This window comes from Podarcis tiliguerta (assembly GCF_965153285.1).
Source record: "Podarcis tiliguerta genome assembly, chromosome: 13".
Taxonomy (NCBI): Eukaryota; Metazoa; Chordata; class Lepidosauria; order Squamata; family Lacertidae; genus Podarcis; species Podarcis tiliguerta.
The window spans coordinates 24,820,317-24,876,154 of NC_139546.1; the positions used below are offsets into that span (position 1 = coordinate 24,820,317).

Genomic DNA, 55,838 nt, shown 5'->3' on the forward strand with positions numbered 1-55,838 from the left:
TACGAAGTGTTATAAAGTAGAAAAAGATAGAGATATTGCTTATGAGTTTGAAATGTAATAGGGAAGATAAGAAATGCATACTAAGAGATTAGATTGGAAAATGTTCAGACAGGATTGATGGAAGTCAAAAAAATTGAATAAGATGTAAAAGTATGTATAATTACTGTTGAAAATGAGATGTTAAAAAACTAATTATAGATGATGATAGATAAATAGATGATAGATAGATAGATGATAGACTCATTGAGGGTGTAAATGGCACGGGAGTGAGGAGATTTCAGGCTTGTTGGGTCTGCTTTGTTTTGCTAGAACCCTGAGATCCAGCAACCGGAGTCATGTGCAAAAGATACACTGCAAGGACTAAAGAACTTGGTGCCTCTGAGTACGTCCTGAGCCTAGGAATTTTGTTTTCCAGATCCCGAACTGAACTGAGCTCACGAGAAAGTTCTAGGAAGCTTCTTGTTCCAGCAGTCAAGTCGCCTTGTTGTTTCTATATTACTAAACCATGGGTGGTGGGGGAGGGGGTCAAAAGTGAACTACTGCAAATAACCCAGACCTATACAAGTCGATTCCAAGAACACAACAGTCAGCTGGGTCAGGTCCAAAGCCCACCTAGTCCAGCGCTACGTCCAGCTATACTGTTTCTGGCAGTGGACGTTCAACATTGCTGTCATGGCTAGGAGCCTTAGCCTCCATGAATTTGCCTAACACTCTTTTTTATGCAACCACTGCCTCTTGTGGGAGTGAATCCCATATTTTAACTATGCACTGCGTGAAGAAGTAGTTCTTTTGTCCATCCTGAATCTTCCAATATTCAATTTTGTTGGACATCCCCAAGTGCTAATATTGAAAGAGAGGGAGAACAACTTTCCCCCATCTGCTTCCTCCATAACCAGCATCATTTCACACACCTTTATCATGTTCCCCCTCACTTGTCCTTTCTCTAGTAAAGGTAAAGGGTAAAGGGACCCCTGACCATTAGGTCCAGTCGCGGACGACTCTGGGGTTGCGGCGCTCATCTCACTTTATTGGCCGAGGGAGCCGGCGTACAGCTTCTGGGTCATGTGGCCAGCATGACTAAGCTGCTTCTGGCGAACCAGAGCAGCGCACGGAAACGCCGTTTACCTTCCCGCCGGAGCGGTACCTATTTATCTACTTGCACTTTGACATGCTTTTGAACTGCTAGGTTGGCAGGAGCAGGGACTGAGCAACGGGAGCTCACCCCGTCGCGGGGATTTGAACTGCCAACCTTCTGATCGGCAAGTCCTAGGCTCTGTGGTTTAACCAGCATCCCTAGATATCCTTTCTCTAAAAAGCCCTAAATCGGCCTGCTACCTTCTGCTCAGCCCTGATCTACACTGGTAATTTTGGGCATGCCCAGGTTACAAGCCTAGACTGGTTTCAAGTTTGCTTAGGGGTGTCTTCATGACTCCCAACCCAGGAATCCTGGATACAATAGTACTGGGAAGTGCTGCCCAGAATACGGAGTTGAATGTGGAAATCCTGCAAGTCCCAGTTTTTACATTGGCTCAGCTCACATGTCCATAGTTAACCATACACGGAGGAAACAAACCAGGGGTGGCTGGCTGGATGTAGAGGAGTGGGGGGAAGCACAAGCTGGGGAACCCCCCAGGGAACCCACTCAGGGGAAGAAGGCTCAGAGCCAGGGGATTGGTGGTGGGACAATGATGAGTGGTCAGAGGGAGAAGAGAGAAAAGACTGGGAGGAGGAGGTGTCAGAAACTGAAGAGGTAACAGGGTTTAGTGAGCAGGAAGAGGCTGCGGCAGAAGGCCATCCAGACTCAGAGGCAGGAGAGGAGGCTGGGGAGGGGGCAAGAGGCAGAGTGAAAGCAGGCTGCTAAAGAAGCCAGGGAGTCTCCCCCTCCTTCTGCGGCCAGCTCCTCTCCCCCCCCCCCCGGTCTCTCAGAACCAGAAGAGGTATGCAGAGGGTGGAGAAAAGAGAGACAAGATGGAGGAGCCTCAGATTGCTGAGGAAGGACCTGGAGGAGGAGTCTTAGAGAGCGGTGGGGAAATAGGCACCTTCAGTCCTCATTACTGCCTCTTTGGGTCAAGACCTACTGGGAAGAATTGCTGTGATCGCTGGGCCTGCGTTGTTTTGGCTTCTTTGAACAAAGAGTTAACGTCACTGACACTGGGTCATTGCTGACGTCATTGCTGACGTGCCTCTGACTCCGGCTCCTGACCCCAGAATCCCAGGCTCAGCGGCATGTCTAAACCAGACTAAACTACAGATGATGGTTTGTTGGGAGCAAAACGAACCATGATTCCCTGGTACAGACATAATGCTAAACCAGAGATTGCGGTTTGTTTCCCCTGTGTGATAGCAAGGAGGAGCAAAGCAGGTGTTCTGTGGGAAGGAGGCCATGTTTCAAGTCCTCACGGGTGAAAAGAGAACTCTGGAATAGTGAGGGTGTGTATGCCTGTGTGTATCCGCTCAACGCTTTAGAAAACAAGCAGGGGAAGAGACTTTGAGAAGTGAGGTGTAGACAAGCCTCAGCACGTACAAACCTCCTTGGACCCCTCAGTGCAAGGCTCGGCTAGCTACTGTAGCTCCTTATATAGTCTCCTTCCTTTGTGAGACTCAGAGGTGGGGTCCAGGGCAACCGGCAAAGATGAAGTGGCTCATTCTAGTCTTGTATTGCGCACAAACTAACGCTACCTTTTCCCTGAGGGCGACAGACAATGCACAACCCAGTGTGATTCACCCCTCTTCACTGTTACATAAACAGGGGGACGTGTTGGGAACTGTAGCAGGAGTCCTGTGTGCGATGACGTCCCCATTTCCAAAGAGGAGGAAGTCTGCTTTGCCATGTCATCTGGCACAGCGATGTAAGCAGGGGAGACTCTTTGAAAAGCCCAGGAAACACAGTGAGGAGATCGGAAGTCATACTAGAATTAGTGAAGAATTAACTCAATTCTGGATGTAATAAATGTAACCTTTTTTCAGATTGCTTTTTGTTGAGTACTACATATTTGATTTGTTTTTCTTTGTTGTGCTATGTTTTTTTCTTTCAAAACCAATAAAACATTTTTTTTAAGAAGAAAAGCCCATTCTAACACACCGCCAGGAAGCTGATTTACATGGGCCTGTGCTTCGCTTGATATCTCTGTGACTCAGTGCTTGATTACTTGCAGCTGGGAGCATCAATAGCCTTCCTTCAAAAAGCGCTGGGTTTGAGTTCATTTGAGGCAAACAGAGGAGCTCTGCCTATTGACCACGCTGGCTGCTTCATCCAAGCACATCGTCACCTGGTGATGCAAAGGGATAGGCATGCAATGGTGGGTTCTCCTGGAGGGGAAAGGCTGGGCTTGCATTTGGGGGAACCTGGCTTCTCCCTGCAGCCAGCAGCCACACAGGGCTAATTTTGTGGTGACTGGTGGATCATTCTTCCTGAGCCGCAATCCTCCTCAGCTGGAAAACAACAGTGACTTCGCCCAACAGTTCCCAAAAGGAAAACAGATCGGGCAAATGAAGGCTAGGCAATGGGTACCACTGAGCTTGGGACCCTCCAGACTGGTGTTTTTGGCAGGTGTGTCCTGTAACATGTCAATGATGCAATGAGAGCACATGAGTGGTGGGTTTATACTGAACCATCCACACGTCATTCCACTTTAATAGTTGACCTGTGATGCTTCCCCAATGTTATTTTATTACTCCTGGCTGGGAGGTGCTCCTGCGCTATAGTGCAACAAAAGCAAGTCAACAACAACAACAACCCAAACTATTTGTGATATATGAAGTTACAGTAAGCTATGGGGTGTGCACTGATTGGAAACAAAGTGGAGCTAGTGTGGTGTAGTGGTTAGAGTGTTGGACTAAGGCCAGGGAGACCAGGGTTCATAATCCTCACTTCACCATGAAGCCACTGGGTGACCTTGGACCAGTCATAGAAACATAGGAGTTGGAAGATACCCTCAAGGGTCAACCCCCTGTAATTCAGGAATCTCAGCTAAAGCATCCATGACAACTTCTTCTTCTTCTTCTCCTTTTTCCTCTTCTTCTTCATCTTAATTTATACCCTGCCCATCTGCCTGGGTTTCCCCAGCCACTTTGGGCTGCTCACAGCATCTATCAGAACATACTAAATGTCCATCCAACCTCTGCTTAAAAACCTCCAAGGAGGGAAAGTACACAATCTCTTGTGGTAGCTGTTCTACTGTCGAACAGCTCTTGCGGTCAGAAAGTTCTTCCCCGTGTTTAGTCGGAGTCTCCTGCCTCGCGTTCTGCCCTCCAGAGCAGGAGAAAACAAGCTTGCTCCTTCTTCTATGTGACAGCCTTTCAGATATTTGAAGATGGCTATCGCATCTCCTCTCAGACTCCTCTTTTCCAGGCTAAACATACCCAGCTCCTTCAACTGTTCCTCATATGGCTTGGTTTCCAGACCCTTGCTCATCTTGGTCGCCCACGTCTGCACACATTCCAGCTTGTCAACATCCTTCTTAAATGGTGGCATTCAGAACTGGGCACAGTATCCTAGGTGTGGTCTGGCCAAGGCAGAATAGAGTACAGTGGTACCTCGGGTTACAGACGCTTCAGGTTAGAGACGCTTCAGGTTACAGACTCCGCTAACCCAGAAATAGTACCTCAGGTTAAGAACTTTGCTTCCGGATGAGAACAGAAATCGTGCAGCAGCGGCACAGCCGCAGCAGGAGTCCCCATTAGCTAGAGTGGTACCTCCGGTTAAGAAGAGTTTTAGGTTAAGAACGGACCTCCAGAACAAATTAAGTTCTTAACCCGAGGTACCACTGCAGTACTATTACTTCCCTTGATCTGGACACTATATTTCTGTTGACGCAGCCTAGAATAGCATTAGCTTTTTTTGGTGCTGCATCACACTGTTGACTCATGTTAAGCTTGTGGCCTACAAAGACTCCTAGATCCTTTTGGCATGTACTGCCAGAGTCATTGTGCCTCTCAGCCTAACCTATCTCACAGGGTTATTGCAGGGATTAAAAGAGAAGAGGGGTGAACCATGTATTCCATCTTGAGCTCCTGGGAGGAAAAGGTGGGATGAAAATGCAATCGATAAATGATTGCCCCAAACAGATTTCAAATTGGGATTGCACAGAACTGCTCCAATACCATCATGTGCACAAACACAAATGCATCCAGAGGTGCTCTTACTTCTGAGTAAGCATGCATAGGCTTGCACCATGTACAAGACAAGGAAGCAGTGTTGGGACTCACGCAAGTTGTTTTCACCATAAGAGAGGTAGGGAAGAATTGAGGCTGAATTTGGAAACATGATCATTTGAAAGTGGCTTGAGAGAGGCATACAGAGTGAATTTAAGAAAGAAAGATATCTAACTTGGCCATTGTTAAGCAGAGTCGTATCTTGGTTTTCGAACAGCTTCGTTCTCAAACATTTTGGTTCCCGAACACCGCAAACCTGGAAGTGATTGTTCCAGTTTGCGAATGTTATTTAGGAACCCAAACATCCAATTGGGCTTCCGCAGCTTCTGATTGGTTGCAAGAGCTTTCTGCAGCCAATCAGAAGCTGCACTTTGGTTTCCGAACGTTTTGGAAGTCGAACAGACTTCCGGAATGGATTCCGTTCGACTTCCAAGGTACTACTGTACACCTATGGTTAAGCACATTGATTTCAACAAGACTACTCGTTTTCAGACTCAGTTCGAGAGTATTCAATAATTTTTTTTAAATAAGAGTTTTTAAAAAATTTAATGTGATTTTTATAAAAAAAAATTAAAATAGAGGAATTTTATGTTATATTTAGTTTCATCTTACCTGCTTTTCAAAATAATATATATATCTAATACCAACAAACATCTTCCAAACCAGGAATGGGGAATCTCACTTTCTTTCACATCTGAGGTGAAATATTATGGATATGATAGTATGGTATTCATCACGGTTGCAATTTATGGATGTTATGACTCTGTCAACCAAACAGCATGGATATTTCCTTCCCCATCTCACGGAGAAATGCTGCTTTGCCTCGTAATTACTAGCCTTGCTCTTGAAAGTTATTGGCACTAAGTATTTGTTTCCACATAAATGGTCTTGTAAAATTACCATCTGAGTGATTTACCAGCAACGGGCCCCAGAAGATCAGGATTCTTGATGGCAAATGGGGACAGCTGGAACTTCAGGGGCTCTTTGTCAACTCGCTTCAACTCTGACTCACCCCATGAACATAAAAATTCAAGGGTGGTAAAAGCTCCAGCGTTGTCAGCCCAGCTTAAATAGGCCCTTAAGGATGAACCTATAATGCCAGAACAAACTGTGGAGCGTTGCTTTTTGCTTCCTTATCCTGGTCCTTCTCAAAAGGCTGATTTCCAGCATATGCTCCCACCTGTGCCCACTTATCAAGCACCAATCCCTCAGTCTGAATCAGTGGCTCCATTTTCTTCATGCTTTATCTTTGCATAGGCAAACTCGGCCCTCCAGTTGTTTTGGGACTACAACTCCCATCATCCCTAGCTAACAGAACCAGTGGTCAGGGATGATGGGAGTTGTAGTCCCAAAACATCTGGAGGGCCGAATTTACCTATGCCTGTTTTAGGAGATTCTTGCTTGTATGCAAGAATGGACGAATCTATCAGATTTCATTTATTTTGCATAGTCTTAAATTCAGTTCTCCACGCCATTGCATCAGTTTGCCTTCTCAAAAAAGTCCTCGTGAAATAATCACCTACATTTCAGTAGAACTTAGAAGATTCATAATTTGGGGGTGCCAGATTTTGGCATTGCGCAGGGCGCCATGTTATGAAAGATTGCCAAAGGCCGTCCCTGCAGTCAGAATGAATGCTCAATAATCCGGATGTGAGTTGAAGCTGTTAACACTTCGCAGCGAGAACGAAGCGACTGAAGCCTTGCCTCTAATTTTACCTGCGAAATGCTAGCACTTACTGGCTCCTCTTAAGACTTTGACTTGCATTTCACAACTGCCTTCCCTATCAGCCTGGTATTCTGTGGAACTGGGTGTGGTAGCCTCAGGGCAGAGAGAGTGGGCAGACTGGGAGTCGGAGGCAGCTTCCAGTAAAGGTTTATAGAATTAAGTCACTGATATGTTCAACCGCAGCTGGAGAAGAAAGGAAAAGCCATGAAGGAACTTTGAAAAATGCATGGTTGGGGTGGGGGGGAGGGGGTTATTGGTTGGCTGTCTTGCACTGAGTCAACATGTTTTACAGCCCATTTAAAAAGAAAAAGAAAAAAGTGAGTCACTTGAAAATCAAAAGGGAACAAGCAGAACCTACAAGCTTCTTAGGAACAGATTTTTTCCTTTCTAAACTATCTAAAATAGGGTCGCGAAGTCTCAGGGTCTGACTTTGTTTCGGGGGTTTAGCCTTCTTCTCTGGGTTCGGACAGAGAATGGTAAAGTCGGAAGGGACCCTGAGGATCATCTAGTCCAACCCCCTGCAATGCAGGAATATGCAGCTGTCCTTTACGGGGATCGAACCTGTGATTTCGGTGTTAAACAGCACCACAGGCTAACCAACTGAGCTATCCAAGTTCCCAGAGCAAGGGAAAGAGTCAAATCTGTTGTTGCTGCTGCTGGCATTATTATTGATGTACCATTTATATGAATGAGGGGTCAGGTTGTGGTTGTTGTTCACCATTTACCGTATTTACTCAAACCTAATCTTCACTTTTTTGGCCAAATTAAGGTGCACATTACATTCAATAGCACATTTATATTCGCCAGCAAATAATCTTTTTTTTTTGTTTCAATGTTCTGGAAATTGAGGTGTGCATTAGATTCGATGGTGCATTAGACTCGAGTGAATACTGCATTTATTATTACATTTGCATCCCATCTTTCCTATCAGGAGATCAAGGTGATGTGCGTGGTTCTTCCCGCACCCCCTGCCTCTATTTTTATCCTCACAACGGCCCTGTTAGGTAGGTGAGGTTGAGAGGCAGTGATTGACCAAAGCTCAGCCAGTGGGTTTCCTGGGTTTCCCTACATTGCAGTGCATTTCTGTAAAACTTATACAGGGTCCAAGATAGTTTCCTGCCTGAGGCAAAGGATAAGACAACATCCAGTGTATAGAAGCTAATCGTTGAATCTTTGTTCAGCGTCGGTAAAGCAAGAGCATTTTTGCATCACAAAGGGCAGCAGACTAGCTTAGAGGGCAGGACCTACGGTGTACGCAACTCTGTCTCCCAAAACCTTGCTGCTGCTCTCCACCCTACACTATCTGCTGCCTGAAGCAGTCGCTTCATTTTGCCTAAGATTAGGGCCAGGCCTGGCAAGGAACAGGCTATGTTCTACTTTCCTTGAGGGTTTTCTCCTTGAAATACAAAGCCCAATCAGGTTCTCCTCCTGACCACCAAGTACCATCCTCTACCTCGACCAAGCACAACCTTCTCTGTGCCTTGGCAGTAGAACCTATGCTTTTCAAACAGAATATTCCAAATTCAATCCCTTGTATCTCAAGGTATGGCTGTCGGGTGTCTTCCTGTCCAGTCTACAGTAGCTTGTAAGGTGGTAGGCAAATTGGAACACGTTCAGAGAGGTGGGTAAGAAAAATGGTTAAGTTGGTATGGAAAACGTGGCCTATGGGGAAAGGTTGAAGGAACTGGATATGTTTACGCTGGATAAGAGAAGACTGACAGGCAGCTTGATGCAACTCTTCAAAACTCCAAAGGGCTGTCACTGTTAAGTTGTGGGTGAACATATCAGATGACACAGCGATTCTTCAGACAGCTCTTGTTTATTCACAGGCCAGAAGTGAACTGAAGGGTTCAGCCAACCTGCTTATATAGAGCTCAATGACAAAGCAACAGTAACAACTTTCTGTAACTATCCAATCACTGAACGTCAGTTTCAATTCCTTATTTGCATATGCAGACCTGAGTGAAAACTATCTACAGTATCCCCCTGCTGGCCCAGGGTGAGAACTTCAGTACATAACAGTCACAAAGATGATTAGGCTCTGTTATGCATTATACTTTTAAAGCACATTCAAAGCCTGTTTCCCCTCTCAAATAATTTTGGGCACTGTAGTTTATTAAGGGGCTGCTGGGAATTGTAACTCTGTGAGGCGTAAGCTACAGTACCCAGAATGCTTTGAGGGAAAGGATGAGTTTTGAATGTGATCTAAAGCTATATAGCATGTGCACCTTCTCTGCTGCTCCAGGTAACTGGGTTCAAGTTGTAGCTGATAGAATTCAGTTGTACAGTAGGGGAAACATTTTAAGGACCTAACATTTAAAAGCCCTGAAGTAAGGTTACCAGACGTCCCCGTTTTCCGGGGACAGTCCCCGGATTTACAAATCAGTCCCCTGATAAAATTCATCTGTTTAGTAGGAAGTTGAAAAGTGTCCCAGGATTCATTGAAAAAAATCTGGTAACCTTACCCTAAAGCCCTGAACGGCCTTGGCCCAGTATACCTGAAGGAGCATCTCCACCCCCATCATTCTGCCTTGACACTGAGGTCCAGCTCCGAGGGCCTTCTGGTGGTTCCCTCACTGTGAGGAGTGAGGCTACAGGGAATCAGGCATAGGGTCTTCTCGGTAATGCCCCCCCCCCCCCGTGGAACGCCCTCCTATCAGATGTCAAAGAAATAAACAACTGTTTGACATTCAGAAGACATCTGAAGGCAGCCCTGTTTAGGGAAGTTTTTAATGACTGAGGTTTTAATGTATTTTTAATCTTTTGTTGGAAGCTGCCCAAAGTGGCTGGGGAAACCCAGCCAGATGGGCGGGGTATAAATAAATTATTATTGTTGTTGTTTAGTCGTTCAGTCGTGTCCGACTCTTCGTGACCCCATGGACCAGAGCACGCCAGGCACTTCTGTCTTCCACTGCCTCCCGCAGTTTGGTCAGATTCATGTTTGTAGCTTCGAGAACACTGTCTAACCATCTCGTCCTCTGTCGTCCTCTTCTCCTTGTGCCCTCCATCTTTCCCAACATCAGGGTCTTTTCCAGTGAGTCTTCTCTTCTCATGAGGTGGCCAAAGTATTGGAGCCTCAGCTTCACGATCTGTCCTTCCAGTGAGCACTCAGGGCTGATTTCCTTAAGAATGGATGCGTTTGAAATTATTATTATTATTATTATTATTATTATTATTATTATTATTATTGGTGAGGGCGCTTCCAGGGAACCTGATTCTTGAACATTTGTCCTGATTTGTTTTCATTGGAACGTTGGCTGTTTAAATCAATCTTCTTTCTGAGTTATTTGTGGGAAGGCTAGAGGACGATGTGTAAAAGCACATGCCGTTCCCTGCTTTTCAGGGCATTTCCCCCTCACTTTTTTTAACCACAAAAAAATTGATCTTTTGGGGAAGTGGGGTTTAATTGCGTAACCTGAACTGGCTGGCATGTGATTGCATCCCAACTGAAAATGGTAGTGGTCTGCAAGCATCCTATGTGTAGCTTAACAATGGAATCAATTATCAGGATGTTGACACTTTTAAAAAAAAGAAAAATTAAAAACAGCATTATAGTGTTATAATGATATAACACTCTTTTATCTATGTGGTACCCACTAATGGGTTATACATTATAGTAAAAAATGTATTTTAGTACTGTTTAAAATAAATATTTGCCTTTATTATTATTTATTACTATCATTAATTAAATTTCTATACCTGCCTTTACCCAAAAATTTCAGGGCAGTTCACAATATAAAATTAGAATATAAAAAAGACGCAAAATACATAATATAAGTAAGAACAGAAACAAACCAATAACACACACACCCTTTCACAACACATTTAAAAGGGCATTGGATGTCAGTCGGCCAAAGGCCTGGTTTTCATGGTGTGATAAAATGCCGTTCAAGTACAAAGGTCCTAGTGCATCTATGTGCTGAGCTTCAAGTGACCATGTGACCTACTCTCAGCAGCTGTGTCATGCTCAGTTCACTAGTGTGAATGGAACGTAGAGGGGTTCACATGTACAGGAACTGTGCAGTACTCTGGACAATAAGGAGCCTATTGCAATTCTGGTTGTAGCTTACGATGGAAGATCAATGCTTGGGTAAGGCCAGCAGCCCCCAACACCTCTTACTGGATGTTGTAGTGCAGAACAGGGGAATACAGTGGTACCTCGGGTTAAGTACTTAATTGGTTCCGGAGGTCTGTACTTAACCTGAAACTGTTTTTAACCTGAAGCACCACTTTAGCTAATGGGGCCTCCTGCTGCTGCCGCGCCGCCAGAGTCCGATTTCTGTTCTTATCCTGAAGCAAAGTTCTTAACCTGAAGCACTATTTCTGGGTTAGTGGAGTGTGTAACCTGAAGCGTATGTAACCCGAGGTACCACTGTATGCTTCTTCTTCTGGGGAAAGTAGGTAGGCAAACAAACCCCTGTGTTGCAAAGAGAACATCAGCAATATCAGCATGGTGGGAGGATATAGAATTGCTTCATAAACCCATCTTGTTTTGAATGAATGTACGTAAATGAAAACATCAAATGCTGTGAAACAGTGCTCATGTAATAATATAGTCACTGCATATATCCTCCCACCATGCTGACGAAGAATTCTACGAAACAGTAGTCAATATCCGGAATTACTGTTCAGTGTTGGACATCATATTTGCTGAATACACAAAGCTTCACAGCTTGTCTTTCATCGTACAAAGTCTGGTACATCGCGTGATTTCAAGATTTTCAGAGACTTTGAGACTAAAGATTTCATTTTGTACTTGTTATGGTTTTGAAGGAATTCTATAAAGACTGTCTATTGTGTATGTACATGGTCATCGTGTTGCCTAGATATTGCTGATATTCTGGAGAAAGGCAAAAGGACAGTAGAAATGTGGAAATGGTTTGTAATTACACCACTGATACGAATACGAATGCAAGCATTGGTATATACAGCATCTCTCTCTAGTGTGGAGCATCTATCACCTTTCCGGTGTGTCAGACAAAGTGATTGAAGCCTGATAACAGCAGGGGCGGAGGAAGGTGGGTGCGGTGGGGGAAGTCTGCCCCGGGTGTCACCACTGAGGGGGGTGACAAAATGCCGGGTGACACTAACTGCGAGCCTGCAGCACGCCAGAGCCACGCGCCTCTCCTGGGAGTGACGCGGTGGCTTGGGTGACCGCAGGCTCCACGCTGCTCCAAATGGTCCGTCCGCCGCCTCCCCCTCAGTTGTAGGGCGGCTGAATGGGAGGAGGCAGGCAGACTCCTCGGAGGGCCCGTCCCGGCTTGCCCTGCCCCATGGGCAGCTGGCCCCGCCCCTGGGCGCAGGGCATGCACGCCGCCCCAGGTGCCCGATCGGCTTGCTCCGCCGCTGGCTAACAGACCTCTTGTTTATCCAGAGAGTTCTCCATAATTTAAAAAGCATGCTTCTTTTTGTGTTCACTGGCCCATCGGGGCATATTACTTCTGCCTGTTTCCTTGTCTCCTGTTTGAACAGCTAGTATGAAAAGCAGCCTCGTAAAAACCCTGCCATAAAAGGTTTCCTATCTGTGGGTTGCTGGCCTCTTTCATTACAGTGATCAGGCCCTTATCTTGGATATCACACCTTGGAGTTCTACAGAACTCAGAGCATGGAGATAGGGGCAGAGGGCAGAGCAGTTGGAGGCAAGAGGGAAGGGAAGGCTATAAATAAGAGCTTTCCCCAGGATGGGATAGCTCAGTCGGCACAGCATGAGACTCTGAATCTCAGGGTTGTGGGTTTGAGCCTCACGCTGAGCAAAACGTTCCTGCATTGCAGGGGGTTGGACTAGATGACCCTTGGGGTCCCTTGCATCTCTACAATAAACATTTTCAATCTTCTTTAAATGTATGTTCTTCTTGTTCCCTTATTCTATATGTTAGATCTGCAAGCTGCGCATATTTCATCAGTTTATGTTTCCATTCTTCTTTAGCTGGGACCTCGCTCCCTATTTTCCAGGGACATCACTGATTTAGAGAAGTCGTCCCAGTTTCTGATTTGATTGCAGAATGTCCCACTTTTCCTTGGGAGGTCCCTATTTTCATTGGAGAAATGTTGGAGGGTAGGTTCCCAGCGCCAGAGGTGGGCATGTGGGGGCAGAGAGTGGAGGGCGACATGTGGAGGACACAACAGGACAGACACACATCCTCCCAATCCACTCAGTCGCTCTAATTGGAAGTCACATGCCTGTTGCGTCCTCCTGACGCCCTGCCAGCCCCACGCTGCTTCGCGAGGCTGGGATGTGGGATCCGATTCACAAAGCAGCGCAGGGCTGGCAGGGGCAGCGCAAGGAGCAGAATGTGCCCTGGGGGAAACTGTGCCAGTGGCAATGCTCTGCCCACGCTTTTCACCACACGAGTTCTTGTTGATGAGTGAAGGGCACTCTGCACATTCTCAGGAACACTCTCCATCTGGTATTCCAGACTGTGAATGAGGGAGCCTGGATGCCAACCAGAGGGCACCAGAGGGTATTGTTCTCCCTACACTCCTCGTTTACCAGAAATCGGGATAAAATCCCCCCACCTCCTTTTGTCAAATGCCCAGATTCACTTCTTTATTTCTCTGTTTGTTCATTTCCCCTTTACATTATGCAGCCATTTGTCTTCCTGCTTAGTGAAGCAACGAGTTGCGGTGGAGGGAGCATGCCTGGCCGGTTGCCAGCTTCCACAGTCAACTTCTTGGGCTTTTTTTCATTACTCCTGGACATGACTCGAAGAGACACGCCTTAGCAATCCAGGTGTGGCTGCCATGAGCTCACCTGGCATAGGCGGGACGGGACGACCATTAAAGCAACAGCACCCTCAAGGCACTCATATCTTCTCACACTTTCCCTTTGCCACACTTCGGAGTGAGTATATCACAGAAAACAGCTGCTGCAGCTTAGGTAATGGAATGATTCTTTCTTTCTTTCTTTCTTTCTTTCTTTCTTTCTTTCTTTCTCTCTCTCATTCTCTCTTTCCCTTTTTTGTTTTCCCCCTGTTCTTCACTTACGGTTGCAACTTTTTTCCAACGTCCCATATTAAGTTGCATAATATCTGTCCCACTATGATATGTCATGTCTGATGGATTGGAATGTAAAATGCGGTTTCCTCCATCCATTTTTTTCTTGTGACTGGTTTGAGTCCAGAGATCTAGAAGACGGTGATAAAGAAACCCCCAAACCCTGCAGAATCCTTTCGGTTCTAGAGCAGTCACACTCTTCATTATGCATGTAGCATGCAAAACGTACGTCAAAGAACTGAAGTTGCTTGTTTCGACTCTTGACCTCACTTTTCTCTTCTACCTTTGCAAGTGCTGTTGGCACAGGGCGGGAAGGACAGCCTGGTTGCACCTGGCCTTTATTCATGGAGCAAACTGGATAATAGGGGTTGATGTGCAGAGGAAGAGTTAAGTGGGTTTTGGCTTGTCGGGGGAAATTGTGGGGGATCCTGCTTACTGCTGGACAGGGTGAGCCCTGACACTAGCTATGAACTTCCAAAACCTGGGGTGCTTTAGTATCAGGGATTTAGTATGGAATTGTCATGCTTTGTTGGCTCACTTTTTATGGGGCATCCACATGACACCATCGTCCTGTCATTGTCATCCTGTCTTTTCTCAGGGTTCTTCCAGATGATGTTTATTGAACATTTGCTTAGATTTTCTTGCACAAAGCTTATGTGGAGGGTAGACTATGCCTAGTCTTTTTTGAGCATTCCTTTTGATTTGTTTGTAGGGAGATTAAGTGTTCATCCTGATTTGTCTGTGCAGTGTTTATATGTTTTCCCGCAAATTATTTGTTCCGCCCACACTTTTCATTGCATTTTCCCGCCATTTTCCTAACAATGAAACGCCTGCAGTTGTTTTCTGTTTGAAGTGAGTTTGGCTAAGTAAGCACTATAACTTTCCAGTACATTTGAAGCACGTTTTCGCTGAATGAATTCTGGGCACTGCAGTTTACCTGTCACAGAGCGACAACTCCCAGCAACTCTTAACTCTGTGAGGGGCAAACTACAGGGCCCAGAATTTTGTGAGGAAAAATATATGCTTTAAATTTACACTGTGTATGGGCCCTTAGTTACATAAGAGTGCTAAAGTGCTGTAATCTACTTTAATCCAAACACCATGCCTTTAAAGCTTTCCCTCACACAAATCCTAGGAACTGTAGTTTGTTAAGGGTGCTGGGAACTGTAGCTCTGTGAGGAGTAAACTGCAGAGTCGCTGATTGCAAAAAAGGGAAGGCTGGAGGGTCATGGAAATCATGGCCTAGATAGGGGAAATGGAATTAAAGGGCTGCAGACAGGACCAGAGTAAAAATAGACATGGGTTCTTTGGATATGATACACTAGATTTTGATCCAAGCTTTGGAAGCTATTGAGAGCAATATTGCTGCATCAAACACTGACCTACAGTTAGGAAAGGGGGGTGGGATTTGTTTGCAAATTTGCGCTTCCAAAACAATATGAGAACCAAAGCACGGTTTTCCTTCAGACCTGGCCTGAATTTTGCAATGCAGTTCTCCAACTACAAGAACGTCTACAAAAATTCATGTTTCAGGGGGGTTGGGGGGGGTTGTTGATCTTGTTGGTGTTAATTTTTTTTAATCTATATTTTGGATCTTGTGATTTATGTGGAATTTTTCAGTTTGGTTGTGTACTTTTTGATTTTTAAAATGATTGTTAATGACTAGCTATTTAATTTTTTATACATTGTAAACCGCCTTGCACATGGTTTGAACTTTGGAAAGGCTGCAAACAGAAGAATAAGTGATTGATTGATTGATTGATTGATTGATTAGTGGGAATAACATGCTGAAATCCATGCTGTTACAAGAAAAAAATGCTCTCCCCCCCTTAAAAAAAATGCGTAGACGAGGAGAAATGTGTACAAATTTTCAACTTAAGACTTTAAAACAAACAAACAAATCTAGAAAATATATGTGTGAAAATGGAAAGAAGTGAATTGAAGATTGTATAAATAGAAACTGAGAGAAACTGACATTAATAACTTCATCCCTGTTTAACAGTGGGGGGTCAACGTTTATTCAAAGCTGACTATTTAGTCACTCTTTTTTTGTTCTTCCCGCTTGAAATTTGAGCTGCAAAAGCAAACAAGCCCATTTCCTTATCCTAGAAATAACGTGGGAAGGAAGGCCGGATCACAGATTACATGCTCCTTAATCATCATTGGGTTCCTTTGTGGCGCTCCTGGATTAAGAGGGTGTGCCAGGGAGATGGCGGGATACCGTTGCCATACTGAGGCTTGTTTGTTTTGACTATAGTAACAAGAAGCCATGTTACTAGTCACACAGCCTAATGTTAATATGCCTCACGGACTTGGAGACACAAAGCACAAAACGGTGTGACTTTAGAAAGGCCCAGGGTGATTGTCTGTAGTCCTCATGGCAGGAATTTGACCCTCCTATTAGACAGGTTGAGTCAGCCTCCTCAGGCAGTCAATTTGGGGCATCATGAAAGGGCAGCAAATGGTTGGTTAATTCAATTTATCCATATTATGTGTTTACTGCCAGAGAGGGCCTTCAGCCTCAGGTGCCAAAATAACATGGACAGCCAAGGACAGCTTAACTTGGAGTGGGGCTGGGGTCGCTTTACCTCAGGAAGCAAAATGTCTTGGCTGGTCCTGTTTGAAGGACTGGTAGTGTGAAAAGGGCTAGTAATAAGGGACAGGCATTTATAGCCTGCCTTTAAATTAAGAAAATGTCCAAGGCGACTCACAGTAAATATCATCTCTGCCCTCCCCCCATTTATTTTATTAACTGGTCGATGACACCTCTAGTAAATCACTAAACGCCTGGTAGTTAAAAAGAGCTTGTCTAGTATAGGGGCTAAGATTATTTGCTGGAAAATTTCTGGGTCAAATCTCACCCCACCCCTGAACTTACTAGGGGACTCCAGATAAGCCACTGTTCTCTCAGCTACCTATCTGCAATATGAAGATAATAATACTGGCATAACTTGCAGGACCGTTGTAAGGTTAACAGGAAATATGCCTATGAAGCATACTGAGCATTTACAAAATGTCTCCCATGAAGGCTCTGTGTTTCAAGCAACCTGGGCTCCCCTGCTCTTATTGTTGCTCAACTTTTCCCAGACATTTAATTCCTAAGTATGAATCTCAGGACATGGTCTGCTAGCTAAAAGTGGTGTGTGTTTTTCTTTCAAATAGATTGTGTAGACCAGGGATGGGGAACTGGATTCCTCCAGCAGGTCAGAGTCTGACTTCGCCAACCGCCCACCACGAGCCAGATTCTGACAACCCCACCACATACTCCATGTCCCACTTTTCACACCCACTTGTCAATCGCCTGAAACCATTATGACACGCTTCCGAACCCCACGAGCAAAGGAAGCGTTTCTTTTGCTAATCAATTGCTCTCCAAGGGGAGCTTGGGTTAGTCACTCTCTCCCAGCCTTGCAGGGTTCTTGTAAGAATGAAAATGGCGACATGCGGCCTTGAGCCCCTTGGAGGAAAAGTGGGGTATAAATGTTGTAAAAATCTTCTGCAAAGGGCTATGTTTCTACCTATTTTCTTTAGCTCCTCCTTGTCTATCTTGCAACATCATCTTCGTTTTACTATACAAAGCTCTTCAGATTTCTACTGTTCTCTTGCTCACTTTCTTCCCACTTTCCAGCTTTCTAACATTCGCACTACTCCATCTCCTCCTATTTATTTAAAGCAGCACCTGCGGCAAACTCATCTCCTTCTCACAGATTTTCCAAGAAAAGAGCTCATGGCCTGCAGCTTTCCTCCTTTCCATTTGTTTTTTTGCTCCTTATTGTCTGTCGCGATCAGATTGTGAGCCCGCAGGCAGCGCTCGTCTCCTTTCAGCTTCTGAACAGTGCTTAGCTGTTAAAAAGCTCTAGAAATAATACCAGGATTCCCTTACTGTTTAGCAGTTGAAGAGGCTCTGTGGGCAAACCTCTTGGGAGGAAGGTTTTGCCCCGCTGTTTTTTCCTCCACTTCCAGTACTGTGCTCAGTTGTTGTTTTAATTATGCACACATCAGTGACGTACGGTGGGAACTTCTCCAGTGTTTCATTTCTCTGTGGGAATGTTTTCCATTTCACAAGTTCGTTAGCAGCAATGAGCGAGTGCCAACCGCAAATAAAATTTGGGGCAAGTGTTTTGCTACAAGTAAATTAAATGGGTTATATTAGATCGCTCTCAGAGGCATCAGAAGAAGAATAAAAAAATCTGATGCAAATGGAAAAAGTTCCGACGTAGATTACTCTATTCGAATTAGTCTGATTTGCATAGGACAGGGGTCTGCAACCTTTAAGACAAAAAGAGCCACTTGGATCCATTTACGAAGAAAAGAAAACTGGGAGCCGCAAAACGCGTCATTATGAAAAAAACTTTTTTGTCACTTTTTTATTATTTCTTTGTTTGACCCCTCAGAATTACTCCTCCGCATAGAAATAAACGTTAAATTAACAAGTTACCTTTTTTGTGTGTGTGTTCTTCACTCCCCTTCAAAACAGTGACCAGCGTACATGCCCCTTACAATGTAGTGGGCGGGCGGGCGGGAAGGTGACGTCGGGACGGTGCGTGACTAACGCACGCACCGCCCCCATGCGACGTCACAGCCAGTACAGCACCCGCCACAGTGGGGAGTGTCGCGGTGCACAATGCGCCTCCTCCCCTCGCTAGTATCCGCCCCGGAGCCGCGGCAAAGGTGTAAAAGAGCCACATGCGGCTCCGGAGCCGCGGGTTGCAGACCCCTGGCATAGGAAATTGTTGTGGTTCAAAGTTTTCCAAAACAACAACAGCAACCCATCTACATTGGGTGTGTGAGGGTGTCTGAATTTTATTTATTCATTTGTGACGTTTAAATCCAGACTTTCCTCCAAGAAGCTCCCCAGAACAACCCTGAGAGATTGTGACAGGCTCAATGGGCAGTCGATGAGTCTCATGGTCTAATGGTGGGGGGAATGTTTGAGCCTGGGCTATCCCCCTCCTAGTGCATCATATGAACCAGTGCATCACCCTGGCTCTCACTCAGTCCCCAAATCATCCCAACCTTATTTTTAATTTGGTGTGTTGTTCTCAGAAAAAGGCTGGGGGGGGGTGACTGCTGTTCTATTGTAGTGATGCTGTGAAGCACTCCTTAGATCTTGGAGTAAAATCGTACTTTGACTCCCGAACGCCTTGGGAGTCAAACGTTCTGGCTCCTGAACAATCGAAAACTGAAAGTGATTGTTCCAGTTTTTGAACGTTCTTTTGGAAGCCGAACGTCTGACAGGGCTTTCACAGCTTCCTGCAGCCAATCAGAAGCCGCACTTTGGAAGTCAAACATTTTGGAAGTCAAACGGACTTCCCGAACCGATTCTGTTTGACTTCCGAGGTACAACTGTAATTGGAAATACCAGGGAGTGACTGTACCCAAGCTTGGTTTCTTTTGCATGGGAGAGCAGTGAAGTTGATGACCTCTAGGCTCCTTTCCAAGCTTAACATTCAATGAGATCTCACCTCACCTTCATCTGAAGATGTGCAATCTTTGCCAGCATCTGATGGGCATTCCAAAACACTAAGAGATCCCTAATAATTTCTAAACCATTAGCTCCTACCATTGAGGAGACAGTAGTCCATCCTGGACTATTAAGTAGAAATTTACCTATGAAAGGAACAGTCAAAGGTGTCTTCTTCTGTAGCCAGTATTAGATTTCATAGAATCATAGAATCATAGAGTTGGAAGAGACCACAAGGGCCATCGAGTCCAACCCCCTGCCAAGCAGGAAACACCATCAGAGCACTCTTTAAAAAGAAGAAGTTCTGTGCAGGCAGCAGGTTTGGGGGGGAGACTGTAGCTCAGGTTCAGTCCACCAACATCTCAAGGAAGGGCTGGGAAAGACTCCTGCCTGAGCCCTACACAGCTGTTGCCAGTCTGTGTAGACAACATTGAGTTTGATGGAGCAATGGTTAGTCTCTATGTAACACAGTTTCCTTTCTTCTTGGGTTGCTTCCAACGGTGCATGTAAAACAGATCGTTGGTATGGAAGGGGCAGGAGATGGGTCGTGTTTAAAAGAGGAACAAGTTCAAAAAAATGTGAGAACCTTTCTTCCCCACCCCCGATTGTGCAAATCCTTACATATCTATGTAAAATGGCACTAAGCCTTCTCCCAAATCAGAAACACGTGGGGGAGAAAGTCCTCTGAAATGCATTGATCTCTAGTTTCCTTTCCAGATAACAGGGGGACAGAAAGGAGCCGTTTTTGTTCACGTCCAACAGTTATATAATTCCCAGAGCATAACGTCCTGGCTATTCGTCAAGCCTTTTTTCATCTGCCTCTCTCATCAGCCTTCAGGGCAGTAAGTCAACAGTTGCTAGACATGACGTACGGCAGCAATTGCAGCCCTTACCTTCTCCCTGCCTTGAGCCTAAGCTATAAACTTAGCCTGACACCCATTTGTCTGTTCCTGAAAGGGCTTGCATCGGTAGTGGTGAAAGCTTTGGAGTATCTTAAGCAGGCTTGCAGAAAGTTAACTTTATGGGTGCGCCTGAGGTCCAACAAGGAAAGGAAGGTAAACAAAGAAATACATAGCGGCGAACCTTTCCACAGTTGTTCTGACCACCTGCAGAAGAGCATGGTGTTAGCTGATACGAGTTACATCCGGTTTGGATTACTGTAATGTGGTCTTCATGGGGCTGCCTTTGAAAAGTGCTCAGGAACTTAAATTGGCTCAAAGAGCAGCAGCCGGCTTGCTGACCAAGGCTGGTTATAGGGAGTACAGTGGTACCTCGGGTTACATACACTTCAGGTTACATACGCTTCACGTTACAGACTCCACTAACCCAGAAATAGTACCTCGGGTTAAGAACTTTGCTTCAGGATGAGAACAGAAATCATGCTCCGGTGGCACGGCAGCAGCAGGAGGCCCCATTAGCTAAAGTGGTGCTTCAGGTTAAGAACAGTTTCAGGTTAGGAACGGACCTCTGGAACGAATTACCGTATTTTTCGCTCTATAAGACGCACCAGACCACAAGACGCACCTAGTTTTTGGAGGAGGAAAACAAGAAAAAAAATATTCTGAATCTCAGAAGCCAGAACAGCAAGAGGGATCGCTGCGCAGTGAAAGCAGTGATCCCTCTTGCTGTTCTGGCTTCTGTGATAACTGCGCAGCCTGCATTCGCTCCATAAGACGCACACACATTTCCCCTTACTTTTTAGGAGGGAAAAAGTGAGTCCTATAGAGCAAAAAATACGGTATGTACTTAACCTGAGAGACCACTGTATACAACTGCCTTGCTAGAACAGCTCCACTGACTACCCTTCAGTTTCCAGGTGCAATCCAAAGTGCTGATTATTACCTATAAAGCCCGAAATTACTTAAGTGCAAACATATTAAGTCCAAAGATTACATTTGCTCACCTGAACCTGCCCAGGTTTTGAGATCTTCAGGGGAGGCCCGTCTCTTGGTCCTGCCCCTCTCACAGGCATGTTTGGTGGGGATGCAGGCAAGGGCCTTCTGGGTGGCTGCTCCCAGTCTCTGGAATTCCCTCCCTGGAGAAGCTAGACTGGTCCTTACTGTCCTTCTGCCACCAAGTTGAATACCTTCTTGTTTTAATTAAAGAACTGGTGCCGTGCTGCTTTTATTGCAATTTGTAAGCAGATTTTATATGTGCATATAGTTTTAATTTTATTAATGTTTAATTGTTTTTTCAGTGGTAGTTCTTTCTGCTTTTAGCAATTCTTGTTTTTATCTGTAAGTTGCCCTGAGTCCCATCAGGGGAAAAGGTGGAGCATTAGTAATAATAATAATAATAATAATAATAATAGGAAGAAACAGCAGAGTTTGCGGTGGGGGAGGGTTTTAGTGGGAAACCACAAAAGTGTACTTTTACCTGACTATTACATTCTCAACCCTGCCCTCTACTGACTGGAGCCATTCAAGGTTGATTATACCCAACAGAATTAAACCTGTGGGCCGGAGGTTCCTGGCTGCTAATCTATATATTTTCCTATCTGTGCTATGTTTTTGTGTATCAGTGCAATTGCCCATTTTTGCTGCTTTACTGTCTTCAGCCCTTCCCAGAGTTGCCCTTTCCTTTCTGTGCCTGTTAATAAAACTGGCCTCTATTCTCCCTCCACTTGCAAGGAATCACAGTTGTTATAGCATGGGTATGCAAACTAAGGCCCGGGGGCCGGATATGGCCCAATCGCCTTCTAAATCCGGCCCGCGGACAGTCCGGGAATCTGTGTGTTTTCACATGAGTAGAATGTGTCCTTTTATTTAAAACGGATCTCTGGGTTATTTGTAGGGCATAGGAATTCGTTCATTTCTCCTCCCCCCCCCCCAATATAGTCCAGCCCCTCACAAGGTCTGAGGGACAGTGGACCCGCCCCCTGCTGAAAAAGTTTGCTGACCCCTGTGTTATAGCTACATTTGTTAATAAAACTTTGGGCTCTGCATCTATTGTTTCTACTTTGCTCAAGGACTCCATGTCTTTTCTTTAAAAAAACAAACCTGTTTTCTTCCCCACCAGCACTGCCTGGAAGAAATGCACTGGTGACTGTCATTCTTCTGCTTACAGTTAAATAAGTAATCTCCCTTTCTCCCTCTCTGCCCCATTACCTGCCGTTCTGAAACTAAAGCACATTACTAGAGTGCTCATAACCATTTATCTTCTGTTTTAACATTCTGTTTGCACAGGTTTTCTCCTTTGATGCGGTAGGCTCCAGGAAAAGTTTGCAGGTGTTTGCAACATCTCAGCGGCTCAGAGAGAGAGAGAAGATAAACAATCCTTGAAGACTTCACACCCAAAGGATGTCAAGGGTGATGCCAAACCACGTGCTTAGGGTCGGACAGACAATATGTGTTTCGTCCCAAGAAGACCACGCTCGCTTGCAGCCTAATGGTTATTCGCCTTGCCACACTTCGCCATCGCAGTATTTATACTATTCTGTAGAAGGCTGGGACAGACAGATCTCATTGACCCAAGGCAAAGGAGGTCCACTGCCCAGGATGGAACTCTATGACTCCTGTAAGCCGGCAGAGGCCACACCTATGAAATCCCCAAATTTGGGGGATAAATGTCTGCCAGAGGAGCCGACAGAAACGGGCAATGACAGCTGCCCAGAATTCTCTCCCACTTTGGATGTGTCCATTGATAAACTGAACCGCCTGATCTTGGAAATTGACCCCACTTTCCAGCCTCTCCAGCTGAATCCGATCCAAAGCCAGAGTCCTAACCAAGCTGTTCCACAAAGCAGCACAGCAGTGGCCCCAAAACAGGAGCCAGAATCCCCAGGTAAGGTGTGGAATTCATTGAGTTACAGGGCTCAGTCTGCTGAGCTGATGAGAGGGTCAAATCACCGAGGGTTGACCTTTCTCCCTGTTGCCTGCCCCCATTAGTGAGCAAAGTGCAGAGAGCCAGTGTGGTGTAGTGGTTAAGAGCGGTAGTCTCGTAATCTGGGGAACCGGGTTCGATTCCCCGCTCCTCCACATGCAGCTGCTGGGTGACCTTGGTCTAGTCACACTTCTCTGAAGTCTCTCAGCTCCACTCACCTCACAGAGTGTTTGTTGTGGGGGAGAAAGGGAAAGGAGAATGTTAGCCGCTTTGAGACTCCTGAAGGGGAGTGAAAGGTGGGATATCAAATCCAAACTCTTCTTCTTCTTATTATTATTGCGTGATGTCCCTCAGAGGAGCTCTCACTCTCCCAAATCGCTGGAAACTTAGCTCCCACCCAAAAACAACTTCCATAAACCTGTAGTGGTGAATGTTTCACCATTCTGACAAACAGCAGATGCGGTGACGAATCTGTGACTGAGCTCAGGGCCAAATCAACCACGAGGCTAATAAGTAGCCTTAAGCCCTCCTAATTATTTTGGCTTTCAATTTCCCAGCTCAGCCAATGAAGTTGAGCTTCCCTGGACTAGTCACCTGCCCTTAGGCTTTCCTTCCTCATAGGTTGCTGTGTCTGAGAATAGCAGAAGGATAGGAAAGCTGATAGTCTTCTACAGTAGTACCTCTGGTTACGTAAACTTCAGGATGCAGAAGCGGCAATACCAGAAGTATTTGACTGGGTTTCGCCACGCATGCATGCGCAGAAGCGGTCCTCAGGTTGTGGAAACCTCAGGATCTGACCAGACCTCCGGAACGAATCCCGTCCACAACCGGAGGTACCACTGTATTAGCCTTTGGTCTTCCATACCTTTAATCTAGGCTTGACCTGAGTTGTATTTCTTCAGACTGTAGATGGGGACCTCATTGATTGCTCCACCACAAATGCGCGCACACACACACACACACAACCACTAAGGTTGCCATATTTAAAACAGTGAAAATCCAATGTTTTTAGCCAATGTTGTTGAGCAAATTTTCAAAAAAAAAGAGAGAAGCTTTTGAGCTATTTTTAAGGAAAATTCTGGGAATTGTAGCTCTGTGAGGAGAAGTCTCAGTGGCCTTAACAAACTACATTTCCCAGGATTCTTTGGGGCAGGCCATGCCTGTTTAAAATGGTAGGAAGCTGCTTTAAATGTGCAGTGCAGATGGGACCTTTGACAAAGTTCAGTTCAGATGATGTTCATCACCTCACTGGCAGTTTGTGACCACTAGGCGTATGATGCATCCATTGACTTGTTCTAGTTTGTGGTGTTTCTCCCCTCTCCCCAATCTAAACTCCATATGATTGTTCCCTCTAACACACCTGATTGATTTTTCTTGATTGGATTAGATGTGCCAGTTAAATGCAGCATCGTGTGTTTTGCCCATGACATGGGCTGGGGGTGGGGAGGAGCCTGTTGAGACAAGTCTGCTTAGTCATTTTTTAAAAAGTCAGTGGTGATGTCTCAGAGGGTGTTCCCTGTGATGATTGCCAAGGGCAACATGAGATTAACTGTCGTCTCCCCCACAGATTTATCTTTGAGCTGCAATAACCAAGCATGTCAGGAAACTAGGAATAAATTGCTTCTTTCCATCCCACACTCTGCTTTTTTCTATGTTGCTGGAAAGGTTTGCACACACAATAGATATTCTTATCTAAAATGGAAATGTAACCAATGATGTCTCAGCCCACGTCACAAGATTTCCTGGGTGATATCCCAGAACCCACTTGGCAACACCCAGGAAATTCAGGAAGCCACGGGGCACTGCATAGTTTATCATATAAAGCCCAGCCTAAATGGTTTGGGACCAGAGAATTTGAAGGCCCCCTTCTTCCTGCATGAACGCGCTCATCAACTGCAGTCATCTTCAAAGGGAGCACCTACTCTGCACTTTGCCATCAAGGCAGGTGTCTATGGCAGGGATGTAAGACAGGGCCTTTGCAGTGGTAGCACCTTAATTGTAAGACTCTGTACCAAGGAAGATTAGACCTGCTCCTTCTCTGTTGTCCTTTAGGTGGGAGTTTAAGACATTTTTGTTCTGGCAGGCTTTTAAATGTGTTGTTATATGGTTCACTTATCAGTTTTATTTTGGCTTTGTGGGGGGTTGGACTAGATGACCCTCAGGATCCCTTCCAACGCCACAGTTGGGAAATCCAGCCAGATGATGATGATGATGATAATACATTTCTATGATTCTGTGACTGCCACTCTGGCAGATGGCTATCATGCTACCACTAGGTGCTTGAACCAGCTAACTGCCCATTAGAGCTTTCTGGTCCCCATCGATGATGACCGTGTCATGCTAAGCCTGAAGGAAAGGCAGAGACACATTGCATAACAAGGCAGCATGACTCACACCACCCTGCTAGGTTTTGTACTTTGGCACTACTTTCAGAGTACAAAATACAGACACATCGCATCATTTCACAAAGGGTGTGCACAGGTTATAAATTGCTGTGTTGTCCTCTTGCAAAAAGCATGCAATTGGCTACCAGGAGAGATTTACAAGTGGGAATTGCGCACCTAGAACCCTGTTGGGCAACAATGGGCAACCTGTGGTCCTCCTCATGTTGCTAGACTACAACTCCCATCATCCCTGATCATTGGCCATCCTAGCTGGAACTCATTAGAAATTGAGTCCAACAAGCATATGGAAAACCGCAGGTACCCCTTCCCTGCTATTGGAGAAAAAGCAGCTTGTGAACTTTTTTTGAGGTGGGAAAAACAGAGGATTTGTAAGTAATAGGTAGTTTGTCTCTCTATTTCAGTGTTTCCCAAACTTGGGTCTCCAGTTGTTGTTTTTTGTACTACAACTCCATCATGCCTAGCCAGCAGGACCAGTAGTCAGGGAAGATGGGAATTGTAGTCCAAAAACAGCTGGAGACGCAAGATTGGGAAACACTGCTCTGTTCTGTCAGGTTCTGTCTTCCTCCTTCCTCTGCCCATGTGAGGATAATTGTACTGACCAAACTTGAATGAAATAATATGATTCTGCAGGCTGGGACTGATGGGAGTTCGGCAATGTCTGGAGGGCTACAGGTTCCACACAAGTGGCTATATGTGAAGTACTTAGAGCACTCAAAAAGTGGTTATACAAAGTGGTTAGAACTTTGCCTCCTGTTTAACACAATTCCTTCTCTTTCTGTATACTTCCACAACAACTGAAAAAATTAACATCTTCAGTGCAGATTACAGCTGTCAGATTGCAATCTAATCTCTAGAAAGAGATAAACTGCAGTGGAGAGAAAAGATTGAAATAGGAAGCCTTCCAGAAGAATTGGGCAAAGAAAAACGCTGGGAGTTTTTGTTCCTCTATGTCCAAACTGAACAAATGTGTCACACACTTGTTAATAAAAGCAAACTTGTTCCCACCCCCCCACGCACGAGGTTATTCCTCCAGGGTTGGTAAAGTGGCACTAATATTATGCAAATCCTGCACAAACTCATTGATGCTGTGATAGTAAAGATCCCCATTTTATTTTCTTTTTAAGGAAACCTTTATGTATATGTACATAGTTGTGTATAACAAGGTTGGGGAACCTGTAGCCCTCCAGGTGTATTGGACTCCAATGACATATGTCAGAATGGCCTGTGATCAGGATGGTGGGAGTTGAAGGCCAACAGCATATGGAGGGTGACAGATTTCTCCACCTCTGGAGAATATCAGAAAAAGATATTTCAAGATCATTGCCAACACTGAGGTGTGGTTTTGCCTCTGATGTATTCTTGGGGAGTCACCAGATGTTTTTCATCTGGAGTCAGGTACAGACAGGACCTATGAGAAAAACTAAAGCATCAGCCACACCCTCCCATACAGGTGCCAACAAGTAATGGGCTCAATGATCATCACTGGAATGACTCTATATAACCCGTGTTTTGGCAGGGCTGTTTGCCTTCCAGATCCTGGAGGTCGTTGTACCTGGAAAGGGAAAGTACCTGGAATTAAGCCAGGAGTGACCTTTGATCTCAGTTTGCTGCTTAAAAGATTTATATACGCATTTCAGGGTCGTTGCCTTCACAAGCAGGGTACAAAATAATTCCACAGCAAACTTTTAAAGCCTATTAAAAGCCACATTACATTCCTTAAAATGGGCAGTAAAACTCAACAATTAATTAAACCAGCTGATAAATTCTTTGTAAAGTCACCCGTGAAATGGCTGTAAGCAATTCCATTAATATGGGGCCATCACTGAGAAGGCACTGTCCCTAGTTCCTGTCAGCCTAATGCTTCTTATTGACAGCCCAGATGGATTGCCCCATACCCCACTCATTCTTGTTTAGTTCCCTGTCTTTTTTCAGACCTCAAAACCTAGACTTATTTATTGAGCAAAGAGAGAACTGAATAGGAAAACGAAAGTAACCGCAAGAACTGTCTGAAGGTGGAATCTTCAGCTCTAACCCAACAGAGTGAATGCACTTACTGTTTAACCCCATCATTTCCCATCATTACACTCTGCACATGCCCAGAGTCTTGCTCTTGGCTGCTTTTCTTACTGTGTGTATCCCAACACCAGGTCCTGGCACTGAAAACAGGTTCAAGGACAGAGGCCTGGTTTGAATGCGGCTTTGAAGAATCAGCAACTATAAACATTTGAGCGTCACTGTGCAGCTGCTTGCAGTTTGATGCTGTAGGGTTGAGCTGGTTGAAAGGGGTTGAGGCGTTTCTGCAACTGAGAGGTTTCCCCAAGATTTGTCCCGAGGCAAATCTAACTGCCTCTCAGGTAGTGGATGTACCTTAAACCAGAAGTTCTGTCCTCTGCCCCCAAGTCATCCTACTCTCTTGTTAGGAAAGAAACAATAACTTTCATGAAAGATCAAAGAGAACAATGGGGAAAGAAACAAAAAGAGTCCATTTTTTTAAGAGTAGAAGCAGCCTTCAAATTGGGTTGGGGAGGGGCAGCCAAATTTTGAGCTCTTGAGGAAGTGACTCACAGAGCAGGCAACCAAGGGGAGATGGGAGCACAGTTAATTCTAACATTTGCAGATTCCTCTTCGTGAAAATGGTTTTCCATATACATCGACTGCCTTTTCCTGGAGCCAGCCAGGATGAACTGATGAAAGCCAATTTTAACTCATGAGTTATTGCTGCAATCTGCTCTGATTGTATATTTTATCTTTATGAACGCTGTTTTTATTGTGTTATGTGAGCTGGTCTTTGACTGTAATAAATTATCTATCTATCTATCTAACTGCCTCTCAGAATTTGCTTTAAGGGTGAGAGTAGCCAGAATTTTCCCGCCCCTCTAGCATTTCACAGTTGCTGAAAGTCGAATTTGTGAAGGATGCTTTTCCTCACTCTACAGAGCAGTGGTGGTGGTGATTTTGCTGCAAGGATTGCTGAATCATAGAATTGTTCAGTTGCAAGGGGACCCCATCTAGTCCAGCCTCCTGCCATACAGGAATAGTGTGAAATAGTGTGAAGCTCTTTTTACAATGTTCTCTCTCTCTCTCATACACACACACGGTGCTTCCAGGGCAATTTACAAAAGTACAGAACAAAACACAAATATATATATAGATTTGAAAATATATATTGCTTCTTGGTGTAGCGAAACAGGTATATTGTTAAAAAAAAACCAGGGTTGGAGACTAAGCTTTGCTGAGCTCTATTTCATCTTGTCTGTTGCTCTTTTTTGCTTCTGAGGTTTTTGATGTTTCTTTCTGCCAGACATAAAGTACATCGAAATGACACCTGCCAGAGCAAAGTGCCAGGAGTCTCTGCAAAACTCAGCGAGTCCATCCAGCGCCCCACATTCCACGTCTCCCACAAACCACTGCCCTCTGTTCCCCCATGGAGGAACCCGCTCCAGTGGCCACATGACCTTCATGGTTGGCCACGATCCTGGTGGCCCCCAGTATCCCACAGGGAGGCAGTCGCCGGCTTGCATCCGAGTCTCTGAAAGCATCTCCATCCCGCAGCAGGACCAGAAGGGCTACGGGTCAACTTCCCTCCTGGCTTCCTCCCCAGGCTTGGAGAACTTACGGAAGCTGTCTCAGCATGGGAGGCTGATGCAGCGATGCAGCGAGGCATCTCTGCTGTCGACAAGTCCTGGGTCGGACACCAGCTACATTCTTGGAAGGTAAAGTTGTTGCTTGGGAATCCTTTGTACCTGATCTAGAAGTTAACTCATTCGGGTTTCTGTACCTTTATAACAGCAGTTGTGCAGAAGAGGGGCTTTCAGTAGATGGGAGCTTGTCATGCACATCTATTAAAGGTACAGAAGCTCTATCAACTGGGCACCACCCTTATACTAACTGATAATTATGGGAGAGGACTAGGAATTGAACGGAGTATCCTGGGGAAAAAGGGACTGGTTGAAATTCTGCAACCTTTTGTTGCAGATCCCTTGCCTACTTGCGATTTTTGAGTTTGGAAGATAAGAGGCGCCACATACTTTAAGACAGGGTAGCAAACAGGATCTGGTCAAAGAGACTGGATCCTGAGCTTCACCACCTCCCCGCAGGTCATTGTGACAGGTGGCTGGGACTGCACTACCTGTCAATTACCGTGGTGTAAAGTCACTAAGTTTCCAAGGAATGTGTGCTCTAAGCACACTCCCAATTCTTTTCTTTCTTTCTGCAGGCATAGTTTGTGACTTGATAGTGCCCTTCAGGCCATAAAGACCTGCAGGCCTTGACTTGGTGCTAATAGTTTTATGCCTCTTCCTTAATGCCTCCTCCTGTGTTTCCTTTCGTCTTTTGCAGCAGCTCCCAGTCACTGTCCAACAATGAGCCCGACACTCCTCAGACCAGGTCAACGGGAAGTCCTTCCTCTGTTGGATCCCTCAATGGTTCTTCCCTTGGTTCCTGGAGCTCAGGTTCCTACTATCCTGGTGTCAATTGCTCCCAGAAAGGGAATTCTCCCCTACCTCAGCCGTTTCAGAAGGGACAGACCCATAGCTGCTCTCCTTCACCCGTCAGAAGCTCCCCATCCCCTGTGCCCATTGTGCTTATCAACGGCCGTCTGGAAGACAGTGAGATGTCCTCCAAACTTTACAGGAATCACCCAGGTTCTTTCAAACAGAAGATGGTCCCACCCAGTTCTGGCTCATTTTCAGGTGCCAGCAGTTCCAACAAAACATCTTCAGAGAGCTCGCTCTCATCTTCTTCATCTCTGGACAGTAAGTCATCTGACCCCTGTGATTAGAACCTATATATATTTTAAATTTCAAAAGAACTTTGTTGCAAATGGGGCACATGGAAAGGATCAGTGCTTGGAATGTTTATTTGAAAAAAACAAACGAATTCAAGTTTGTCCCATTGAAAAGGAACCGGTTTGAGTTCATCCTTTAATTAAACAGTTCAAGTTCATCAAAATGAACTTTTTAGTTTATAAAAAGTTTGTCTTCAGCAAAATAAAATCCAACATTCAGAATATTACAAGCTGTTGTGCTCACGTAAGGGGTCCAAAAGCAAATTGGAGGCCACGCACAAGTAAAAAGATATCGCGACAGATAGAATGGTGGTGAAGCTTTCCCCAGAATTTTATTTCCATACTAGAAAAGGCTTGCCCTGTTTAATTTGTACCAGCCACACACATGTCAAAGGCACAATGCATCACAGGCTTTTTTCCTGTACTATTTGGTGCAAGCTACTCCTGTTGGAAGAGGGAAAATCCCTTTAGCACAGACAATACCAGAAATGCTGGACATTCCTTCCTTCTGATTGCTTAGCAGCAGTAATTAAGTGACTTGGAGATCTTAGCAACAGCAGCATCTCCGTATCTGCCTAATAAGCCTTAGAGCACAGCCTCCACTTTTTGCTTTCTAACTTTCTTTATTTAAAAAAATGAAAGCTGAGTATTCAGTCATACTGCAGAGGGTAGGGAGAGAATGAATGTGAAAATGAATTAGATACCTTTAAAAGATCTACCCTAAAATTAATTTACCTTTCGTTCACCCAGCATTAAGGGAACTACTTTCAGGTATAGTTCAGTCAATGGCTAACATCTTTTAACAATGAATTCAACAGGTTAATTTTTGTTCTGTGAAGAGGTAACTTTCCTCTTACAGTATTGCCATAAATCTGTTGTCTAGCCATTTCAATGGATGGTTCATTTCAAATAATGTGTCTTTCCCCCCTGGATCATTATGATTTCATAAGTCCCTTTCAGACCCCACTTAAGCCATCTGTTTTCCTAGCCTAAAATTTAAAGGAACAATGATTAGTCTCTCTGATCAGTGCAGTCGCTTTTTGGACATCGCTTCCAGCTTTTCCTGTATCCTCTTCCCTCTTGCAGGCTATTCCAGAGAAACCCAGACATCGATGAAGTTCGTGATGGACACCTCCAAGTATTGGTTCAAGCCTAGCATCACAAGGGACCAAGGTAAAATAAGTTCATGAGGGAGGTGAGGGAATAGCAGGGAATTTAAGAAACAGTGGGCGAAGCTGCAGCCATATTTTCTTCCTCTGATATAGCAGGGCCCAGGGTCATCCTTTTCAGTCACTTTTCCTAACTCGACTGGGCAGTCGGGGCAGGGGTGGGAAGGGTTAAGGATGCTCTCCTGAGCACTGCTTTCCCCAGCAACAGTGCCAGGTTTATGTATAGGCTAAGTAGGCTGAAGCCTAGGGCCTCTAAATCTAGGGGGCCTCACCAGCCTGCCCTCTCCCCAGTGCCACGGTCTCCCCTCTCCCAAAATTGCAAACCCAAGACTTCATGCAAGGGCAGGGCAACTCAGGCCTCTACATCTAGGGGGCCTCACCAGCCTGCCTGCTCCCCAGTTGTGAGGGTGGGGGTGGGGAGGAGCCTCGCAAGTGGAGTAGCCTAGGGCCTCTCTTCATTTAAATCCAGCCCTGCCCAGCAAATGCTACTACCCCTGCCCTGGCTTTACAAATCAGAGGTAAGCACAGGTTGGAGAACCTTCGCTTATTCTGAAAGTACCAAAGAGAGAAGAACACATGCAAGTCCACATATGCAAGAGAAAGGGAACCTATAGCCCCCCTGATGCTGATAGACTGCAACTCACATCATCCCAGGCCACTGGCCATCCCAGAGTCCAACAACATCTGGAGGTCCAACCACAGGGTTCTTGCAAGGATTACAATGAGGGCAGGGAACGTCAGTGCAAAGTGGCCCTCCAGGCTTCTCTATCTGGCCCACAGAACTCTCCCTATCTCCACAGCCCCTCCTCCCCGCACTGCCCCACACTGGTCTTGCTGTGCATACAAAGTGTTTTTGCCTGCAGAAATGTGTCCCTTGCATTTACACAATGAAATGTTTTGAACACTAGAAAGCACCATACACACTATTATTATTATTATTATTAATTATTATTATTAATCACAATATTGCCATCCCGCCTGCCTTCATAAAATAACGCCCTTCTTTGGTTATGGCGATGCTTTGCCTACTGTGTGCCGTTAAACAGCTGTCCAGATGCTAGCTGATGAACCTCCTGGCACTTTCATCATGCGGGACAGCACATCTTACCGCGGCTCGTTTGGCCTGGCCATGAAAGTCTTCGGCGGCAAAACAGGTACTGAGGCTTCCCTTTTGAGGGGGGGGGGGGAAGGGGTTGGTCTTGCTCAAGCAGGGGTGTGTGGTCAGTGGATTGTTCCCCTGGCACCTTCTTCCCAAAGCCCGAGAAGCTTCTGCCCGGCTTAGGGGGGAGGAGGCACGATGCTCATGTATGCAACATCACACCCCCCCCCCAAACCCCTCACAAGCTGGTCTTCTGGCCCTGTGTTCCCCTATGAAAAATTTCACAGCATACCACTGTGCTCAGGAGCTTCTATTGCAAGTCCCTGCAGGATTTTAATACCTGCCTCAGGGTTTACTGCCCTGAGGTTTCCAGTCTTAGTCTTGACAATATAGATAAAGGAAGGGGAACATAGAAAAGGAGATCTGAATACAGTGATACCTCTAGATACGAACGCGATCCATTCCGGAGCCCCGTTCCCATCTAGAGGTAAACGTATCTAGCGGTGGCATGTCTGCGTACGCGCACGTCGCATTTTGCCCCTTCTGCCCATGCGCGTGACGTCACTTTGAGTGTCTGTGCATGCGCAAACAGCGAAACTTGGAAGTAACGCGCTCCGTTACTTCCAGGTTGCCGCAGAGCGCAACTTGAACACGCTCAACTTGAAGCAAATTTAACCCAAGGTATGACTGTATGTGTCTTCCCCAAACTTCTGCTGGCTGGGGTGCACTTTAAAAACAATAATAAAAAAATAAAACTGGAACCACACATCACTCTTGCAACTGGAAAGATGTGGTTTTAGGGTGTGACTGTGCCTACTGTCTATGGTCACATCTGCACCACCCATTTAAAAATACATGGTTTTCTCAGAAGAATCCTGGGAACTGTAGTTCTTTAAGGGTGCAGGGAGTTGTAGTTTCTTTGAGGGTGAACTACTGTGACCTGGATTCTTTGGAGGAAGCCATGTGCTTTAAACGTATGATGTGGGTGTTGCCTGTGTGTCTCTGCACATAGGATATTACCTATGTAACTCTTGTTTTGCATTCAGGATTCCAACTAAACAGCTTACATTGAGAATGTATTTGAAATGGTATAACCTTTATTTCTATCATTTCTTTATAACATTTCTTTAAACAGATTTTAGGAACAGCTGTTAAAGTTGGTGGCAGATCACACGGCTCCTTTCACGAGAGACAATAAATTGTTGGGTTTAAAATAAAATGAAATCCATGTCTGTAAAACAACTGGGAGGTGGGAGAGCCAAATAGTAAATTCTCCCTCTCCAGCTGTTTTAATGTTGTACCACAGACATAGCATCAGTGATTAAAAAAAGAACAAAAGGCCAAGAATTTAGGAACAGAATATGCTTTGCTATGTTTGTTTGTTTTAATTTTTTGTTAAATGATACCACCTTTCTGTACAAAGAATACACAAAACAGTGTTCAGAAACTAATGGGTTTATTTACGAGCCACTACTTGTGATTTATAATTTGTAAATATATTTTTTTAAAAATGTGAAATAGCACTAAAATGAGTAAGGGGAAGGGGGTGGAAAGCGAAAGCAGAAGAGGATGCAAAGACACGAGCCAATTTTTAGAAGCCAGTTCAGTTTTTGCAAAGTCTCTGGTGCAAGAGTTGTATTTCAAATTCGTTTCAGCACTATTTGTTTTTGCTTCAAAGGGGAAGATGGCAGTGATCCCATCAGGCACTTCCTCATTGAGTCTTCTGCCCGAGGAGTACACCTTAAGGGCGCTGAAGAAGAACCCTATTTTGGTAAGACAGCCTTCCTGATGCATCTGTTTGTTAAATGTCACTACAGTTGGTTCAGGATTTGTTGTTAGGAAGCTGTGTGTTTCTGAAGTTACTGCATTTTGCTGTTAAGAAGAACCCAACGGGATCAAACCAAAGTTCCATCCAGTCCAATGTTAACACTCTTACTAAACAAGCCATTCTGCTTGTTCCCACTCTGGCTTTTGCTAAACATTTGGGGTGGATCTCCAAAGTAATGAGCTGGCTGGTTTCCAAGGACAGCAGCAAGATCTCATATTTACCTGTTTCTGGACAACCCTAGGAAGAGCAAGGATGGATATGAGACATGATAAACTCTGGTTTGTCTCGCAATGTCCCGAAAAAGACATGTTATCTCTGAAAACTGTTTTCTGTTAGTTCTTTGTTGGCTCCCCTATAACAATTTCCCTAGTTCATTAACAAACATTCAGTGCAGCTGAAACAAAATTTTAAAAATTCCTTCCAGTAGCACCTTAGAGACCAACTAAGTTTGTTATTGGTATGAGTTTTCGTGTGCATGCACACTTCTTCAGATACACATTCGGTGCAGCTGTTAATCAGTGGCAGAATGCAGGGGGGAAATGAGAATTTTGGCAGAGATTTCGGGTTCAGAGGTTTAAGAACACCGTGTACAAACCTCTTCCTCTACCTCTTTGTTACAGGAAGTCTCTCGGCGTTTGTATATCAACACACCATCATGCCTTTAGCATTGCCCTGCAGACTGGTTATCCCCAGCCAAGGTACGTTTAGGAACTGAAGCAAATAATTGCTGAAGCGCTGGAAGGAATAGTGTGCTCTGTCTAGTATTCATGCTAGACATAGGAGAGGGATAAGGCTCTCCTGATTTACGTGCCGGCTGGGGCTGGACGGCCACAGGTTCTTGGAGAAGGGAATTTGACATATGTGGGGCCATCATCTGAAAAGGCCTTGTCTTCAGTGCCCACCAGCCTAATTAATCTTAGCAGGGCTTCTGAGGCCAATTTTAGGACTCAGGCAGGTTCATATAGGCTGTCCATCAAGCAACCTGATTGTTCAGGGACGTAACGGTTTGTAACAGTCTTTTAAGCTGAGGCCGAAAATTCAAGCCAATTCAACTGACGCAAAATTGGTGTGATATGATAAAATCTTCTAGTTCTCACAAATACAAGTACCACCTTCAAAAAATAAAAAGGCAAACAGCCCACCTAAAGCACCGGGGGCAGGGGGGGGGATAGCTAGGTAACAACTGAATCGGCATTTGAATCACTAGTAAATGTGACTGTTAGTAGCACTGTGAAGAGGGAGAGGTTGCTTCATCCTGCAGAAGAATGAAGCAACTCCTGTTTTTATGATTTGGCTTTAGTTTTGATTTTTGTATGCATCTTTAGAGACTGATGTGGTGGTTCCCCTGTGCATCAAAACTGAAAATTAGAACAATGCGGATTGTAATTGGTACATTTTTGCCCTCTGTCTGATTAGTTTTTTCCTACTTTGATTTCCCCACCTCCAACCTCACTTCAGATTTCTTTGGAGGAAGAGAAAATCCTGCTGTGGGTTCAGAAGCCACTCTTCCAGTTTCAATGAAAGCTGCAGGTAAGTGAAATGGGAGCATGCACACCTGTAGGGGTTGTTTGGAGTATCGGAGCCGAGTGTTGTAAATTCACACCTGTTCTTCTGTCTACATGCAGCTACATGCATGCTGTGAAGATATCCCATTTTGCCATCACTCAGACCAGCCTCATAAGTAAACTTAGCCAAGCTAGTAGCCTGCATAATAATAATAATAATAATAATAATAATAATAATAATAATATATTTAATGTACAGTATATCCCACCTTTCTCCCAAACTAGGATTCAAGGGAGCTTGCAACATTTAAATATATTTTTTTATAAAATACGAAGTAATGGAAACAATCTAGTTAAGAGCAATAATGAAAATACAACGGAACACAATTGCCGTGATAGCAGCAGCCCAGTGATCTGCATCGTCTGCGCCTTAGTTTTCAAAGCCCTGCCTGAAAAGGAAGGTTTTCCAGTGTTCCCCAAACTGAGCACTTGATACCCAGAGGAGGAGCTAGCTGTTCTGGCATCCAGAGCGGTGTGCATGCTGTGCACCCGGGGGCGGGGCAAGCCTCCCAGGGGGGTGGAGCGGCAATGCCACCCCCCAGGGATGACACCCAGAGCAGGCTGCACCCACCATTCTCCTCCAGTGTTGATACCTCAATCCCAGGTTTGTTGATGCCCTGGCTGGAGGACGGATGGTAGCTCTTCTTCTCAGCATGCCTTAACCACACACACACACATGGGCTGTCCAACTCCAGGAATGCATATCTGGCCTTTTTTTTAAAAAAAAAGTGAGAAACACTAGCAACCCAAACACCTTTCCCATCACAGCCATTTGGAGGGATTTGGGTAGGGGCGGAGAGTTTAATTTCATTTTTACATTTATTAACTCCACCCCTGGAGGTCAGCAGCCACAACAGGTCATTAATCGTCCTTTCTTCTCTCTCTCTCTCTCTCTCTCGGCCTTCTGGCCTTAACAGTCTGCAATCTCCTGTACCTGCATTCTCTGACTATGGAGACGCTCACTGGCAAAGCAGCAGTTCGGAAAGCCGTGTCTGCCACTTTCGAACTGGAGGTCCCACCTACGCCCACCATCGTCCACTTCAAAGTGACTGACCAAGGAATCACCTTGACAGACATCCAGCGGAAGTAAGGAAGCCGAATAGGACAGCAGGTGGCAGAGGAGGAAAGAGCAACTTTTATTACAGAGTTGCCTGCTCTGTTAACTTGTTGGGGGTGGGAAAGAGGGCAAACCTTTTGCAATGTCGGAAACAAAAGCAGAGGTGCTCCTGGTGTCTATTTGCAAATGGGAACATGCGCAGGAACTGGGGAACACCCAAGGATTTCCGCCCAAGGGGGATATCAGAGAACTCCGACAGGAGCGGAAATGGCCGGTCTGTCCCGTGTGTGAAATGGGAATCAAACCAGTGAATACGATCAATATTCGCCGCTGTTGTTGTCGTCCACAGAATCATAGAATTGTAGAGGTGGAGGGGACCCTGAGATTCCAGGAATCTCAACTAAAGCATCCATGGCAGATGTGGCTTTCTGTCCACAAACGTTACATGATTGATTACATCCTCACCACACCACCCCCCACATCTGCATTCTGTTTCCTTTGCATTGAGATGAATGGGGCGTAACCATAATGTAAGGTAAAGGGAAGGGGACCCCTGACCATTAGGTCCAGTCGTGACCGACTCTGGGGTTGCGGCGCTCATCTCGCTATATTGGCCGAGGGAGCTGGCGTACAGCTTCCGGGTCATGTGGCCAGCATGACTAAGCCACTTCTGGCGAACCAGAGCAGAGCAAGGAAATGCCGTTTACCTTCCCGCTGGAGCAGTACCCATTTATCTACTTGCACTTTGACGTGCTTTCGAACTGCTAGGTTGGCAGGAGCAGGGACCGAGCAACGGGAGCTCACCCCGTCGCAGGGATTCGAACCGCTGACCTTCTGATCGGCAAGTCCTAGGCTCTGTGGTTTAACCCACAGCGCCACCCGCGTCCCAACAACTATAATGTAATTTTCATCAATTACGTAAGTTACGTAATTTCATCACTAAGGGCAAGGCAAATAATGTAGGGGGGGTATCAGTGCAGCAGAAAGGAATCAGCACTGAATAGTGCACATACAAGGAGGGATAGCCATTTTTGAACTGACTTCTTAAGTAACTCATTGGTTTTGTTTTGGGTGTTTTCCTTTTTTTAAAAAAAGTAAACATGCTTGATTTTTGCCTCCTCTCTACAGGGTTTTCTTCCGGCGGCACTATCCACTGGCTGCCATCAGCTTTTGTGACATGGACCCTGAAAACCGAAAGTAAGTGACCAGGCTGCTCCTCCAGTATTGCTACCAGCATTAACAGGAGGCCACATGCAGCAATTTTGATTTCTCCCCACCTCACCCACACAGTTTATTTCCCAAGCATCTTTCATTTTAGGGCCAGTGCTTTCTCTCCATGTGGTTGGCCATGGGAGGCTGAATAACAATAACAATAACAATAATAATTTATTACTTATACGCCGTCCACTCTGGGCAGCTTGCAACAGATCAAAAATACATTGAAACATCAGTCATTAAAAAACTTCCCTAAACAGGGCTGCCTTCAGAAATAATAATGGCTCTCTATGGCTACTCCCAAAAGGGTGGGCAGATTTCAAGCTTGTCAGACCCACTCTGCCTGTTTGTTTCACAAGATCTACCAGCCAGAGCCAGCTGCAAAAGACATAGAGTTAGAACTGAATAACAGGGTGCCTTATTAGCCTAAGGAATTGTTTCTCAGTACCAGAACTGAACTGGGCTCACAGCCTTTTCACAGCAAACTGCACTCCTGGGACTCTGCTATACAGCTGCAAATATAAAGTTTTAAGTGCATTATACAAATGTGACACTAGATGGCAATGGTGCGCTAATGGCAAATTCAATATATATTTTTAAAACTTTTTTAAAAAAGCATTTTCACAGCGGGTTTGTTTTTATATGTGTCTAGATTCCACCCTGGTTAGCTTTTTTCATTTCACTAAGTGAGAAAAGATAATTTGTTGTTGCTATTGCTTTTTTTTAAAAAAAGTTTTTATTAATTTTTTTAATTATACATATCAAAATAAACATTTTACGTAATACCATATATCCAATGACTTCCCTCCTTCTCCTTCCATGGTTCATTGTACTTGCCTACCATTCCTGGGACCCAGGTGGCGCTGTGGGTAAAAGCCTCAGCGCCTAGGGCTTGCCGATCGAAAGGTCGGCGTTCGAATCCCCGCGGCGGGGTGCGCTCCCGCTGTTCGGTCCCAGCGCCTGCCAACCTAGCAGTTCGAAAGCACCCTTGGGTGCAAGTAGATAAATAGGGACCGCTTACTGGCGGGAAGGTAAACAGCGTTTCCGTGTGCGGCTCTGGCTCACCAGAGCAGCGATGTCACGCTGGCCACGTGACCCGGAAGTGTCTCCGGACAGCGCTGGCCCCCGGCCTCTTAAGTGAGATGGGCGCACAACCCTAGAGTCTGTCAAGACTGGCCCGTATGGGCAGGGGTACCTTTACCTTTACCATTCCTGCATATTTTACTGTAGCCGTTTTAGTCAGTTTTCCAATTTACATCATTCAAATGTTAATCAAATGGTTGTATGTATCTTAATGCTGCCGTTCTTGCTGTTGCTAAACCATTGGGAGCCGGACACCCTTGCCTATCTGCTGCCAGTCACCAGGAGATCTACTAGTAGTAGATCCCAATGCACTTTCTGTCCACCCATGTTCCAGACTATTTCCTAGCAACCTACGTACCATATTCTTTGCTTTCATCTGGAAAACACTGGGTTGCAGTGGTTTGGCAGCAACCTGCCCTGGATTCTTCATAAAAAAGAATGGCTGAATCAAAAAGGGGAAGTGTAAATGTTGTGTTTTAAGCACCTTCTTGCAAAGTTTAATTGCTTTAGTATGGTGGATCAGAGCTGGCCCAATACATTTTGGCATCTGACACAAACCCCCAAATAGCATCCCCCTCCCTGCCAGGGAATAAGAGCTGCAGTACAATGGTACCTCAGGTTAAGAACTTAATTTGTTCTGGAGGTCCGTTCTTAACCTGAAACTGTACTTAACCTGAGGTACCACTTTAGCTAATGGGGCCTCGTGCTGCTGTTCTCATCCTGAAGCAAAGTTCTTAACCCAAGGTATTATTTCTGGGTTAGCAGAGTCTGTAACCTGAAGTGTCTGTAACCTGAAGCGTCTGTAACTCGAGGTACCACTGTATCAGGAAGGGGAGCAGGGACAAAGATCTGCATCAAGATCTGCTGCCTTATATTGAGTTAGACTGTTACATTAAACAAGCCTGCTAATGAAATGATTTGTTGAATATGAAGTCTAATTCCCCCTTCCTCTCTTTTTTGTAAAGGTGGCAGAAATTTTCCAAAATTTCCAGGTAAGCTATATGGATGGGATGAGCAGCTTCATGGAATGAAGGCTATATGATGATATGAGGAATTAGAGATTGCTTAGGGAAGGCATAAGCAAACTCGGCCATCTAGATGTTTTGGGAATGCAACTCCCATCATCCCTGACCACTGGTCCTGTTAGCGAGGGATGGTGGAAGTTGTAGTCCCAAAACATCTGGAGGGCCAAGTTTGCCTATGCCTGGGTTAGGGCGATTGTTTTCTCATAAAGCATATTAGTAGCAGCACAATCATGCATTCCTGCTCAGAAGGAAGTCCTACCGAATTCAGTGGGACTTGCTCCCAGTTAAATGTGTGTATAGGACTGCAGGCTAAGGGTTGAGAAAAAGGCAGCATCAGAAATTCAACTAAAAGGTACCCTCATGGTAAGCTAGCACCCAGATGCTGAGGGTGCTTCCAAATGGGGGTTTATTATGGGAGTGGGGGCTTCTCTGCATGTTTTTTCACAGCCATTGGCATCAACAAGCCAATATGTAAATCCCTGCACACCCTCCCCCCCAATTTAATCTGGATTTCCTTTCTGGGAAAATCCAGGTTTTTTTAAAAGGGGGGGGGGGCTAGTGTGTCACAAACACACACACATTCCTGATACCTGAACCAATTCATTTACAATATTGAATCCCTGTTTCCTTGAACGCAAGTCCCGTTGAATTGAATTGAACTGAATGGGTCTCACCTGCGGACATGTCCTTAAGATTGCAGCTCGTGTCCCTTTGCTTTCTGTACCCCTTCATTAATTTTGGATTTGAACCTTAATCTTCTGAGCCTTACTTTTCTAAAACAAATTATATAACAAAAGGGATTAAAGGGGTGAGTGGAGGTGGGTGTGGGGAGAGAAATAGGGCCGTCAGCGTAGTTGAGTCACCCTGGGCGTTGCCTCCTCCCAGCTCCTTGCCTTCCAAGCAAGATGCCATTTGAACAAAGGAATGGAAGAGAAAAGGGGGGGGGGATGCCTTTTGTAACTCTTTGCCCTTCCCCATGACTACCAGAAGCAGAATATATTCTGCAAAATGAGGACATGGAAAATTCCTTAAACCACAGAGTAACACACCACACCTGGCTGTGCATATGCGACACATTTAAAGCACATTTCCTTCCCCACCCACACAAGAAAGAATATTGGGAACTGCAGTTTGTTGTGGGTGTTGGGAGTTATAGTTTCAGGGGGTCAAATATAGTTCCCAAGGTCATTGGGGAGGAAATGTGCCCAGCCAGAGGTGGTGTGTTTCTCTGCGGTTTAAGGAATCATGGTGTGTCCAAAGTTCAAGTCTACATGCTTGAGCATTTCTTCATCTGTCATGAGCGTAAACCTATCACATAGGGATTTGTTTCCTCTCTGTTTCTCGCCACAGGATCTTCGGTGTCATTGCCAAAAGCCCAGCAGACTCTGAGAATATCTGCCACCTCTTTGCAGAATATGACGCAGTGCATCCGGCTTCCCATATTGTTGACTTCATCAAGAAACTTCTACCTGCTGCTTAACGTTGCCCAAATGCTGGGGTCCTCTGTTTCCTAGCAATGCTGCCCCACCACTCCCTATACCCCACCCCACCCGGAAGCGCAACAGTGCGCTCTTGGTCTCTGAAAGCTCTCTGGGTTGCATTTCGAAAAGGCTCTGGAGACAAACCATGGCTGTATGAGTGTTGTGAGGGCTGCAACAGAAATGTGGCAGTGGGAAGCAGCAGCAGGTCATATGTCCTTGCAGGAATGATTCAGCGACTGGATTGTCTCTCCACAGGAAGGCCAAGTGTGTAATTTCTGGGCTCCTATTTCAACCAGAATACTCTTTAGGCCAATTGATCAAAAAATGTGTTTTTCTACCCTGTGGAAAAAAGATAGTCTTGCAACATGCAAAGTTGTACTGATTTGCCTTGGTAATAGCAAGTCTTTGAGATAGGTCTGCCAACAGAAAAACCACTACAGGGATCCATGCTCAGTTCGTCCCTTGACTGGACTATTGTAATGTGTAAATACTTAATGAAGAATATTTAGAAGCTGTAATTGCTGCAGAATGCAGCTGTCAGAGTGTTAAATGGTTTGGCACCAGCCTGCTCATGTAATGAGATTAGCAGCAGAGGGCCTTCTTGTTGCCCCATGGTTAGGGGATACCCACAATGCAGTGACACAAGATAGGGGGCCACCATGGAGAAGGCCCTGTTTAGGGAACTCACTTCCCTTCGCTATAGGGACAACACTGTCATTATTCAAGTTTTGTTGCTGGGTAAATATACCCTTTTTTCACCCAGCCTTTGAGAGAGGGTTGAGCCGAGAGGCTCAACATGGCTGCCGTAGTGTTGTTATTTTGATACTGTATATTATTCTTATTAAATATATACTGGACATATCAATAACTTCTATATGAATCTTATTACTGTAATCTGCCCTGGAACCAAGAGCGGCTGAAGTGCGGGCTAAATGATAAAAATCGTCAATTAATGAATGTCACCCCAGTTCTGAAAGATCTGCAGTGGTTGCCTCCTCCATGTTTCTGTTTGGCTTACAAAATGGCCTGCTCCGTGGCAACGCAGGTCTCAGACTGGGTGTAAAGTGAGACTGAGACTAGATACAGAGGCAAGACAAAACAGGGAAAGGATCAAGCTTGAAGCCAAGATCCAGCAGCAGTAACAGGCAATATGGTGGGGCAGTAGTGCTCACCTAACCGTTGAGCCGCTGATGCTTACAGGGAAGGAAAGAGCAGAGAGAAGTGAGGCAACAGGGAGGTTGGTGCAGTGCAAACACACCGGCGAAGCTCATAGAATCATAGAGTTGGAAGAGACCACAAGGGTCATCGAGTCCAACCCCCTGCCAAGCAGGAAACACCATCAGAGCACTCCTGACATATGGCTGTCAAGCCTCTGCTTAAAGACCTCCAAAGAAGGAGACTCTACCACACTCCTTGGCTGCAAATTCCACTGTCGAACAGCTCTTACTGTCAGGAAGTTCTTCCTAATGTTTAGGTGGAATCTTCTTTCTTGTAGTTTGGATCCATTGCTCCGTGTCCGCTTCACTGGAGCAGCAGAAAACAACCTTTCTCCCTCCTCTATGTGACATCCTTTTATATATTTGAACATGGCTATCATATCACCCCTTAACCTCCTCTTCTCCAGGCTAAACATGCCCAGCTCCCTTAGCCGTTCCTCATAAGGCATCGTTTCCAGGCCTTTGACCATTTTGGTTGCCCTCCTCTGGACACGTTCCAGTTTGTCAGTGTCCTTCTTGAACTGTGGTGCCCAGAACTGGACACAGTACTCCAGGTGAGGTCTGACCAGAGCAGAATACAGTGGCACTATAACTTCCCTTGATCTAGATGCTATACTCCTATTGATGCAGCCCAGAATTGCATTGGCTTTTTTAGCTGCCGCGTCACACTGTTGGCTCATGTCAAGTTTGTGGTCAACCAAGACTCCTAGATCCTTTTCACATGTACTGCTCTCAAGCCAGGTGTCACCCATCTTGTATTTGTGCCTCTCATTTTTTTTGCCCAAGTGCAATACTTTACATTTCTCCCTGTTAAAATTCATCTTGTTTGTTTTGGCCCAGTTCTCTAATCTGTCAAGGTCGTTTTGAAGTGTGATCCTGTCCTCTGGGGTGTTAGCCACCCCTCCCAGTTTGGTGTCATCTGCAAATTTGATCAGGATGCCCTTGAGTCCATCATCCAAGTCGTTGATAAAGATGTTGAATAAGACCGGGCCCAAGACAGAACCCTGTGGCACCCCACTAGTCACTCTTCTCCAGGATGAAGAGGAACCATTGATGAGCACCCTTTGGGTCCGGTCAGTCAGCCAGTTACAAATCCACTGAGTGGTAGCATAGTCAAGACCGCATTTTACCAGCTTCTTTACAAGAATATCATGGGGCACCTTGTCAAATGCCTTGCTGAAATCAAGATAGACTACATCCACTGCGTTCCCTTCATCTACCAGGCTTGTAATTCTGTCAAAAAATGAGATCAGGTTAGTCTGACATGACTTATTTTTCAGAAATCCATGCTGACTATTGGTGATCACAGCATTCCTTTCTAGGTGCTCACAGATTGTTTGCTTAATGATCTGCTCCAGAATCTTCCCTGGTATTGATGTCAGACTGACTGGGCGGTAATTATTTGGGTCCTCTCTTTTCCCCTTTTTGAAAATAGGGACAACATTTGCCCTCCTCCAGTCTGCCGGGACTTCGCCTGTTCTCCAGGAATTCTCAAAGATGATTGCCAGTGGTTCTGAGATCACATCTGCCAGTTCTTTTAATACTCTTGGATGCAGTTCATCTGGCCCTGGAGACTTGAATACATCTAAACTAGCCAAGTATTCTTGTACTATCTCCTTACTTATTCTGGGCTTTGTTTCCTCTGCTGAATCATTTGCTCCAAATTCTTCAGGTCGGGCATTGTTTTCTTTATTGGAGAAGACTGAGGCAAAGAAGGCATTGAGGAGTTCAGCCCTTTCTGTGTCCCCTGTTTGCATTTCACCATCTTCTCCTCGGAGTGACCCCACTGTTTCTTTGTTCTTCCTTTTGCTACGAACATACCCATAAAAGCCTTTTTTGTTGCTTTTAACCTCTCTAGCAAGCCTGAGTTCATTCTGTGCTTTAGCTTTTCTGACTTTGTGTCTACACGTGCTGGCTATTTGTTTGAATTCCTCTTTGGTGGTTTCCCCCCTTTTCCATTTTTTGTACACATCCTTTTTTAATCTTAACTCAGTTAAAAGTTCTTTAGATAGCCACCCTGGCTTCTTTAGGCACTCATCTGGCACTCCTGCTTGTAAGCTTGCACCGCACCAACCTTCCCGCTGCCTCACCCCTTTGTCGTTCTCAGTAAGCAGCAGCAACTCGGCCGTCAGGAGGCCAGGTGAGTGCTACCGCCACACCACTTGCAGCCATCAGGCTGTGCTCTGGAAATTCAAGGCTGTGAAGTTGCTTCAGCAAGAAACAAGTCAATACTGGGGCCTGTAGAGCATCGGCTCTGTCCTAATGGTGGGCCCCCATCCACATTATAAGGTGCTGCTTTAATTTCTGGGTTGCCGCAGCCACTCTGGGCAGCTTCCAACATATATAAAAACATAATAAAACATGAAACTTTTTTTTTAAAAAAAAAACCTTTCCTATACAGGATTGCCTTCGGGTGTCTCAGAGATCAGATAACTCCATAACCTGCAATATTTCTCCAATGAAAATAGGGACATTTTAAGGAAAAGGGGGACATTCCGGGATCAAATCAGAAACTGGGACAGCTTCTCTAAATCAGGGAGATCCCTGGAAAATTGGGACACTCAGAGGGTCTGGGCTAGCATTAGCGATACGTATAAAACCAGGATTTTACGATCCTCTGAAAGGCTCCGAAAGAATGATGCCAACAGCTTTTAGGAAGCAATGGCACAAAAAACTCTCCCAACAAAATAAAGAGTTGAAGTGCATTTATTCGACTGATTCTGCTTCTCTTGCCCCTTGTGACTGACCCAATTTGACCTTCTCAGTGTTCGTCAGTATTGCCAGCGGCAATGATTTGCGTATAATGAAGGGGGGGGGCTGCTCTTGTGTCCTTGGCCCCTCTGCTGGAGATGTTTATGGTGTGCCTGGGTAGTGAGATTTCTCTGAGGTTTTTGCTCTTTTTCCTCATTCAGATAACAAAAGTACTCAAGCTAGGCCACAGCCTCCCACTGGCAAGGGGGCCTGATTCATCCTAAACTGCAGGGGGTGCCAAAGAGTCAGATTTTAGCTGCATTCCCCCACCTTTCTTTTTATTTGCTCACCCTCAGCCCAAAGCATAGGAAGGGTCTACATTGCTGGTTAGCGCAGGCCTATTTTGATTAAAGCAAAAACATAATCACTCTCGTTAATGTTCAGTTTGCTTTCCTTTTTTCCCCTTTTTCCTGGCACGTTGCAAGCCTAGTCTCTGAGGGAACCTGGAAAGCTTCTTATGCAATCTGTGAACAAGGCTCTGCTTTTTAATTCTGCAGATATTTATGACAATTCTGTCCCGTGAAAACACATTTATCATCACAAAGGGGGTTATGAAGAGGCAAACAAACGCTCTGGCTCCCCAGTTGACAGCGGAATGGGCCACTTTCTAGACTGGCTGTTTGCCTTCTCGTTTTTGTTTTGGTCGGTTTTTCCTTTCCTTTGACTTGGATTTTGGTTTCTGTTCCTATAATGGCCTCTGAGGCACTATCCCAAATTTGCAGCGGATGGGAGATTTGGCACTTGCGGTCAGGTTTCTGCTGCTGGGGGGGGGGGCGCATACAGATCTGGTCTGCTCTTAGTTCTGCTTAGTAGCAATGCTGCATAAATTCAGAAACCATAAAACAAGACATGAAAAAGAAAATGCCTCTTTTTCAAACTACACCCCACATTTCCTTAATAGCATTTAGATCCCGGCTGGGGAACCTGTAGCTATCACGGGGGGGGGGGTAGTCTGGAGAGGTCACCCCTTCCATACCCTCCAACATTTCTCTGCTCTCCAATGTTTCACCGATAAAAATAGGGACATCCTAAGGAAAAGCGGGGCGTTTCCGGGATCAAATCAGAAACTGAGGCAGCTTCTGTAAATCCAGGACTGTCCCTGGAAAATAGGGATACTTGGAGGGTCTGACCTTCCCACCCTGTTACAAAGGTTGCCAGCAGGGCAACCGGGGTGAAATGCTCCTCTTGCACTGAGCCAGCCATCACAACTGTTCGTATGTTGCTCCTTATGTTAAGTCTGCTTGTCATCTAAAAAAGAATTTCTTTTTGCAATTCTTCTAAATTTTACATATGTCTTTTGCTGTCTTTGCTAGGCTATAAATAGAAAGTCTATGGTTAAAGATGTACCAGGTTCAGTTTCAAGATTCGTTCTCTCCATTGCAATGGCTCCCCAAAGTTCATTTTGTTTGGAGGATCAGCCTTTCTAACTAATGCTTTTGAAAGTCACATTTAGTGTTAGCCTGGCAGCTCCCACAATGTTCTTTAACAACCATTAAGCATAATAGCACTGTACATAATTACATACACGTGGTTTATCAGGAAAACCCACTTGTTCCTTGATATATATTATTTACAGGTCCCCCCCCCCTTTCCTTTTTCTTTTTTGAATTGTGGGTTTCTAGTACCACAGAAAAAAACAGGACTTGGGCATGTGATGAAGCAATGAGATGCAGCCCAAAGATGTGCCTAGATTCCCTTAAGCCACATTTTTCTAACTGTTTGTGGAGGGCCAAATTAGCTTTGAGGAAAAGGCGTATTTGGGGTGGGTTGGCAGGACCACAATGTTCTTTAAGAATCGTTAAACACAACTGCATTGTGCACCGTTATGAATTATGAAGGACATGCATCTTGCAGAAATGGAAAGCATCTCTTGCCATAGCCCCCCCCCCCCGCTTTTTGCACATGTGGCACATTGAATTGCATTGATAATGGGGTTGTAGGTAAGGGTGGGCGAGAAGTGTGAGTCAGTTCACACTCACCTAATCCACACTTTCTGAAACAATGCGCAAACTGAAACACACATCCTACAATCTTTTAAAATTCACACTCCTCCGAATTTTGCAGCACTCCAGCAATCCAGTCAAGCATACATTTGCTTTATGAACTGCGCTGTGCTCTCCGGATGAGGGGCAGTCTACAAACAACAACAACAACAATAATACAGAAATTTATACCAAAATGCTGATGAAGTTTCCTGATTGCAAACTGAGATTGGAATGTGCAGGACTAAATTTATGATTAAGGGAGGAGGGTTGGATGAGAAACAGAGTAACCGAAATAGACAGTGGAGCTGCGCCTCTGAGTCCCTGCCCACAAAGTCTTGCAGCACTATGACACCTACGTGTCAGAAATGGACACCTGCAAGCAAATGCCTACACTACCAGACTTTTAGAAGACATCCGAAGGCAGCCATGTTTAGGGAAGCTTTTAATGTTTGACAGACTATTGTATTTTAATACAATGGTACCTCGGGTTAAGAACTTAATTTGTTCCAGAGGTCCGTTCTTAAGCTGTAACCTAAAGCATATGTAACCCGAGGTACCACTGTATTCTGTTGGAAGCCGCCAGAGTGGCTGGGGAAACCCAGCCAGATGGGCGGGGTATAAATAATAAATTATTATTATTATTATTATTATTATTATTATTATTATTATTACACGTGTTGACTTTCTCTGTGTTCTAGGACCCTGCATGATGTGTAGAGTGCTGACACTCACAGAAGTCTTTCCCTAGCAAATGCCATGCCTGGCATGTGGACGTCTCAGACACCACCATGCAATCTGGGGAGGGCCGTATTCTTTATAAACATACACAGGATCAGGCCCTACGTCTTATTATGACAAGCCCACCTATGTATATGTTTAGGTATATGCATATGCACCCCAGGATGTCCTGGCACCCAACACGCCTTTTGCACGCGCTGATAAAAGGAGCAGAATCCTCTCGCCGAGACAGATTTATTCAGTGGAAAAATGGTTGTCAGGTGCCAACTGGGGGAAGGGGGAGGGATCCGGGGAGGGCAGTCTCAGTGCCACGTCCTGGCACGTGTGTGGCAGTGGCGGGAAGGCCTCCTTTGCCCTGGGGGCTTAATTGAAAAATGATGACAAAGGCTGTCAGGTTTGGATCGCGAAGCGGAGTCCAAGGGTTTTCTGAGCTGGAATGTTTGCTCTCGGCTGCCCTCACACTCCCCTTAATTGCTTTTTGAAAAGGAAAAGAAAACAGTTTAAAGATGGACTTTGGGAGGGGAGGCCGAGCCAAGGCCCCCCACTCCATTATCGCTCTGCCACAAAGGCTCAGCTCAGGGAAAACATTTGCGAGGGGAGGAAAGGCGGGTGGAGAGGCTTTTAAGCAGATCCAATTTCCAGGGGCTCTTTGCAAAAATAGACGGGCCTCTCACTTTGCAGCTTGGATTGCTTTTTTCTTTTGTCACTGTAGTTTGCTAACACTTCTTAGGCTGAGGTTTAAAAATAAAATCTCTGCCCCACCCCCTCCTATGGACTTCAGTTCCTTTGCTGTTTCGGGCAAAGGGGTGGGGGAAAGGGAAAGATTTAGGAACAATGCTTCCCCACTGCCTGGTCAGCACCAGGGAACTCAGCCTCGGAAACATCTGAAGTCACAATAAAGAAGGAAGCGCCTCTGAGCATCTGCAGAGTGGCTTTTCTTCCACTCCTGAGTAGCCTAGCCACAACCAGGAGGGTTTGGGGGAGGGAGGAGGGCTTCTCAGGAAGAAAATATGAAGACCAGGAAAATGTTCCTTTCCATTTTTACGCCCAACGTTAGTCGTTTCCCCTCCTCTATTCGGCCATCTTGTTACTACATGGGGTGAGGGAAGTCATGACAGTTGGTTACCTAGCAATCATAGTGTGGCGAAATGAGGCCTGTTGGGTGAAATGGCTTTTGACATCCCCAGATCCCCTTTTTTGAGAGGATGGGCTTTTGCAAACATTAAAAGATGGCCAAGTACAGGTGATGTCAAGGAAACTAAATAGGCAGCGACCCTTCTGGTAAAAGACCCCCTGTCTCTCCCGTCCTCTCTCCCTCCCTTCCTCCCACTCTACCTGTTACCCTGGATGGAGGTGATGTCATTCAGGTACCTATGTAGGTGAAAGAGAAGAATAGACCAGCAGTGTTGGATCCGAGTCTGAAGCAGATACAGCGAGAGAGGTGTTCTGTGATGAGTGAATGCTATAGCACTGGGGAATTGCTTTGGGGAGCGGAATATGTTGGAGCAAACTAGAGTGAACTCTTTATTTACAAGAACACAATCTGCACAGACTTGACAAGAGTGTCAGGACTAATGAACAGCTGATCCCCAGTAGGCCTTGCCCCATGGATCAGTTGCTGAGAGTGAAAGTCCCCATCTCCCCACAGCTATCTAAGTCCTAAGATTTTTCCCAAGCAATTGGAGACCATGCCTGTGTGAAGACAACCTCTCCTCTGCCCTTTTCATGCCTCTTCTGGTTCTGGGAGACAAGCAGGAAGGGGAGCTTGTCTCAGCAGGAGGGGGATACACCAGTGACTCCTTACCAGCCTGACTTATCTCTGCCTCTAGGCCTCCCTCCTTCCCTGCTTCAGCTTCTGCCCGATTCTGGACTTCTACCACAGACTCTCCCTGCTCACTAAGCCCTATTAGCTCTTCAGCTTCCAACACCTCTTCCCAGTCTTCTCCCTTTGTCATCCAACCACCACTCCCCGGGCTCTGAGCCTTCTTTCCTTGGCGGTTTCCTAGCTAGTTCCTCCCACCATTCCTCTGCGTCCAACCAGACCCTGGCAATCTGTTATCACAGAACTACAGTATGTCTTAAAGAACCTTGTTCCAGAGAAGCCTACAGCTCAGAGATTGGGGTACGTGAAACAACAGCATCCCTTTCTCAGGATGCCTTAGGACAGCTTTAGGATTTTATCGGACAAGATACTCTCAGTGGGATGATCTCCTCACCATTGTCAGCCAAGTGCCTTTCTCATTCATATAATAATGGAATTGGAGTGTTGGAAGGAACTCCAAGGGCCATCTAGTTACTAGCCTCTCCCTCTGTGTCCAATGCCATGCTCCTCCATTACATATTAAAAAGCCGAATCTCTCCAAATCACATTTTCCAAAACAACATGTGAACCAAAACTCATCTATCCTTCAAAATTTGTCTTTATCCTAATTTTGCAAGGCAGTTCTCCAGCCAACAACAATGCATCTATTAGGGGAAAGTATGCATAGAAATGGAGATACAGTGGTACCTCTGGTTACATACTCTTCAGGTTACAGACTCCGCTAACCCAGAAATAGTACCTCGGGTTAAGAACTTTGCTTCAGGATGAGAACAGAAATCGTGCTCCGACGGCACGGCGGCGGCAGCGGGAGGCCCCACTAGCTAAAGTGGTGCTTCAGATTAAGAACAGTTTCGGGTTAAGAACGGACCTCCAGAACGAATCTGCATTAAATGGTGATGAATTTTCATGACGAGCTTTTTTTTTTCAAAGAAACAAATGGGTTGCAAATATAATTTAAGATTGGAGAAATGAGAAACTGAGGAAATCGAAGTGGTCAAGTTCCTTCTATCCTCAGATGTGCATAAACATAAAATAGGAAGTTGAGAAGCTTCCCAGCAATGTGAAAGCTCAGTGGTAGAAAACCTGCATTGGATGCAGAAGGTCGCAGGTTCAATCCCTGGCCTCTCCAGGTAGGGCTGGGAGACAGACGACTGCCTGCTATCCTGGAGAGCTGCTGCCAGTCAGTGCAGACAATATATAGCTAGATGGCCTAATGGTCTCCCTATGTTCCTACGTACCCCAAAGCCCAATACATCCTTTCTACCTACGACAATTTCTTTCAGAAAATGTGCCTAAAGCTGTTGCAAAGGGAAATGCTCGATTTTGCAGCAAAGAATAATGTATGCAAATTCTTGTCGTATATTTTGCTCACGTCGACCTTGGTTCCTCCTCCACCATCCTGGCCCCCAAGTCCTCGATACAGAACTTTGGCATTCTTAGGACTCTGGAAGCTTTTCTTCGAACTTTCTGCTTCCTTTAATATTCTACCAGCGCGCAGCAGTTGAAAACTTTACTCTTGGCCAAAATGCCTTTCAAAAGGATTTGGGGGGGGGGGGAGAGAGAGGCCGAGGAAGAAGAGTTATAATTTGATTCACTCTCGCTTTGCTCCGATTGCTTACAGGATCGAGGGTCACGGCGTGTTCCCCTCCTGTCTCCAAAAATGTATCTGGGGAAAGAACAGGCTGTTAACTACGAACAACAAACGCTGATGGCTCACGCATTGTGTTGGGCGCCGGGTGAGCAGGAGTTTGTTTTGGAACAACTCGAGGCCCAGTGGGGACCAGAAGCCATAATATAATGCCTGGGGTAGCATTTCTCATATTGTCCCTGACTCAGCTAGGAAGCCATGGCGTGCGCATTCAAAGAAAGGCTTCACCTTTGTTCCGTCCAATTAACCGATGAGATTAAATTCCATGCATATAAACAGGAACTGAAAAAGTGGAGGCAGAGGGGGAAGGTCTCTCCTTTAGCAAGAGTTGACTAAACCTTGCATGCACTCTCACACACACAAAATGTTGAAAAGCAATTGCATTTTATCACTGGATTAATATTGGTGCTAAAGTACTAGTCTCTGTGACTGTATACACACTAACTTATATGTAGCACAAAAAAATGTAGTTTTTCTCTATCCAGCATGCTGCTTTCAGTCAAGAGTGATTCTAGATCCTGCTGCCCACGGGGGGGGGGGGGGTGTTGCTTTTGGAAAAACCCTTTTTCTCCTTGCAAATGCCCCAGAAGAAGGATGTGGAGGTTGTGATATTGATATATGCCCACATCATTGAGCAGTTGTGGATACATTCACCTGTTTTTAAACGGACAGGCTGTACAGTAATACAGAATCAATCTGCAATCAGCTTTTATTTCCAGAATGCAATCAGCTTCTCAAGACACACTTTTCAGGGGTAAAAATATATGTGCAATAGATCTAGACAGCGTGTGGACTATGTGGGGGGGGGGAGTGCTCATTTTCCATTGGTCCTAGAAAAATAATAATAATAAAATGTGTGTATAAAGCCTTATAATATGAGAAATCAGGTCAGCCAATTGGCAGTAGCTGTGAGTTAGTGGTTTGGAACCAGTTCAGCTGGGCTACAACTCCCATTATCCCTGGCTGTTGGCCGTGCTGGCTGGGGCTGATGGGACTTGGAGTCCAACAACATCTGGCAGACCTCAGGGCTGACAAAAGGGAGCACTTCTTTGCTCAATGCTTGATTAAGTCACAGGATTCTTGATGTGGCACCATCTGTGACATAACATTGTTATGATTCTTCATGGGTCAGAAGAAGAAAGTGAGGTGGAACTCTCCAAAGCAGGATACATCTCTGCGTATGCCGGAACAGGATATTCAGTTTCTGTTTCAACATGGCTGCTGGTCTTTCTTCCAGAGATGCTACGACAAACGAAGAAATTGTGGACCTCCAGAGATTGGTCAACCAACTCCTATCAGCTCCCACCAGCAAGGAAGGATGATAGGAGTTGGGAGTCCAACTAACCTATGGGAAGGGAAGCACACAAGTTCCCCTTCTCCACATTAGATCATCTAGTGGTATCTATTCAGGAGATCTAAATAGGACCTCCACACTGAGAAGCAAAATACCTCTGAGTACCAGAAGCCAGGTGTAAATAACAGAGGATGGTCATCCCTTCATCCGAAAGCAGACTGCTTGGCAAGCTGTGCCTTGATGTGACCCAGCAAAGCATTTTCTGGTCCTTTTTCCTCACTTCCATGCTTTGATTTGCACGCATCACAGGGCCGTCCGGTCTGTGTGCATGTAGACAAGAGCTTTCTGGGAAATCTGTGAGTGGATCTTGATTTCCTACTATTGTTCCCTTGCCTTTCAGGCTGCTTCCCTTGCCACAGCCTACCCATTCAGCCCACCCTCAGATGAGCTACTAACCGGTGACAGTTGATGGAGGGAGGTGGGTTGGCTGCTCAGCAAAGCTAGGGTATGGGGAGCGAGAATCACTTCTCTTCCTTCCCCTGCTGTAGCCTGATGGAATATTTTATATTTCTCTGTCGAATCTTTCTGTTTGCTGAAGTAGAAGGACTGGTGAGATATAACCAGTAGCCATCAGTTTGAGTCCAGTGTGAGTGTGTGCATTCCCAAGAAAAGCCTCATCCAGGAATTCTGGGATGTCTGATCCCTGCTGTTCCTGCTTGCTGCCAATCTGATGCTCAGGGCTGGAAGGTGGAGATGCCAAAGATGTGATGCGTTCGTCTCACTGCTCATGTACATCCTCCCCCCCCTCCCCCCCGCCGGAAGTCACCCACCTGGAGATCATTCCAGCAAAACAGACATCCATGTGAACCATTTCAGATTCCTAACATCTGCAGGAAATATCCAGTTACTAATGCTTTGCTTATTGCTAATGGCTGCGGTTATAATTTTCCTTTCGGATGGTCAAAGAATTTTTTTGTGAGGAGGAAATCTATTAGCAGTGGTGGTAGCATTAATAATAATATAATCATAACCTCTCTCCCCTTTTTCATATTTCTTTTCTGGACTTGTTTCATTCAAAATAAAAATGCCAGAGGCTTGGGTTGGCATGAATTTCTAAGGCTGGATTTTTGCATTCCTGGCACCCATTTCTCCCTCTTGGCTTTAACTGTTTCCTCTCTCCTTCAACAACAATTTTCTTCCGACCAGGCTAAATTGGTTCATCAGAAAGCCCTGCTGCCTCCTGGTCTGTTTAAGGATGTTCATAGAATTTATAGAACTGTTTTCAAATGTTGTTTTTAATGTGTGTTTTTCCTGAAGGAAGCCCTCTATAGGGAAGTTTTTTTAATGTTTGATGTTTTATGATGTTTCTATATATGCTGCAAGTCGCCCGGAGTGGCAGGGGCAATTGTTGTGGTTGCTGTTGTTTGATGCCTCGTTTCTCAAAGCAGCTTCACACAGTCCTGAAGCTGTTTGAAATGTAATTCGCCTCTATCCAGAGTGTGAACAGTCAGAGCCATGCAGAAAGGGTAAAGGCACCACACACACAAAAGTGAATTAAGTCGTGCTGGTGTAAACATTTAGGAGGAAAGAGCTGTCAAATGCATGGTGGACAACTTCACTGCACTTCAAGGTCCTAATGTGAACACAGTTTTTATTTAATGGCAATTAGCACTCCAAAGGGGAAGGAAGTTCATTCTTAACCTCCTTTCCGAACCCAGAGGCTCAGGCCTGTGCTCCCAGTTGCTAGTGATGAGCAGGGCAGAGGCTGGAGGAAAAACGGGGGTGGGCTGTCCTTTTTCTGTCCTTAGGATCCCCTGAGAAACTCAGCAAACCTACAGGGCATGGAAGTGGATGGGACAGTTCAGCTGACTGCTTAATGGGACACAGCTGTGAGCAGGCTGAGGAAAAGCTAAGTCACCTCAGACCTGCCCATCAAAAGCAAGCCTGGAGGGAGACACCAGGGTGATGTTAGAAGCAACCCTTCTCTTTTGGGAGGCTTTCATCAGGTGAGCTGAAAACTTGTTTGGAACCTGAATGAGAGCCAGGGGGCATAGGCGCCAACTCCATAGGGCTGAGGTGTTTTCAGCCCCCCTCCCCAAATCTGTTGGGAAGAGGCTAAGCACCCCATCCCACCCCACTGGGCCCTCACAGTAGCAACGGGCCTTGCAAGGCCTTGTGGTGGTGGTCTCCTGGCGCACGATGCCTGTGACGTCACACGTGCATGACAGACCCCCCCAAAAAAATGTCTGGCGCAGCTTGTCGCCTCTGCCCGGGTGGAAGGTGTATCCAAAGGCCAAAGAATTGATATTGGTTTATATTTATTAATAATTTTGTATTAATGTAACATTTTGAGACATTAACTGCATTTTTTTATAATATCTGTTGATATATCTGCTGCTGCTGTAGTTTTCTCTATACCGCTTAGAGATTTTCTATATATCTATTAAGCGGTATGGAATTGGTGTAAATAAATAAATATTTGGAGCTCCATCCAAGATGACAAATCTAAAG

At 45.4% G+C, this 55,838-nt stretch overlaps 1 protein-coding gene across 2 annotated transcripts; it reads left to right on the forward strand.

Moving 5' to 3' along the window:
- The first annotated feature begins 13,180 nt into the window (after positions 1-13,180).
- TNS4 (tensin 4) lies at positions 13,181-42,740 on the forward strand. Of its 2 annotated transcripts, none has more exons than XM_083408615.1 (13): positions 13,181-13,757; positions 22,523-23,120; positions 28,866-29,277; positions 29,903-30,318; positions 31,437-31,523; positions 32,566-32,673; positions 34,297-34,389; positions 35,067-35,144; positions 35,905-35,976; positions 36,929-37,097; positions 38,197-38,265; positions 40,332-40,358; positions 41,742-42,740. In XM_083408615.1, exons 2-13 carry the CDS (start codon positions 22,637-22,639, stop codon positions 41,869-41,871), a joined length of 2,145 nt encoding a protein of 714 aa, XP_083264741.1. In that variant the 5' UTR covers positions 13,181-13,757; positions 22,523-22,636; the 3' UTR covers positions 41,872-42,740. The 2 variants fall into 2 exon arrangements, with proteins under 2 accessions (XP_083264741.1, XP_083264740.1); XM_083408614.1 differs by lacking the exon at positions 13,181-13,757 and adding an exon at positions 22,361-22,411.
- Positions 42,741-55,838: the final 13,098 nt, after the last annotated feature.

Excerpts from the sequence above, each read along its gene's own strand:
- TNS4 (XM_083408615.1), top strand. The coding sequence starts at position 22,637 with ATGTCAAGGGTGATGCCAAACCACGTGCTTAGGGTCGGACAGACAATA. Across the intron at positions 30,319-31,436 it reads ATCTTCTTCATCTCTGGACA|GCTATTCCAGAGAAACCCAG; the intron begins GTAAGTCATCTG and ends TCCCTCTTGCAG. Across the intron at positions 32,674-34,296 it reads AGTCTTCGGCGGCAAAACAG|GGGAAGATGGCAGTGATCCC; the intron begins GTACTGAGGCTT and ends TTTGCTTCAAAG.